Source organism: Pan paniscus, chromosome 6 (assembly GCF_029289425.2).
Source record: "Pan paniscus chromosome 6, NHGRI_mPanPan1-v2.0_pri, whole genome shotgun sequence".
Taxonomy (NCBI): Eukaryota; Metazoa; Chordata; class Mammalia; order Primates; family Hominidae; genus Pan; species Pan paniscus.
The window spans coordinates 90,759,032-90,824,032 of record NC_073255.2 but is presented as its reverse complement, the minus strand read 5'-3'; the positions used below and the strand labels follow the sequence as shown (position 1 = coordinate 90,824,032).

The 65,001-nt window shown below is 52.1% G+C and overlaps 1 protein-coding gene across 1 annotated transcript; it reads left to right on the top strand.

Annotated features, from left to right (window-relative positions):
- Positions 1-8,245: 8,245 nt before the first annotated feature.
- Positions 8,246-46,962, top strand: LIMK1 (LIM domain kinase 1). The gene is made up of 16 exons (XM_034951379.4): positions 8,246-8,488; positions 10,190-10,286; positions 21,076-21,214; positions 21,535-21,644; positions 23,485-23,691; positions 30,344-30,449; positions 30,546-30,712; positions 31,479-31,662; positions 32,338-32,424; positions 33,373-33,504; positions 36,116-36,175; positions 36,401-36,466; positions 40,279-40,435; positions 45,019-45,074; positions 45,328-45,485; positions 45,575-46,962. Exons 1-16 carry the CDS (start codon positions 8,434-8,436, stop codon positions 45,735-45,737), a joined length of 1,944 nt encoding a protein of 647 aa, XP_034807270.1. The 5' UTR covers positions 8,246-8,433; the 3' UTR covers positions 45,738-46,962.
- The last annotated feature ends 18,039 nt before the right edge of the window (positions 46,963-65,001 follow it).

Genomic DNA, 65,001 nt, shown 5'->3' with positions numbered 1-65,001 from the left:
GCCCTGTCTCTACAAGAAAATATAAAAATAAGCCGGGCATAGTGGCACATGCCTGTAGTCCCAGCTGTTCAGGAGGCTGAGGCAGGAGAATTGCTTGAGACTGGGAGGTTGAGGCTGCAGTGAGCCATGATCATGCCACTGCACTCTAGCCTGGAAAACAGAGTGACACCCTGTCTCGAAAAAAATAAAAAGGACTTAAAGATTTTCCTCTAAGATTAGGAATAAGACAAGGATGCCTACTCCTATCACTTCTATTCAGCATAGTATTGGAAGTCCTAGTCAGAACAACTAGGCAAAAAAAAAAAAGAAATTAAAGACATCCAAATTGAGAAGAAAGAAGTAAAATTATCTCTGTTCACAAATAACAGACTCTTATATGTAAAAACTCCTAAAGATCGAACATGCCCACAAAATTAGTTGTGTTTCCACATCCTCACAATGAACAATCTAAAAAGGAAATTAAGAAAACAATTCCAGGCCGGGCGCGGTGACTCACGCCTGTAATCCCAGCACTTTGGGAGGCTGAGGCGGGCGGATCACAAGGTCAGGAGATTGAGACCATCCTGGCTAACACGGTGAAAACCCATCTCTACTAAAAATACAAAAAAAATTAGCCGGGCATGGTGGCGGGCACCTGTAGTCCCAGCTACTCGTGAGGCTGAGGCAGGAGAATGGCGTGAACCCGGGAGGCGGAGCTTGCAGTGAGCCAAGATCGCGCCACTGCACTCCAGCCTGGGGGACAGAGCAAGACTCAAAAGAAAAAAAGGAAACAATTCCATTTATAATAGCATCAAAAAGAATAAAATACTAGAAATAAACCTAACCAAGGAAGTGAAAGATTTGTACACTGAAAACTGTAAAACACTGCTGAATTAAATTAAAGAAGACACAGGTAAATATAAAAATTTACATCCATGTTCATGGATGGTAAGACTTAACTGTTAAGAGGCCTGTAGTACTCAAAACAATCTATGGTTTCAACACAATTGCCATCAAAGTCCCAATGGCATTTTTTGCAGAAACAGAAAATTTCATCTTAAACCTCATGTGAAATCTCAAGGGACTCCAAATAGCCAAAACAATTTTGAGAAAGAAGAACAAAGTTGGAGGACTCACAATTTGTGATGCCAAAACATATTACAAAGTTACAGTAACCCAAACAGTGTGATACTGGCATAATGACAGACAAACAGACCAACAGAACAGAATATTTATAATGGCCAAGAAATATTAATAAAGCCTCGTGTATATGATTAAATGATATTTGACAAGATGCTAAGACCATTCGGTGGGGAAAGAATAGTCTCTTCAACAAGCAATGTTAGTGGCCAGACACAGTGGCTCATGCCTGTAATCCTCACACTTCTGGGAGGCCAAAGTGGGAGGATTGTTTGAGCCCAGGAGTTCGAGACCGCCCTGAGCAACATAGAGAGATCCCATCTCTCTTTAAAAAAACAAAAAACAAAACAAAAAAGCCAAATTTTGTTGGGAAAACTGGATATCCACATACAAAAGAATAAAGTGGCCGGGCACGGTGGCTCATGCCTGTAATCCCAGCACTTTGGGAGGCCGAGGCAGGTAAATCACAAGATCAGGAATTCGAAACCAGCCTGGCCAATATGGTGAAACCCCATCTCTACTAAAAACACAAAAATTAGCTGGGCACGGTGGTGGGTGCCTGTAATCCCAGCTACTCAGGAGGCTGAGGCAGGAGAATCACTTGAACCAGGGAGGCAGAGGTTGCAGTGAGCTGAGATCATGCCACTGCCCTCCAGCCTGGGTGACAGAGCGAGACCCTGTCTCAGAATAAAGTCTGGGGGCCGGGCGCGGTGGATCACACCTGTAATCCCAGCATTTTGGGAGGCTGAGGCGGGTGGATCACCTGAGATCACAAGTGTGAGACCAGCCTGTCCAACATGGTGAAACCCCGTCTCTACTAAAAATACAAAAATTAGCCGGGCCTGGTGGCATGCACCTGTAAGCCTAGCTACTTGGGAGGCTGAGGCAGGAGAATTGCTCGAACCTGGGAGGCGGAGGTTGTGGTGAGCCGAGATCATGCCACTGCACTCCATGGGCAACAGAGCAAGACCCTGTCTCAAAAAAAGTTCGATCCTTATCTTACACCATATACAAAAAATAACTCAGATTAAATAACTAAATGTAAGACCCAAAACTATAAAATGCCTGAAAGAAGACACAGCAGATTGATTTCAGGATTGATTTCCAACAATCTGATTTCAGACTTCTGGCCTCCAGAACTGTGAGAAAATAAATGTCTTGTTTTCAGCCACCAAGTTTCTGGTAATTTGTCATAGCAGCCAGGGGAAACTGATATAGTACAGTGAATAAGTAATAACTCTAATGCCAGGTAAATCGGTGCTATGAAGATAAAAAGCCCGGGAGGAGAGAGTTACAAGGAATGTTATCACCCTAACTTAGGATGGTTAATGGACCTGGCCTCAAGTCAAAAGCCCTGTAACAACCACGTACTTGGGAAGTTAGAACAGCAGAGAGGTGCACCACGATTTTTCTTCTTTTTAATTAGAGAAAGGGGCCAGGCGCGGTGGCTCACGCCTGTAATCCCAGCACTTTGGGAGGCCGAGGCGGGTGGATCACCTGAGGTCAGGAGTTCAAGACCAACCTGGCCAACATGGTGAAACCCCGTTTCTACTAAAAATACAAAAATTAGCCGGGTGTGATAGCATGAGCCTGTAATCCCAGCTACTCAGGAGGCTGAGGCAGGAGAATTGCTTGAACCCAGGAGGCAGAAGTTGGAGTGAGCCGAGATTGCACCATTGCTCTCCAGCCTGGGCGACAGAGCAAGACTTGGTCTCAAGCAATCCTCCTGCCTCAGCCTCCCAAGTAGCTAGGACTACAGTCACATGCCACCATACCTGGCTAATTTTTTTTTTTTTAGAGATGAGGTCTCGCTATGTTGCCCAGGCTGGTTTCAAATTTCTGGCCTCAAGGGATCCTCCTGCCTTGGCCTCTCAAATGGCTGGGATTACAGGTGTGAGCTACCATGACTGACCATCATGATTTTAACAAAACTGACGGGAGAATAAAAATAAGGGCAAAGTAGTAGCCAGAGGCTAGGTCCCATAAACGCAGAAGCAGGGACCTTAGGGTTAGAAAGCAAAGGAATGTCACACATGTTCAGAGGCTCTGCAGGATGACAGGGCATAGGGACATGACTTGGGAGGCTGTTGCTCTAAATACCTAACTAGGCCAAGAAGGAGGGAGAAGTGCTGGAATTCTGGATGTATTTTACATATAGAGCCAATAGGATTTGCCAATGGATCAGAGGCAGGGAGTCAAGAGAGGGAATGGGAGCAGTAACGCCATATAGTACACCTGTAGTTCCAGCAGCTAGGGAGGCTGAGATGGGAGGATCGCTTGAGCCTGGGAGGTCAAGGCTGCAGTGAGCTTTGATCGTGCCACTGCCCACCAGCCTGGGTGATAGAGGAAGATCTTGTCTCAAAAAAAAAATGTCTGTGAGTTTAACCTAAATTACTGGATGATGGTGGTGTCATTTACTGAGATAAGAAACACCTGGGGAGGAACTATCCGGGCACAAATTATGAGCTCTGACCTGGACACATTAAGTATGAGGTCCCATTTGCCATCCAAGTGGAGATCCCAAATAGACATTCGGGTTCTTGTGTCTGCAGTTCGAGGAGAGGTCAGAGGAGTCACCAAGCCATGCATCTGAGTGAGCTCACGCAGAGTGGGCGAGATGTGAGCAGGCACGGTCTGACAGCAGGGATCCCATGACGCCAGCCTGCTTTGCATGCTAGGACAGCTCAGGCTCTGGCCCTGCCTTCAACAACAGCCTTGGGCTCATGTTACAGCAGCATCCCCAAGGAGCCTCCTGCTTGTCACTGGCTTGTGTCCAGCCAGGCACAAATTTGCAACTGGGCAATTCTAACCTCTAGAGTGAGTAAGCCATTCCCATGGGGCGCTCAACTCCTCATAGAAAAAACTTTTATTGGCCGGGAGTGGTGGCTCACGCTGTAATCCCAGCACTTTAAGAGGCCGAGGTGGGATGATCACTTGAGGTCAGGAGTTCAAGACCAGCCTGGCCAACATGGTGAAACCCTATCTCTACTAAAAATACAAAAATTAGCCAGGCGTGGTGGCAGGCACCTGTAATCCCAGCTACTCGGGAGGCTGAGGCAAGAGAATCACTTGAATCCAGGAGGCAGAGGTTGCAGTGAGCCGAGTTAGCGCCACTGCAGTCCAGCTTGGGCAACAGGGCGAGACTCCATCTCAAAAAAACAAAAACAAAACGAAAAACTTTTATCAGGCCGGACTCAGTGGCTCATGCCTATAATCCCAGCACTTTGGAAACACAAAGTGGAAAGGATCAATTGAGCACAGGAGTTCGAGACTAGCCTGGGCAACATGGTAAGACCCCCCCCCCCCCATCTCTACAAAAGATAAAAATTAGCCAGACGTGGCGGTGTGTGCCTGTGGGCCCACCTACCTAGAAGTCTGAGGTGGGAGGATCACTTGAGCTCAGGAGTTTGAGGCTGCAGTGAGCTACAATCGTGCCACTGCATTCCACCCTGTGTGACAGAGTGAGACCCTGTCTCTCTTAAAAAAAAAAAAAAAAAAAAAAAAAAAAGTCCAAAAATCCTTTTTGCAGCCAGGCGAGATGGCTCACATCTATAATCCCAGCACTTTGGGAGGCCTAGGTGGGCGAATCGCCTGAGGTCAGGAGTTTGAGACCAGTCTGGCCAACCTGGTGAAACCCCACCTCTACTAAAAATACAAAAAATTAGCCAGGCATGGTGGTGCACACCTGTAATCCCAGCTACTTGGGAGGCTGAGGCAGGAGAATTGCTTGAACCCAGGAGGTGGAGATTGCAATGAGCTGGGATCGTGCCACTGCACTCCAGCCTGGGAAAGAAGAGCAAACCTCCATCTCAAAATAAATAAATAAATAAATAAATACAAATAAAAAGCAAAAATCCTTTTTGCTTTCAGCAAAAAAAATCTTGCATGAGCAATGTAACTGAATATGTCAGATCTGATGTTTCACCTGGAACTGTGGCTGACAAGGAGCTCCTACAGGGTGTGGAAGTGCCAGCTCCATCTTTTCGCTCATCTGGGTGTGTTAGCATCTTCTTTTTTTTGTTTGTTTATTTGTTTGAGACAGGCTGTACAGTGGCACGATCAGAGCTCACTAGAGCCTCCAAATCCTGGACTCAAGTGATCCTCCCGTCTCAGCCTCCTGAGTAGCTGTGACTACAGATGCACACCACCACTCCCAGATAATTTTTTTTTTCCGAAGAGATGTGAGGGGGTCTCACTATGTTGCCCAGGCTGGTCTTGAACTCCTGACCTCAAGCGATCCTCCCAGTTCAGCCTCCCAAAGTGCTGGGATTACAGGTATAAGCCTCTGCACCCAGTCTGCTTCATCTTCAATCTGTGCTTTCTTTTTTTTTTTTTTTGAGATGGAGTCTTGCTCTGTCACCAGGCTGGGGTGCAGTGGCGCAATCTCGGCTCACCGCAACCTCCAACTCCCTGGTTCAAGCGATGTTCCTGCCTCAGCCTCCCAAGTAGCTGGGATTGCAGGCACGTACCACCATGCCCAGCTAATTTTTGTATTTTTAGTAGAGACGGGGTTTCACCATGTTGGCCAGGATGGTCTCGATCTCCTGACCTCACGATCCACCCACCTCAGCCTCTCAAAGTGCTGGGATTACAGGCGTGAGCCACCGCGCCAGGCCCAATCTGTGCTTTCTTTGCAGGAATTGTTTTCAACTATGAGTCCATTCTGTGAGGGTTAATTTAGTCAAAACTGGATAACATCACTCAACCAAGCTGGCTCAGGCTCACAGCCCCTCCAGGCCACTGTGTACTTCTCTGCCCTGCACTGTGGGCACAGCATCAACATGGCCCTGCCCGCTGCATCCAGACGGGATTGGTTAACGGGAGGCAATGGAAGAATAAGAAGAGCAGGGGAGTCAGATCAGAATAGCCCTTCTGGGCCCTCTTCCCCATGAGTCCCCCAGAACTGGGGACCCCTCTTGCACAGCTCCTCTCAGGCAGGCCTCTCCTCCAGGGACCCCCTCTATGCCCCCTTACCCTGGGCTGGTAACTGCTGCCACCCCTCCAACTGTGCCAGTCCTTACTGGTCTCCTTTAATCCCCCCTCCCCAGTGCATTGTAAACATCCCCTTTATCAAACTCTCCCCAGTTAGCCCCACTAAGTGGCACTTTCTGTTTCCAGCCAGGGTCCTGCCTGGTATATGCCCTACAGCCAAGTTACAAGGCTCTCATTCCCCTCTCTTTCCTTCCCCTTTTTTTCCCTCCCCATCTTTTTTGACAGGGTCTCTGTCACCCAGGCTAGAGTGCAATGGTGCAATCATAGCTCACTGCAGCCTCAACCTCCTGAGGTCAAGTATCCTCCCACCTCAGCCTCCCAAGTAACTGGAACGACAGGCATGAGCCACCATGCCTGGCTAATTAAAAAAAAAAAAAAAAGTCTGGGCGCGGTGGCTCACGCCTGTAATCCCAGCACTTTGGGAGGCCAAGGTGGGTGGATTACCTGAGGTCCGGAATTCGAGACCAGCCTGACCAACATGGAGAAACCCCGTCTCTATTAAAAATACAAAATTAGCCGGGCATGGTGGCGCATGCCTATAATCCCAGCTATTCCAGAGGCTGAGGCAGGAGAATGGCTTGAACCCGGGAGGCGGAGGTTGCTGTGAGCTGAGATCGCACCATTGCACTCCAGCCTGGGCAACAAGAGTGAAACTCCGTCTCAAAAAAAAAAAAAGTTAGAAGAGACAGGGTTTCACTTCATTGCCTAAGCTGATCTCCAATTCCTGGCCCCACGTGATGCTCCCACCTTGGCCTCCCAAAGTGCTGGGATTATAGGTGTGAGCCACTGTGCCCAGCCTTCTTTCTCATGAGAAATTAAAAATTCCGGCCAGGCGTGGTGGCTCACACCTGTAATCCCAGCACTTTGGGAAGCCAAGGAGGGTGGATCAAGCCTGAGGTCAGGAGTTCAGGACCAGCCTGGTCAACATGGTGAAACCCCGTCTCTACTAAAAATACAAAAATTAGTCGGTCATGGTGGTGCATGCCTGTAATATCAGCTACTCGGGAGGCTAAGGTGGGAGAATTGCTTGAACCTGGGAGGTGGAGACTGCGGTGAGCCGAGATCCTGCCACTGCACTCCAGCCTAGGCAACAGAGCGAGACCGAATCTAAAAAAAGAAAAAAAAAAATCTAGTATTTTCTTCCCACCCCACGTAATTGTTTTGCACCCAGGGGTGAGTGCCCCCCACTTTGCAGACATGCCTAGACCTCTCCCCACAAACATGATGACTAGAGTTGGAGCTGGGCTAGCGCTGCCTCTTGTTCACTGGGTTCACGTGGGCACGTGGCTCCACTCCGGTCACTGCTTCCTGGGCAGAGGGATGACGTGGAAGGTAGACCTAGGGGGGACAGGGTTGCTTCCTGCCCATGTCCAGCATTCTAGAATTGTCCACATCTAGGCAGGGCGTTCCACCATCAGTGCTGGACTGGACCACCCAATTCCTTTGGACGCTTGACTCAGCCCAAACCCGTGCTCCCTCCAGGACCCTGGGCAGGGCAGCCCCAGCTCCAGGTAATCGGCACTGAGAAGAGTACACCTGTCACCGCCTGGCAGGGGCTCGCTCCTTTCTCTGGTGCTGCTCATTCGCGAGGCCTGAGACGCAGACCGTCACCTTCCCCGGGCCCAGCCTGGCCTCAATGCAGGCCTCAGAGAGAGGGACAAAACCCGGCCCGCCTCCCTCCCCTCCCCAAGGCGACCACCAGTGTCCTGGGGGTCCACAGGGCCTCTCCAGCTCTGATCCGAGTTCCCGGCTGCAGCTGGTTTGGGTCTGTGGGGGCCTCGCGCAGGGAAGCGGAGGCCCCTTCTCTAGGCTCCTACATCCTCCTGGCCTGCCCCAGCAGAGCTAGCGGCCCTTCGAGACAGCTGGGCCTCGCAGCTCCCAGCCGAGACCTGTCGCTGGGAGAAAGAAGAATGAATGAAGGGCGGAAGGGGCGGGGAGGGGCGGGGCGCGCCGCGCCCGCTCGCGGCGCCCCCAGGCCGGGCCGCAGCGGGGCGTGGCCTCTAGAGGCGTGGCCTTGGGTGTGGGGGCGGGGTTTCTGGTGGGGGCGGGGCCGCGCAGGGCCGTTTCCCGCCGCCGGCCGCCCGCGCCCCGCCCCCGTGCCGCAGCTCACAGGCCCCGCCTCGGTCCGCCCCTCCGCTCGCTCCCCAAGCCGCCGCGGCGCCGAGCCGGTTTCCCCGCCGGTGTCTGAGAGGCGCCCCCGGCCCGGCCCGGCCCGGCCCGCGCCCTCCGCCCCCGCCTCCCCGGGCCGGCGGCGGTGGGCGAGCTCGCGGGCCCGGCCGCCCCCAGCCCCAGCCCCGCCGGGCCCCGCCCCCCGTCGAGTGCATGAGGTTGACGCTACTTTGTTGCACCTGGAGGGAAGAACGTATGGGAGAGGAAGGTGCGCGGGCCGCGGGGTGTGGGGCGAGGGCCTGGAGGGGGTGCCCGGGGCAGCGTGGGGCACGGGAGGGGGCCGGGTCTGCCAGGAGGCCGCGCCCCTGCCTCCTCCGGGATGAGCTCGTCCTTACGAAGCCCGCAGGCCCCTCCCTGTCCCCCTCCCGCCCGGGATCCCCCTCCCCGGCCCCCGGCGAGCTGCCCTCCTGCGGGTCTGGGGGCCCCTGGACCCTTTTTCCTCCCCCCACGTCCCCCCGCGAAGGACTCCCAGGCACTGCCCACCCCGCGTCGGCCTCCATCCGCGTGCTCTGTCCACCACCCGGGCCTCGCCCTGGGGCCACCCTTTATCCAGTCTCGGAAGAAAGAGCGGCTGGGGAAGCCGCAGCCCCGGGTCCCAGTGGCCGCCGGGCGCCTGCCCGGCTCTGTGACCTTGAGCCAGGCGCTGACTTCCTGGGCCTCAGTTTCCCCTTCTGTACATTTGGAAACTGGGTAGTTGCCCCCCGGTGTCGGTGATTGGGGGCCAGATGGGTAGAGCGGAGATAGGCGTCCAGGAAGCCGGAGGCCGTGTACTGCGGGAGCCTCATCCACTCTCCCTGTCCGTGCCCCAAACCCGGTGCCTGCCCTCAGTCTTGGCTGGGAGCATGACTCATCCTAACCTCCTCTTTAGCCCCTTCTCCCTCACTGGGGCCCAAGGCGCAGTACTGCACTGCAGTTAGGGTTCAAGGACTCCCCCAGCCTAGGACAGGGTCTGGGGGCCCCTCCTTGGATCTCCTTCGCTGACCTGTCACTTAGATCCACCTGGCCCCAAGGCAGGGCCTGACTCCGCACCTCCCCCTGCCACCAACTCTTCCCAGGCCCATGAAAACCTGATTGGGGTAGGGGCCCGCCTTCCTGTAGCCCCTACCTACCTAAGGTACCTGCGTCTTCACAGAGGGTCAAGCTGTTGTGGCCTTGGGACCTAGCTATGTGACTGGGCAAGCCATGCCATCTCTGGGGCTCAGTCTCCCCTTCTGTACAGTGGGGAGGGGCAGGTCTGGGGCATTTTCCAGGGCCCACCAGCTCCAAGGGTGCCAGGCCCCAAGGATGACTAAGCATGCCTGTGGCTGGCTAGAGGAGGTGCCAGGCCTCCCTGGGACAGGTGTCTGGGAGTACCCAGCTCTGCAGCCCCTTCCCCTTGCCAAGCCAGGGCATTCATTGCCAAGGATCTGTTAGGGCCGGCACCTCCAGGCTTCCTGCCCTTGACCTCCCAGCTGGCTTCAGCCCAGGATGCACTAATCCAGCCCTGTCCAGTCCCTGCCTTTGAAGGGCCCTCTTAGTACTTCTTCCTGGGCAGGAGAGGGAGGAAAGGAGGCTGTGATAGGAATGTCACCCACTGCCTTATCCCTAAAGCCACTGCTTCCTTTCTCCTCATTTACCTTGCCAGATCCAATGCTATAGCGGGAGGATGGACCTGATCCTCCTCCTAAGCTGATACATAGGGAAACAGGGCCAGAGAAGCTTGGCAACCTAGTCAGTATCTCAGCAAGACTCAGGCCAGCGCCCTTTCTTCTCCTATTTGGCACAGCGACTGCCCTGCCTGGGCGCTGCACATGTGCAGTGTGCGAGGATTGGTGCAGGTGTAGGTATATGTGGGGTGGGCAGGGCAAGCTGGGCCTGCACCAGATCACACTTCCTGAGAACGCTTCCCAACTCCCTTCCCACCCTGCAGGAAGCGAGTTGCCCGTGTGTGCAAGCTGCGGCCAGAGGATCTATGATGGCCAGTACCTCCAGGCCCTGAACGCGGACTGGCACGCAGACTGCTTCAGGTAGGGTGGGGTGCCCAGGGCCTGTGTTGCCCTAAACAAGGCCTGCCAGAGAGGACAGGCTGGTCAAGGAATGGGGGAGGCCGGGATATACCTCCTGGTGCCGTCCCCCATTGTGACTTCGTGGCCTTAATTTACCATTTATGACATGAGGTGTTTTGACTAGAAAATCCCTACAGGCCTTCCTGTTGTCATTTTATTTATCTATTTTTTTTTCTTTTTGAGACGGAGTCTCGCTCTGTCACCCAGGCTGGAGTACAGTGGTGCGATCTTGGCTCATTGCAACCTCTTCCTCCTGGGCTCAAGCAATTCTCCTGTGTCAGCCTCTGGAGTAGCTGGGATTACAGGCGTGCACCACCACGCCCAGCTAATTTTTGTATTTTTAGTAGAGACGGGGTTTTGCCATGTTAGCCAGGCTGGTCTGAAACTTCTGACCTCAAGTGATCTTCCCACCTCAGCCTCCCAAAGTGCTGGGATGACAGGCATAAACCACCGCTCCTGGCCTCATTTTATTTTATTTTATGTATTTTTCTTTTTTCGAAATGGTCTTGCTCTGTTGCCCAGGCTGGAGTGCAGTGGTGCCATCTCGGCTCATTGCAACCTCCATCTCCCGGGCTAAAGTGATCCTCCTACTTCAGCCTCCCGAGTAGCTGGGATTATAGGTATACACCACAATGCTCAGCTAATTTTTTAAATTTTGTGTAAAGACAGGGTCTCACTATTGAGACCCAGGCTGGTCTTGAACTCGTGACCTCAAGCAATCCTCCTGCCCTGGCCTCCGAAAGTGCTAGGCTTACAGGCGTGAGCTAACGCCTTGGCCTCTGTTGTCATCCTAGATCTCTGAGATCTAAATCTTAGAGAGGATGGGAGAGACCTCCAATTGAGCCAGTGCCTGCAATTCAGCCCCCTGCTGGCACCCAGACAGGGGGAAGAGTTGGAAGGAATGTCCCTCCTGCCTTCTGGGTGTTCATGCTCTTGCAGGGAGGGAAGACAAACCAGGCCTTGAGGGAAACCAGGCCACCCTCAGTGTCTTCCAGGCTGCTTGCAAACATGCATAACCCAGTCACACCAGCCCCAGTGTCCAGACACACACCCACAGGTAGGAAGAAAGTAGGGTCAGGGTTGTGGCGGAGGATAAAGAGTACATGAGGACCTGAAGGTCACCCAGTAGGACCATCCTGAGAAGCCAGGAGCAGGGGTCTACCTGCCTTGAGCCAGAGCAGGGCCAGAGCAGGGGTCTCAAAGGATGTGAGATTTCCTGGGTAGAAAAGTAGAGTGGAGGTGGGGCATGGTGGCTCACACCTATAATCCCATCACTTTTTGGGGCTGAGGTGGGCAGATCACTTGAGTTCAGGAGTTCAAGACAAGCCTGGGCAATGTGGCAACACCCTGTCTCCACCGAAAATACAAAAAATTAGCCGGGCGTGGTGGCGCATGCCTGTAGTCCCAGCTACTCAAGAGGCTGAGGTGACAGGGTTACTTGAGCCCGGGAGGTGGAGGCTGCAGTGAGCTATGATCGCACCACTGCACTCTAGCCTGGGCAATAGAGCGAGACCCTGTCTCAATTTTTAAAAAAGAAAGAAAGAAAAACAAATGGAGTGGGAGAGAATTACGGGCATAGTCACCAAACAGCAAGGTTCAGGGGAGAAAACTCCATAAAAGGGTAGAAGGTGAAGCTTCTGGGATGCCCAGCAGGGGTCAAGACATCCACCACTAGGACTTTATTTTAGGCTTCTGCCTTGGTTTATTTTTTGGTTTTTGGTTTTTTTGAGACAGTCTTGTTGTGTCGCCCAGGCTGGAGAGCAGTGGCGCGATCCCTCCTCACTGCAACCTCCGCCTCCCAGGTTCAAGCGATTCTCCTGCTTCAGCCTCCCAAGTAGCTGGGATTACAGGTGTGCACCACCATGCCCGGCTAAGTTTTGTATTTTCAGTAGAGATAGGGTTTTGCCATGTTGGCCAGGCTGGTCTCGAACTCCTGACCTCAAGTGATCTGCCCGCCTCAGCCTCCCAAAATGCTGGAATTACAGGCATGAGCCACTGCACCTGGCCTCAGTTTGTTTTTTTGTTTCTTCTTTTCTTTTTTTTTACACAGGGTCTTGCTGTGTCACCCAGGCTTGAGTGCAGTGGTGAGATCATAGCCCACTGTAGCCTCCAGCTCCAACTGGTTCAAGCAATCCTCCTGACTCAGCCTCCCAAAGTGCTGGGATTACAAGCATAAGCCACCATGCCCAGCCTGTTTTTTCTTTTTTAGGAATAACGTCTAACGTTTTCTAACATTCAGTAAGGGACAACCCCTGTTCTAAGTACTTTGCATAGTTAGATATTAGTGCTGTCTTTGTTTTGCCAGAGAGAAAATTGGGACACAGAGAGGTTAATTCTCTTGATGAAAGTCACACAGCCAGTGAGTGAAATAAACACACTCAGTGTGGCTGAAAGGAGACAGACAGCATGCCCTGGGATTCTGCATCAGGTGCTCAGAAAGAGGCCTTCGGGGGGCAAGAGGGCTCTCAACAGGCAGAGGAAACCATCTGCACAGCGGTGGGATGGTGCGGACTGCTGAGGGAACAGGAACAGTTCACTTGGAAGGAACAGAATAAGCTGAGGGATCCAACAAGAAACAAAAGTTGAGACCGATTCGTGAAGGGCCTTGAATGCCAAGATAGGGAGTTTCAGAAGTCAGGATGGGGGTGGTGGCTCATCCCCGTAATCCCAGCAATTTGGGAGGCCGAGGCAGGCAGATCACTTGACCCCAGGAGCTCGAGACCAGCCTGGCCAACTTGGTGAAACCCCCATCTCTACTAAATATTCAAAAATTTGCCAGGCATGGTGGCACATGACTGTAATCTAAGCTACTCGGGAGGCTAAGGAAGGAGAATCACTTGAACCTGGGAGGCGGAGGCTGCAGTGAGCTGAGATCACGTCACTGCACTCCAGCCTGGGAGACAGAGCGAGACTCCATCTCAAAAAAAAAAAAAAAAAAAGAAGGGAGTCGGCAGAAAGCCAGGGAGGGGCTGGGGTGACATGCTGTTGAAGAATGCCATCCCAGTGGGCCGGTGGTGGTATCTAGGCAGGGAAGGGACTGTCCCAGTAACTCAAGGGTCCGAGCTCATAGGACCTGACCTGGGACAGTGACTGAGGATGGATAGAATTTCAGGCAGAAGGGACAGTTTTTGGTGAGTATTTGTCATATTGGCTACCATGCATTGAGCACTCTTCATGCTAATTTGTTAAATCTTCATCATAACTCTATGAGGGACTGTATGTGCCCAGTTTGCATGGGAGAAACAGAGATTCCATGCAATCAAGTGCCTCGCTGAAGGTTGTAACATTTAGAGCTGGGACTAAAACCTTCTCACTCCACATCGCCACAGAGTAGGAAAGGCAGGGGCTGGCGGTGGCACATGCCTATAATCCCAGCCCTTTGGGAGGCGGAGGCAGGTGGATCTCTTGAGCCCAGGAGTTCGAGACCAGTGTGGGCAACATAGTGAAACCTTGTCTCTACAAAAAAATTAGCTGAGCGTGGTGATGGTGCCTGTAGTCCCAGCTACTCAAGGGCGCTGACACGGGAGGGTTGCTTGAGCCTGGGAGGTGGAGGTTGCAGTGAGCTATGATCACACCACTGCACACCAGCCTGGGTGACAGAGTGAAATCCCATCTCAAAAAAAGAAAGAAAGGAAGAAAGAAAAAGGCAGGGGCTTCGGGGAGGGCATGGGCACTGGCGAATGGCAGGGTGGAACCTGAAGCCGTCTGGTTTTCTAACCTGGGCACTGGGGAGTTGGTGGTTTGTTGACTCTGATGGAATTGGGGGTCAGGTTGGGGAGGAGACATGCTCATCTGTGTTGAGCTGGAGGGGACATGGGCTATCCATGGTGGCTGTGTCCTGCCCAGAGCTAGCCATGGGAGCCTGAGTCCAGTTGGAGGTAGGAAAGTCAGAAAAAACGGCCGCCTCGGAGCTGGCCCTGAGATGGTGAGTGGGATTTGTGATAGGGCCAAGACGAATGAAGGGAAGAACTTTGGGGACCCCTGTGTCTGCGGTGAGGGGGGAGATGGAGCCTTGGGTGATGGAGAGAGGGTCAGGAGTAGAGCCACAGAAGTCACAGGAGGGAAGCCGTGTTACAGGATGGGTGTACCTGGCTTTGGAGTGGCCTGTCCCAAATCACTCACCAGGAGAGGGGTGAGTCCCCAGGTCAGGGCAGTAAGGAGGAGGCATGTTTGTGCTGTCCCTGGTGTAGTGAAACTCAAGAAGGAAGCCAGGTGCAGTGGCTCACGCCTGTAATCCCAGCACTTTGGGAGGCCAAGGCAGGCAGATCACCTGAGGTCGGGAGTTTGAGACCAGTCTGGCCAACATGGTGAAACCCCATCTCTACTAAAAATACAAAAATTGGCTGGGCCTGTTGGTGGGCGCCTGTAATCCCAGCTACTCAGGAGGCTGAGGCAGAAGAATCGCTTGAACCCGAGAGGCAGTGATTGCAGTGAGTCAAGATCGCGCCACTGCACTCTAGCCTGGGTGACAGAGCAAGACTCCATCTCGAAAACAAAAAAGTCTCAATATGGGGAAAGATCCACTAGAAGTAAGAGCCATGGCTTCTACCTCGTGGCCTGTGGGTGTGATACTCCCAACAGTCCCCAAAGCTGGTGGTCCTCACTGCATGACAGTGAGCAGAGCAGCTCAGAGGGGGTCACTGCTCACCTGGGTGCATGGCTGACCACAGCCAGGCTGGCTCTCAGTGGGATGCCCAAGGTGCTAGACTCTGCTTAGTCTCCCTCGGGCCCTGGGCTTGAGGCATTGGGCCCGGCCCAGACCTCATTTCATGCACTGAGACCTTTGTTCTAGGGCCCCTCACCCCTCTGAAGGTGTTCGGGCAGGGGCAATGTGATAGGGCCATGAGGGGTCTGCAGCCTCCAGCCCCACTGGGGAGGTGGCCAGTGATTTCCACCTTCCTGGCCCCTCTGCATGCCCCTCCCAGTGGAACTTCCTAGGGTCCCTGAGTCAGTCACTTGCAAATAATTATGGCGTGCCCACTCTGCATTAGGCCCCTCTCACAACAACCCAGGAAGGGGGTGCTATTTATTTATTAAAGCGATTTTTTTTTTTTTGAGTCTCGCTCTGTCGCCCAGGCTGGAGTGCGGTGGCGCAATCTCGGCTTACTGCAAGCTCTGCCTCCCGGGTTCACACCATTCTCCTGCCTCAGCCTCCCAAGTAGCTGGGACTACGGGCGCCCACCACCACACCCGGCTAATTTTTTGTTTGTTTGTTTGTATTTTTAGTACAGATGAGGTTTCGCTGTGTGAGCCAGGATGGTCTCGATGCTCCTGACCTCGTGATCCGCCCACCTCAGCCTCCCAAAGTGCTGGGATTACAGGCATGAGCCACCGTGCCCAGCAATATTAAAGCAATTTTAAGGCCAAGGCTGGTAACTCATGCCTGTAATCCCAGCACTTTGGGAGGCTGAGGCAGGAGGACTGCTTGAGGCCAGGAGTTTGAGATCAACCTAGGCAACACAGTGAGACTCCATCTCTACAAAAAAATTAGCCAGGCGTGGTGGTGCGTACCTGTAGTCCCAGCTACTCAGGAGGCTGAGATGGGAGGATCATTTGAACCCAGGATGTCGAAGCTGCAGTGAGCTGTGATCACGCCACTGCACTCTGGCCTGGGCAACAGAGCGAGACACTGTCTCAAATTTTTAAAAAGCGATTTTACAAATGAGGTGCAGAGTTCAGTCACTTGCCAAAAGTCTCACAGCGCGTGAGGAGTAGAATCAGGACTCGAACCGAGGCAGCCTGGCTTCAGAGCCTACAGTGTAACCACAGCTTAGTCCCACACCTCCCAGACCAACAGGGTCCCTGCCTTCTAGTGGGCAAGACACTCAGTGAACAAATGTAGTGTCAGGTATTGGGGGACAGCACTCTCAGGAAGTGATGTTTAAGGGACAGAATTGAAGGGAGCAGTGTTTAGAGGATGTCGGGGGTAGGGCGGGTGCATGTGCAAAGGCCTTGGGGTGGGAATGTACTTGGCACAACTGAGGACCACAAAGCCAGCGTGCGGGAGCGCAGTCAGTGGCCAGGGGTGCATAGAGCCTTGTGGGCCCCGTGGAAGGTGCCGTTGGCTGTGCAGCTTTTTTTTTTTTTTTGAGACAGAGTCTCGCTTTTGTTGCCCAGGCTGGAGTGCAGTGGCGTGATCTCAGCTCACTGCAACCTCCACCTCCCGGGTTCAAGCGATTCTCCTGCCTCAGCTTCCCGGTAGCTGGGACTACAGGCGCCCACCACCACACCTGGCTAATTTTTGTGTTTTTAATAGAGACGGGGTTTCACCATGTTAGCCAGGCTGGCCTCGAACTCCTGACCTCAAGCGATCTGTCTACCTCAGCCTCCCAAAGTGCTGGGGTTACAGGCATGAGCCACTGCGCACAGCCAGCTGTGCATCTTTGAATGTCATAACCTGAGCATCTGAGAGCTGCTCCTGTCCCCTGGCCCCTGCTCTTGAGAAAGTCCCACGCTGATAGGACAGACAGGGTCATAAGTGCTGTGATGGGGGCCTGCAGGCTGCTGGAGGGCTCAGCCGGGACCAGATGCTGCCCCTCTTTGTAGAGTGGGACAATTGCTGCAGGCCCATGGGACCTCTGGTATTAGCCCTGAGGGTTGTCACTCCGGGGCCTGCCCCTTTCTGTGTTCTGACCTCCCAGCCCCTTGCAGGCCCCGCCCCCTTGCAGGCCCCGCCTCCTGGAAGATTATGACCAGGCTTGGACTGGTCCAGGCTTCCCTTTGGCTCACATACTGCCTCTGCGAGGTCCCCTCCAGGAAGCCTCCAGTGCACAACCCCCAGGGCTGCCGCATCCCTGGTAGCATCTCCTTGGCAGCTGGGTGGGCTGGCCCTGGGCAAGGAGGGCTGAGCATGCTGCTGGCCTGTGGGGTTGGAGCAGCAGCGGGATGCAACCTCCCTTTCTTCAGGGGACCTTTTTGGCGAGGACAAACTGTCCATAGGAAGTCGACCTCTGTTCCCTTGGGGGCAGCAGTGGAAGAGGCAGCTGCTTTTGAGCTTGTCCCTGTCCCCAGAGAAGCCTGAGGCCTTCAGTGCCGTTGCCAGGGCCGAGGCTGAGGAGCCTACAGCGTGTGTTCAGGACTGAGGGCCAGGGACGGGCCACAGGCTCCCTGCCTGGGGTCCAAGCCTAGATCGCTCGCTCCCCACCCGCACCAAAGCCCAGGCAAAGGGTGCTTCAGCCACTTCCTGTTGCAGGCTCAGACCAAGTCCCCTGGCACCCACGCGGCTGCAGCCTCCTCCTGTGCGCTGCAGCCACGCTGGCCCCACCCTCTGCAGCCTCCAATCCTGAGCCCCTGAGGGAGGATGGGGAAGCAGCTGGTCTGGCCACCCCTGCCCTCCCTTAGACCTCCAGAGCCCCCGGTGTAGCCACAGAGGATGCTGTTGGCTTCAGCCCCAAGAAGACGCCGCTTCCTCCAGAGGGCTAAGTAAGTGGGAATCCCCCTCCCTACTTGTCCCGGGCTCCAGGCAGGGCCCCTGGTGTAAGGCCTGGGGCTGGAAGCCGACCCACCTAGGTCCAGGCTCTGGGGCAGAACTGAAACTCCTTGGTTACCGTCGGCTGCTGCCTGGGAGCAGGCCACTGCCAAAGCTGTGGGTCCTTCCAGGACAGTCTCCCCATGAGGCCAGTCCTCCACCTGCTGTTTCTTCACACCTGGTGGCCAGGGATGTGGCCCTGGGTAGAGCGATGATTCTCCACTCCTGTCATTATGGAAGCCACCGCTGTCTCCCAGCCCAGCCAGCCACCTGGGCTGCAGAGCACCCCTTTCATGCCCTCCGGGTGCCTCCCCCTTCTCCTGCCCCAGCCTGGCTTTGTCCTACCCTGCTGTCAGGGAGGGGTACCCTGGAGTGGGGCCAGGGCATGGCTCTCCCCCGAGGGAGTTCCTCTCTGGCTGTCCCCAGGGCAGCTCTGCACAGCCTCAGTACCTGGCACACCTCCCTTGACATCCTTCTTAGGGACAGTCAGGCACTCTGTGTGGGGCACTCAAGAGAGCCAGGCCCGTCAGCCTCTAGCTCCTGCCAGAATGCAGGCCTGAGGGGTGAGGGGCGGGGCAGGGGCAGGGGCAGGGACAGGAACTCCGGCGTGCTCTCCATCCGCAAAGGTTCACTGAGGCCCCGAGCCCCAGCCACTGAGCCACCAAGTCAGCCTGGGCCAGGCCTGGGTGCCCTGTCTGCAATGGAGGCAGAGACGGGGTCTCGGGGAAGTTCTGAGGATGCTGGGTACACAGCGGGGGCCTCACCGGCAGGAATCGCTTATGCTCTCTCCTGGGCCAAGCTTTGTGGATGCCCAGCCTGGGGCCGCGGGGAGCTGGCAGGTCAGTGGCAGACACTGGTGGGCAGACCTAGTGTCTGGTAGAACAGGCATCAAGGAAGTGGTGACCGGAGGGAAGCCAAGTGCACTCAAACCCTCGGGTGAGTCATCACCGCCGGGTCTTTCACAGCTGCTGAAAGTGAGCAACAGTGATGAAGGTTTGTGAGTTTTCTGTGTGAGCGAGTGAATGGACCAGTAGCAGTTTCCAGGTTGCGGAAGAGCGTTCCCTCCCCGGGATGGGGACACTTGGTTACAGCAATTCCTAATCCCCCACCCACCCACCGCCCACTGCAGAGGTATGCGGGGGCCCTGCTTCCTGCAGGCAGGAGTGAGGGGCACTCCTGTGATGTGGCACCCCTGTGACCGAGGTCATGTGTGATCGGTGTAAGGGCAGGAAGCGAGTCATTGGTCTGCACCAGGCGTGAGGGCTTCTGCGAGGGCAGGACCCAAAGTCGGCCTGGCCTCCCGGCTGCAGCACTCCTTTCCCTTTCGAATTAGGTTAGAGCCCCGGGACGGGAGGTGCCCTGTAGACCACCCCCCTCACCAACTTCCGTCCTCCACCCCACCCCCGCGGTGATCCGGTGAACTGCCGGCCCCCTGCTGTGCACCGAGTGGGGCAGTGACCCTGACGTCGCGTCTCCTGCCGCCCCTGCCACCGCCACCACCTCCGGTGGCCCAGCCTCCGCATTCCCCACCCCCATGGAGGAATGCACCAGGCCTGCCTTCCTGGATGCACCCCTCACCCACATGCTTCCAAACCCTGGCATTTTCTGCTCCCCCTTTACTCCCACCCCTTCCCCTAGGCTCCCAGACAAAGGGGAACTGGCTGGATCCTCTTAAAGGGACAGTGTCCCACCAGCTTACTGCTGAACTCCCCTCCTCAACCCCAGTTCCCTAGTTACAGTTAATTAGCATTAGCAGACAGCCCATGAGTGATACCCATGCAGGCCCCAGGCTGTGGAGAGTTTCCTGGGTAGGAAACAGCCCTTAAGGTCCCTCATCTCATCCAGGTCCCAGTCTTTCCTACCTGCCTTTCTCCTAGATTGTGGCCCTTTGGAGCCTGGTTCTTCTGTCCCTGTGTGACCGACCCATAGCACCCAAACAGTGGCAGAGCGGGACGGACTCCCTAGCCTGTTCTCTGTGTGGGTCCGTACCCTGACCCAGACATGCCCCCCAACAGCAGGACCCAGGGGGGCACATGTGTGCCTGCGGGTTCACTGGGGCACCCGCATTTGGTTTATTTTATTTTTTAGAGAGAGGGTCTTGCTGTGTCACCCAGCTGGAGTGCAGTGGTGTAATCATAGCACACTGCAGCCTTGAACTCCTGGGCTCAAGCGATCCTCCCTCCCCAGCCTCCCTAGTAGCTGGGAGTACAGGACCCACTGTATCCTGGCTAATTTTTTAATAATTTTTTTAAGAGATGGGGTCTTACTGTGTTGCCCAGGCTGGCCTCAAACCTCTGGCCTCAAGTGATCCTCCCACCTTCGCCTCCTGAAGTGCTGAGATTACAGGCATGAGCCACCATGCCCATCCCAGACTGACATTTCTATATTTGTTCATCCTGGCTGGGCAGGGCTGCTGGTCCCCACCCCACCGGGATGCTTGGCTGGGAAAAAGCCGGGAATGTAGGTCTAACCCTGGCCTGTGTTGTGGCACCTACAGCCTGGCATTCCTCCCCATCTGCCCTTCAAGGCCCCACCAACCAGGCCTCCTTGGTAGCCTCTAGTGAAGAAACAGGCGAACCCTGGCTTTGATGACCCTGCATACCTGGGGATTCTCCTCCATTTTTCTTTTTCTTTTTTTTTTTTTGGAGACAGAGTCTCACTCTTGTCCAGGCTGCAGTGCAGTGGCACAATTTTGGCTCACTGCAACCTCTGCCTCCCAGGTTCAAGCGATTCTTCTGCCTCAGCCTCCCGAGTAGCTGGGATTACAGGTGCCCACCACCATGCCTGGCTAGTTTTTGTATTTTTAGTGGAGACTGGGTTTTGCCATGTTGGCCAGGCTGGTCTCGGACTCCTGACCCCAAGTGATCTGCCCACCTCGGCCTCCCAAAGTGCTGGGATTACAGGTGTGAGCCACCGCTTTGGGAGGCCGAGGTGGGCGGATCACGAGGTCAAGAGCTCGAGACCATCCTGGCCAAGATGGTGAAACCCCATCTCTATTAAAAATACAAAAAATTAGCTGGGCATGGTGGTGTGTGCCTGTAGTCCCAGCTACTCAGGAGGCTGAGGCAGGAGGATCACTTGAACCCGGAAGGCAGAGGTTGCAGTGAGCCGAGATCGAGCCACTGCACTGCAGCCTGGCGACAGAGCAAGACTCCGTCTCAAAAAACAAACAAAAAGAAAACTTGTTCTAATTCTTACAAAGGTGCCTGTAGCCGAGGCAGGGGCCCAGGTGAGGTGGAGGAGGGCGGAAGTGGACGTCTCAGCCCGGCCCCTCTCCTGCAGGTGTTGTGACTGCAGTGCCTCCCTGTCGCACCAGTACTATGAGAAGGATGGGCAGCTCTTCTGCAAGAAGGACTACTGGGCCCGCTATGGCGAGTCCTGCCATGGGTGCTCTGAGCAAATCACCAAGGGACTGGTTATGGTGAGCGCCCCCTGCCTTGCACACTCACCTGGGGTGGGGGTATCCAAGCAGACCCCATGCTCCAGGTCTCTCTCCCATCATTGTCTCTCCTGGTCTCCTTTTTGCTGGTCTTTGGAGCTGCTTTCTGAGCCTGACTTGTCTGTCTGTATCCCTCAGCGCCCCCATCTATGGAGCCAGCTCTGTCCAGGAGCTCAGCAGCTGGCCAGCCGGGTCCCCGCAGTTGTTTTTTTGGTGACACCCTTCGAAGAGGCCTAGGGGAGGATCTGTGGGGGTTGTTGGGTCTGCTGAGCTGGGCTGTTCCCTCCTCACCCCCGCACCAGGTGGCTGGGGAGCTGAAGTACCACCCCGAGTGTTTCATCTGCCTCACGTGTGGGACCTTTATCGGTGACGGGGACACCTACACGCTGGTGGAGCACTCCAAGCTGTACTGGTGAGTGCCTTGGCCCCTCCCTGAGCCTGGGAGGCCCACCTGTGTCACAGATCTGCAAGGGTGCTGACTCTCCCACACCCGGGCCTCCTGCCCTTTCCCATGGGGTGAGGTTTGTTGGGGCAAATGTTCATATCTCCTTTCCCATCCCGGCATGGAAACAAGTGAGAAATAACACACAGAAGTCAGTGTGAAAAAGCCTCAGACGGCCAGGCATGCTGGCTCACGCCTGTAATCCCAGCACTTTGGGATTGCGAGGTGGGTGGATCCCTTGAGGCTAGGAGTTCAAGACCAGCCTGGCCAACATTGTGGAACCCCACCTCTATTAAAAATACAAAAATTAACCAGGTGTGGTGGCGGGTGCCTGTAATCCCAGCTACTCAGGAGGCTGAGGCAGGAGACTCTCTTGAACCTGGGAGGTGGAAGTTGCAGTGAGCCAAGATTGCACCACTGCCCTCCAGCCTGGGCAACAGAGCAAGACTCTGTCTCAAAACAAAAAACCTCAGACGTCAGCTTTCTTACTGGCCATGACTGCAGCATGGTGCTGGCACAAACCACCAGAGGTGGGGTGGATGCCACAAGTTAAGGACACCATCCCCAGCATAACTGCTCCCTCTTTAGACACCAGCCACAAGTTCAGGGGTCCCCAACCCACTCACACTTCTGACCGACTGGCTACAAATTCAGGGACTCCCAAGACCCTGCCAAGTTTGATTGTTTGCTAACAGACTCACAGAACTCAGGAAAGCCTCCATTTTTATTCCAGTTTTATTATGAAGGACACAGCTCAGGTCCGACCAAATGAAGAAGCATCTCCCCTCCCTCCCCTAGCACATCAATGTGATCACCAACCAGGAAGCTTCACTGAGCTTCAGCAGCCAGAGTTTTTATTGGGATTTCATTACGTCGTCATGACTGATTGAGTCATTGGCCGTATGATCAAGCTTAGTCTCTAGCCCCCATTCTTGGAGGTCAGGCTGGATGAAAGCTGCAACCCTCTTCAAATCACATGATGTATCTTTGCGGGGCTGAGTCTCTCATTAGTATCAACTCAGGAATAGTCCGAGGGGCTCATGAATAACAAAGATACCCCATTCCAAGGACTTAGAGTCTCCCTCCCAGGAATCAGGACAAAACCCAGACAGATTCTTTCTTATACAACACTGATCAAGCTGGATTAGAGGACAACGTGGCTTGATCCCAGATGGGTTTTTAATGACTTCCTCCTGAACTGGATTTATCCTCAGGCCTTGTCCTGGCCGCCTTACAGGATCACAGCGAGTAGACAGACCCGAATGACTCAGAGGGACGAGGGCTGGCTGGGCACGCACAGTTCCTGCTCCCAGTTCCATAGGAGGAGTGAAAGAAAAGAAAGCTGGCCAGGTGCAGTGGCTCACCCCTATAATCCCAGCACTTTGGGAGGCCAAGGCAGGCAGATCACCTGAGGTCTGGCGTTTGAGGCCAGCCTGGCCAACATGGTGAAACCGTCTCTACTAAAAATAAGAAATTAGCCAGGCATGGTGGTGCGTGCCCGTAATCCCAGCTACTTAGGAGGCTGAGGCAGGAGAATCGCTTGAACCCAGGAGGCGGAGGTTACAGTGAGCCAAGATCACACCACTGCACTTTTGGACAATTGCTAGCTTTCCTTTTCTTTTGAGACAGAGTCTTGCTTTGTCACCCAGGCTGGGGTGCAGTGTTGTAATCAACAGAGTGAGACTCCATCTCAAAAAAAAAAAAAAAAAGGAAGGGATTGGGGGAAGAGCCTGGGGCTGGGGGCTGCAGAGATGCTGAAATTGATGACGCCCTTGACACTCTTTTCTTCCCACCCCGGCGGCTCTTGCAGCGGGCACTGCTACTACCAGACTGTGGTGACCCCCGTCATCGAGCAGATCCTGCCTGACTCCCCCGGCTCCCACCTGCCCCACACCGTCACCCTAGTGTCCATCCCAGCCTCATCTCATGGCAAGCGTGGACTTTCAGTCTCCATCGACCCCCCGCACGGCCCACCGGGCTGTGGCACCGAGCACTCACACACCGTCCGCGTCCAGGGGTGAGTGGCCGGCCTGCCGAGGCTGCCATCGGTGTGGCTATGGCTGTTGATGTGGGTGGCAGAGTCTGGCACTGGGGGCCCTGAAAATGAATGGGCGAGTGTTTGGGTACAGATGGGGCCCAGTTCTGACAACCTGGTTTGCCAGATTTCTGGCCCAGTCATTCCTCTGAATACCATTACAAATGCCAGATACAATAAAAAGACATTTTCAACCGGGCATGGTGGCCCACACCTGTAATCTCAGCACTTCGGGAGGCCGAAGTGGGTGGATCACCTGAGGTCAGGAGTTCGAGACCAGCCTGGGCAATGTGGTGAAACCCCGTCTCTACTAAAAATACAAACGTAGCCAGGCATGGTGGTGTGTGCCTATAGTGCCAGCTGCTTGGGAGGCTGAGGCAGGAGAATCACTTGAACCCAGGAGGTGGAGGTTTCAGTGAGCCCAGACTGCCATTGCACTCCAGGCTGGGCAACAAGAGTGTAACTCTGTATCAAAAAAATAAAAATAAAAAAAACACACTCAAAAAATAAAAAGACATTTTCTTTAGTCCATGTCTGATCCAACAAGAAAGAGGAGGAACCAAGTCAAGAATGAGTGAAGAAGCTGGGCGCAGTAACTCACACCTGTAATCTCAGCACTTTGGGAGGCCAAAGTGAGAGGATCACTTAAGGCCAGAAGTTTGAGACCAGCTTGGGCAACATAGCGAGACCTGCATGTCTACAAAAAAAAAAAAAAAAAATTAAAAATTAGCCGGGCATGGTGAAATCACTGAACACATAAAGGCTGGGCATGGTTGCTCACACTTATAATCGAAACACTTTGGGAGGCTGAGATGGGAGGATCACTTGAGGCCAGGAGTTCGAAACCAGCCTGGGAAACATTGTAGTCACAGCTACTTGGGAGGCTGAGGCAGAAGGATCTCTTGAGCCCAGGAGGTCGTGGCTACAGTGAGCTATAATTGCACGACTGCACTCTAGGCTGGGCAATGGAGCAAAACCCTGTCTCAAAAAAATGGGGCAGGGCTGATAAAGATTAGATTACTGTGTGACTTTGAGCAGCTGCTTTCCCTCTAGGCTTTGGGGGTCTGTTTGAACAATGAGGGAGTTGGATACCTTGGAGCTTTCTAAGATTTCTGTGGCGCCTTTATTGACACCTTGAGAAGTAGCATGCAGTGTTTCCACTTTTGGGCAATTGGTCACTTCTTTTTTTTTGAGACAGTCTCACTCTGTCGCCCAGGCTGGGGTGCAGTGGTGTGATACCAGCTCACTGCAACCTCCACCCACAAGGTTCAAGCAATTCTTGCACCTCAGCCTCCTGAGTAGCTGGGACTACAGGTGACCACACGTGGCTAATTTTTGTATTTTTAGTAAAGACAGGGTTTCACCATGTTGGCCAGGCTCGTTTCAAACTCCTGGGCTCAAGTGATCCTCCCTTCTCGGCCTCCCAAAGTGCCGGGATTACAGGTGTGAGCCACCGTGCCCGGCCCAAGTGCTAGCTTTCTCTCTCTCTTTTTTTTTTTTCGAGACGGAGTCTTGCTGTGTCGCCCAGGCTGGAGTGCAGTGGTGTGGTCTCGGCTCACTGCAAGCCCCTCCTCCTGGGTTCACGCCATTCTCCTGCCTCAGCCTCCCGAGTAGCTGGGACTACAGGCACCTGCCACCATGCCCGGCTAATTTTTTTTTTATATTTAGTAGAGACAGGGTTTCACCATGTTAGGCAGGATGGTCTCGATCTCCTGACCTCGTGATCCGCCTGCCTTAGCCTCCCAAAGTGCTGGGATTACAGGCGTGAGCCACCGCGCCCGGCCCTACCAAGTGCTAGCTTTCATTTGACGCAGTGAATGTTTCTTGTACACCTGGCAGGTGCCTGGCACTGCATAGGCACTGTTGAGATGTGAAGGTGGCCCTGGGGACAGAAAATTATACTGGGCTTGACTGTGTGTCGCCATCCCTTGGCATCAGCCAAGCCAGCAGCTGCTTTACATACATGAGTGAGCAGACAGCTGCTTGAAAGAGATGAGGAAACTCCCAGACCAACGGCTCTTACCAGAGGGCCAAGGGAGGTCCCCACAGAGTCAGAGGCTGCAGCTGGTCCCTGAAATCCAGGCAGAATTTTAGAAATGAAGACAGTCAGCTGGGTGCAGTGGCTCATGCCTGTTATCTCAGCCACTTCGGAGGGCTGAGGTGAGAGGATTGCTTGAGCCCAGGAGGTGGAGGCTGCAGCAAGCTATGATGACACCATGCATTCCAGCTTGGGCGACAGAGCGAGACCCTATCTCTAAAATAAAAATGAAGAAGAGAGTTAATGACGTCTCCTCCCTGTCTGCCTCACTGGGTAAGCATTCGCCCAGCCAACATCTGGAACATCCCAGTTCTGCAAAGAGCCACACCCTTCCCAGAAAGAGCCCAACTTGCCAAAGATTTACTTATTTGTTTTAAACTGGTTTTAGTTGACCGCTTTTCATTTTGTGTATAGCAGCGTTTTAAGGAAGGTCTAATTTATCCAGGCCACCTGCTGCTTTAGCAAACCAAGGGAGAGGATGTGAGATTCTAAGGAATTTACATATGTATGTCATATATATATATACAGACACACAATTTTTTTTTGAGACAGGGTCTTGCTCTGTCATACAGGCTGGAGTGCAGTGGCACAATTATAGCTCACTGTAGCCTCAGACGCCTGTGCTCAAGCAATCCACTCACCTCGGCCTCCTGAGTAGTGAGACTACAGGCACACACCACCACACCCAGCTAATTTTTTAATTTTTTGTAGAGACTGAGTCTTGCTGTGTCGCCCAGGCTAGTCTTGAACTCCTGGGCTCAAGCAATCCTCCCACATTGGCTTCCCAAAGTGCTAGGATTACAGGCGTGAGCCACTATGCCTGGCTTATTTTTAAGGTTATATGCATGCAAAGCCCATATCAATGAAAATATTTTCTTTGGTTTTTTTCAACTTTTCATCTTCGCATTTTGCAGATTTATAGAAAATTTGCTAAAATAATAAGTCCATTGAATACATACACACCCTTCACCAAGGGTCACCAATTCGTAACTGCCATATTTGGGAGTTATATGTGTGTCTCTCTATATATACATATATGGATACAGATACATATACATGTTTAGTGACTTGTTTATATTTGTACATATATGTACATGTTGTTATTTATTGATCGTTTGGGAGTAAGTTGCAGGGATCATTGACTCCCCCACAATTATGCTAGATATTCTCAAAAGAAGGACCTTCTCTTTTTTTTTTTTTGGAGACAGGGTATCACTGTCATTGAGGCTGAAGTGCAGTGATGCGATCACAGCTCACTGCAGCCTCAACCTCCCAGGCTCAAGTGATCCTCCCACCTCTGCCTCCCAAGTAGCTGGGACTACAGGCACGGGCCACCACGCCTGGCTAGGCATTCTGTTATGTAATTATCAATTGTATCTTATAGTTCAGTGATCACATTTTGGAAATGTAACATTGATACCATTATCTAATACACAGACCATATTCAAATTTTGCCTATTGTCTCTATACTGAACTACTGAACTGTCCTTTATAGCAATCTCCCCCTCATCCACAGTCCAGTCCATGATCAACATTGCATTTAATAGTCATGTGTCATCAGTATCTTTTTTTTTTTTTTTTTTTTGAGACGGAATTTTGCTCTTGTTGCCCAGGTTGGAGCGCAATGGCGCAATCTTGGCTTATTGCAACCTCCGCCTTTGGGCTTAAGTGATTCTCCTGCCTCAGCCTCCTAAGTAGCTGAGATTACAGTCGTGCACCATTATGCATGCCTAATTTTTGTATTTTTATTAGAGACGGGGTTTTACCATGTTGCCCAAGCTGGTCTTGAACTCCTGACCTCAAATGATCCACCCACCTCAGCCTCCCAAAATGCTGGGTTTACAGGCATGAGCCACTGCGTCTGGCCATTTCCTCAGCCTTTCATTGCCCTTCATGATCTTGACATTTTTGAAGTGTACAGGCCAGTCATTAAAGTAAAATGTTTTTCCTTTTTTTTTTTTTTTTTTTTTAAAAGAGAGACAGGGTCTCACTGTGTTGCCCAGGCTGGTCTCAGACTCCTAGGCTCAAGTGATCCTCCCGCCTCAGCTTCCCAAAGTGCTGGGATTACAGGCGTGAGCCATCGCACCCGCCCTCGCATTTGGGTTTGACTGATGTTTCCTCTTAGGGAGACAGGCTCTGCGGGTTTGGCCTGATACTGCATAAGTGATCCTCTGTCCTTCCAAGTGGATCTTGCCGGGAGACATATGATGTCAGTGTGCCCTTTGCTGAGGATGTTCACTTTGATTACTTGTTTTTTCTGTACTGTAAGGATTTTTTTCCCTTTGTCATCAATAAACCATTTGTGAGATTTGAGTCTGTAAATATCCTGTTCCCAAAAACCCTTCCCCAAATGATTTGAGCATCTATTGATGATTCTTGCCTGTAGCGATTATTACTAGGGTGGCTACCAAATGCTGAATTTCTAACTCTGTTCTTCCTTCTGCATTTGTTACTGTAAGGAAGAGCTTCTCCCCCATACGAGAATGGTCTTTTTGTTTGCTTGGTTGTTTTTTTGAGATAGGGTCTCACTCTGTTGCCCAGGCTGGAGTGCAGTGACATGATCATAGCTCACTGCAGCCTTGACCTCATGGGCTCAAGCGATCCTCCTGCCTCAGCCTCTCAAGTAACTGGGACTACAGGCAGCACCACCATGCCTGGCTAATTTTTTATTTTTTGTAACGGCGAGGTCTCACTATTTTGCTCAGGCTGGTCTCGAACTCCTGACCTCAAGTGATCTTCCCACCTCAGCCTCCCAAATAGCTGGGATTACAGGAGTGTGCCACCATGCTCAGCTAATTTTCTGTAAAAAATGTCATAGAGATGGGGTCTTGCTATGCTGCCCAGGCTGGTCTCAAACCCCTAGTCTCAAGCAATCCTCCCACCTTGGCCTCCCAAAGTGCTGGGATTCCAGGCATGAGCCACTACACCTGGCCCTGTTTTTCTTAAAGTTCTCAGTCTTCTCTCTGCCTTACCCCCATCCCCTTTTCCATCTCCAGGACCTAGGGCAGAGACAAAGTGAGCATTCCCTAAAAAACTTTTATGAGGCAAAATGAAAACCAGGTCCCAGACTGGGCGTGGTGGCTCACGCCTATAATCCCAGCACTTTGGGAGGCCAAGGTGGGTGGATTACCTGAGGTCAGGAGTTCAAGACCAGCCTGACCAACATAGAGAAACCCCATCTGTACTAAAAATACAAAATTAGCCAGGCATGGTGGCACATGCCTGTAATCCCAGCTACTCAGGAGCCCGAGGCAAGAGAATCACTTGAACCTAGGAGGCGGAAGTTGCAGTGAGCCGAGATCACTCCATTGCACTCCAGCCTGGGCAACAAGAGCAAAACTCTGTCTCAAAAAAAAAAAAAGAAAAGAAAAGAAAACCAGGTCCCTAACACCGAAGAGTTAAAAGAAATAAGTAAATTTGGCAAATTGGTCTTTTTGTGAGTTAGCTTATGGGCAACTGATCGAGGGTCTCTTTCCCGTCTTCACCCTGCAATTGTGGCTCAGGGCAAGCTGCCAGCTCCCTCCTGCCAATGCAGGAGCAATAGAGCTTGGCCTCCTCTTGCAGGGCGAGTTTGGGAGTCAGATATGAAGCCACTAATCTGGGACCTTTTTGGGACCCAAGGCACTCATCTGCCCCAAGCATACCAGGCAGGCCAGGTGCAGTGACTCATGTCTGTAATCCTAGCACTTTGTTTTTGCGACGGAGTCTCGCTCTGTCCACCCAGGCTGGAGTGCAGTGGCAGAATCTTGACTCACTGCAACCTCCACCTCCCAGGTTCAAGCAATTCCTGCCTCAGCCTCCCAAGTAGCTAGGACTACAGGCGCCCACTGCCACGCCCGGCTAATTTTTGTATTTTCAGTAGAGATGGCGTTTCACCATGTTGGCCAGGCTGGTCTCAAACTCCTGACTTCAAGTAATCCATCCGCCTTGGCCTCCCAAACTGTTGGGATTACAGGTATGAGCCACTGCGCCTGGCCAGTCCTAGCCCTTTGGGAGGCTAAGGCGGGCGGATTGCATGAGCTCAGGAGTTCGAGACCAGCCTGGGAAATGTGGTGTAACCCCCGTCTCTACTAAAAATACAAAAAAAATTAGCTGGGTGTGGTGGTGTGCACCTGTAATCCCAGCTACTCGGGAGGCTGAGGTACGAGAATCGCTTGAACTCAGGAGGCAGAGGCTGCAGTGAGCTGAGATTGTGCCATTGCACTCCAGCCTGGGTAACAGAGTGAGATTCTGTCTCCAAAAAAAAAAAAAAATCGAGACCAAGCATACCTGGGAGTTGGAAGGATAGATAGATCTGTTCCCCCAGGGTGGAGACAATGGTCCATTGAATGGGAACAGCTGAGCATCCTGTGTGGGTGGCCAGTGCCTACAAGCGTGCCACCTTCTCCAGCTCACACCTGTGGCAGACATCAGTAATTGATTACAGAATTCCTCCCCTGAAACCAGAACTCGGTGTTCTGGCCATCTGCTACTTCCCAGTCACACGAAGTAGAATCCTCCACCTGCTCACCCTGGATCTGGTGCCCTTCGCCTTGGTTTCCTGTTGGGGCTCTGAGGGACAGGTGGGCACTGGCCTGACCCCTGCCTTACCCACAGAGTGGATCCGGGCTGCATGAGCCCAGATGTGAAGAATTCCATCCACGTCGGAGACCGGATCTTGGAAATCAATGGCACGCCCATCCGAAATGTGCCCCTGGACGAGGTACGGTCCTGAGTCTGTGGGGCAGGACGGGAGGTAGTGCCTTCATGCCTAGCCCCCTCCCCACTCCACCCCCATTCACATGCCTGCTGTCCCCAGATTGACCTGCTGATTCAGGAAACCAGCCGCCTGCTCCAGCTGACCCTCGAGCATGACCCTCACGATACACTGGGCCACGGGCTGGGGCCTGAGACCAGCCCCCTGAGCTCTCCGGCTTATACTCCCAGCGGGGAGGCGGGCAGCTCTGCCCGGCAGAAACCTGTCTTGTAAGTCAGCCTGCTCCTTGGTTCAGCTGGGTGCTTTCACTCCTGCTGGGGCTCAGGGGCTGTGGGACCTAGGTCGGGGAGCCAGCCCTGCACAAATGCAGCCCAGGCTTGAGCCAGGGAGGTGGAGGCTGCAGTAAGCTGTCATCACACCACTGCTCTCCAGCTTGGGTGACAAAACAAGACCCACTCTCAAAAAAAAAGAGGAAACACACATTTTTTAAAAAGCCGGGGACGGGGCCAGGCGTGGTGGCTCATGCCTGTAATCCCAGCACTTTGGGAGGCCGAGGCAGGTGGATCACCTGAGGTCAGGAGTTCAAGACCAGCCTGGCCAACATGGGAAACCTCATCTTTACTGAAAATACAAAAATTAGCCGGGCTTGGTGGCGGGTGCCTGTAGTCCCAGCTACTCGGGAGGCTGAGGCAGATGAATCACTTGAACTCAGGAGATGGAGGTTGCAGTGAGCCAAGGTCACACCACTATACTCCAGCCTGGGCAACAGAGTGAGACTCTGTCTCAAAAAAAAAGAGGATGACAGAGCGGGATCTGAGGGGTTGAGGGGAGCTGGGGGCTGCCACTAGAGCCAGGATAGGCCGAGACACTGGGATGGGCAGCCTTTGGACTGTCCCAGGTGGGCCCTCCCAAAGCAGGGGGTGATTGCATAGACTGGCATGGACAGGGGCATGCAGGCAGGAGGAGGAAGGGGCAGGGCCTTGGCCGGGTGCTACCTGTCCCCCGGTGGCACTTGGCACCATGTGTGCCCCCCAGGAGGAGCTGCAGCATCGACAGGTCTCCAGGCGCTGGCTCACTGGGCTCCCCGGCCTCCCAGCGCAAGGACCTGGGTCGCTCTGAGTCCCTCCGCGTAGTCTGCCGGCCACACCGCATCTTCCGGCCGTCGGACCTCATCCACGGGGAGGTGCTGGGCAAGGGCTGCTTCGGCCAGGCTATCAAGGTACAGAGCATGCCAGGGTCTCAGGGGACAGTCTGGGTGGGACTCCTCCATCCTCCTTCCTTCCCAGTCTATGGAAACACAGTGGAAGGGGTATCTGGCTTCCAGACTCCCTGGCCAGTGCCCTCTCCTGCCTTGGCCTCCTGGAGCTAATTAGGAACAGGGGACCTCCTACAGGTAGACTGAGACCTTATGTGCGGGAGGTCATTGAAAGGTGGCTCCTAGCCAGGCACAGTGGTTTATCCCTGTAATCCCAGCACTGTGAGAGGCTAAGGCTGTAGGATCGCTTGAGCCCAGGAATTCAAGACCAGCCTTGACGTCATCTCTACAAAAAATTTAAAAATTAATTGGGTATAGTGGTGCATGCCTGTGGTCCCAGCTACTTGGGAGGCTTAGGCAGGAGGATTGTGAGCCAGGAGTTCAAGGCTGCAGTGAGCTATGATCATGCCACTGCACTCCAGCCTGGGCAATAGAGCAAGACCCCATCTCAAAAAAAAAAAAAAAGACAAGGGATTAATACATCCCATCCACTTGGGTATTTGGGAACATCCCATGCACAGCCTAGAGTATGAAGCCATCTGCACATCTCCCTGGCAGTCCTGGGGTGGAGATGGGGCTTCCTAGAAGGCGGGCTTACAGCAGAGCCTCTGTCTTCACACCTCTGTGTCCCACACGCAGGTGACACACCGTGAGACAGGTGAGGTGATGGTGATGAAGGAGCTGATCCGGTTCGACGAGGAGACCCAGAGGACGTTCCTCAAGGAGGTCAGTGAGCGGAATGCCCTCTTCCCTCCAGAGGGACTTCCAGGTGCTCACCCCTGCCCCATCAACACAGGTCGGAAAAGGGCTCTGGGAACCATTGAAAGAAGAGCGAGCAGGCCAGGCATAGTGGCTCACGCCTGTAATCAATCCCAACACTTTGGGAGGTTAAGGAGAGAGGATACTTTGAGACCAACCTGGGCAACATAGCAAGACCCCGTCTCTACAAAAAAATTTTAAATTAACCGAGCTTGGCAATGTGCACCTGTCATCCCAGCTACTCGGGGGGCTGAGGTGGGAGGCTCGCTTGAGCCCAGGAGTTGGAGGCTGCAATGAGCCATGATTGCACCACTGCACTCCAGCCTGGGGAACAAGGCAAGACCCTGTGTCCAAAAAAAATAAAAGTAACTGCATTGGTCGGGCATAGTGGCTCACGCCTGTAATCCCAGCACTTTGGGAGGCTGAGCCGGGCGGATCACCTGAGGTCAGGAGTTCGAGACTACCCTGGCCAACATGGCAAAACCCCGTCTCTACTAAAAATACAAAAATTAGCCCGGCATGATGGTGGTGAGTGCCTGTCATCCAGGCTACTCAGGAGGCTGAGGCAGGAGAATTTCTTGAACTCAGGAGGCGGAGGTTGCAGTGAGCCAAGATCGTGCCGCTGCCCTCCAGCCTGGGCGACAGAGTGAGACTCCTTCTCAAAAAAAAAAAAAAAAGAAAAAAGAAAGTAACTGCAGGCAGGGGACTGGGAAAAAGAGCATCGCTGGGGGTGGGGGCAGCTCAAGCAGAGGGCACAGGACGCCAGAGGGTGTGGCAGAGGCAGGAGAGGGGAGCTGGGGGTTCCGTATCTTTGAGACCGCCTACAGCCCCTGGTGGGATGGAAAAGGGAGAAGCAGACCCAAGCACAGCTGGGACCACACAGAGCCCGGGCCCAGCCTATTTGTGCCCCGCCAGGTGAAGGTCATGCGATGCCTGGAACACCCCAACGTGCTCAAGTTCATCGGGGTGCTCTACAAGGACAAGAGGCTCAACTTCATCACTGAGTACATCAAGGGCGGCACGCTCCGGGGCATCATCAAGAGCATGGTGAGTCCTGGGCAGAGCCAGCCACCCCAGCTGTGCGGCCCCGGGCAAAGCAGCTCCCTCTGTGAGCCTCAGTCTCATCTCTTCAATGGGGGGAAGCCACAGGGGTCTCAAAGGCCCTCTGAACCCTGATTCCTAATCAAAAAGGGGAGCGACTGACTCCATCTAAAGCTAGGAAAGGCCAGGTACAATGGTGCACACCTGTTATTCTAGCACTTTGGGAGCCCAAGGCAAGAGGATCACTCGAGGCCAGGAATTCAAGGCTGCAGTGAGCTGTGATCTCACCACTGCACTCCAGCCTGGACCACAGAGCAAGACCCTATCTCAAAAACTAAAATAAAATTCAGAGCTTTCCTTAAGGATTTGAATAAAATTACAAATCCATCTTTAGAAATAAAGTGCTCAGGCCAGGTGCAGTGGCTCATGCCTATAATCTCAGCACTTTCAGAGGCTGAGGCCAGCAGATCACCTGAGGTCAGGAGTCCAAGACCAGCCTGGCCAACATGGTGAAACCCCGTCTCTACTAAAAATACAAAAATTAGCTGGGCCTGGTGGCAGGCACCTGTAATCCCAGCACTTTGGGAGACTGAGGTTGGCAGATCACCTGAGGTCAGGAGTTCGAGACCATCCTGGTAACCCGTCTCTACTAAAAATACAAAAAATTAGCCGGGCAAGGTGGCGGGTGCCTGTAGTCCCAGCTACTCGGGAGACTGAAGCAGGAGAATGGCGTTGAACCCAGGGGGCAGAGCCTGCAGTGAGCCAAGATCGCACCACTGCACTCTAGCCTGGGTGACAGCGAGACTCCGTCTCAAAAAAAAAGCGCTTGGAGGAAGCCTCACAGAGCCCTGTGCTGGACCACGCCCTGGGGATCCAGTCCTGGCCTCCAGCCCCATTTCTGTACCACCCTGAGACCATGGGATCTTCCTCAGGTTGGATTACCTTGTATCCAAGGTGTGGACCCTATGGGCTCCTGCTAGGTGTAACTTGACACAACGGGTTCCGTTGTCAGGTGCAATTTAGAAACTCTGGGCTAGGCCAAGCGCAGTGGCTCACACCTGAATTCCCAAACTTTGGAAGGCCGAGGCAGGAGGGTCACTAGAGGTCAGGAGGTCAAGACCAGCTTGGACAACATAATGAGATCCCAATCCCATCTCTACAAAAAAAATTTTAAAATTAGCCAAATGTGATGGCACATGCCTGTGGTTCCAGCTCCACGGGAGGCTGAGGCAGAAGGATCACTTGAGCACAGGAGGTCGAGGCTGCACTCCAGCCTGGGTGATAGAGTGAGACCCTGTCTCAATAAAAAATAAAGATCTCCAAGGGGATGGGGTTTGAGAATGAGGCGTCTCCCCCAAATGATTTGAGCCCAAAGCCCCGTTCTCCTGGCGTGGCTCAGTGCTGCCACTCCGCAGGTGACCTTGCTGGGCCCTTCTACCTCTTACCTGTCTGTGAAAGTAGGTTCTAATTTTTTAAAAACCTAGAAAGATGAGTTTTTTGTTTTTGTTTTTGTTTTTCCCGAGACGGAGTTTTGCTCTTATTGTCCAGCCTGAAGTGCAATGGCGTGATCTTGGCTCACTGCAACCTCCACCTCCCAGGTTCAATCGATTCTGCCTCAGCCTCCCGAGTAGCTGGGATTACAGGAGCCCACCACCACACCCGGCTAATTTTTGCATTTTTAGTAGAGACAGGGTTTCACCATGTTGGTCAGGCTGGTCTCAAACTCCTGACCTCGTGATCCAACCACTCTGACCTCCTAAAGTGTTGGGATTACAGGCGTGAGCCACCACACCTGACAGAAAGATGAGATTTTATAGAAAATAAATATAGCTTGTTTTCTCAGAGGAGGCAGATTGGGAGCTATAGAGGAATATCCCTGCTTAGAGTTTGAAATCAGTTCTGTTAGGAAATAATGTTTGTAGGGGCCGGGTGCGGTGGCTCACGCCTGTAATGCCAGCACTTTGGGAGGCTGAGGCAGGTGGATCACTTGAGGTTAGGAGTTTGAGAACAGCCTGGCCAACATGGTGAAACCCTGTCTCTACTAAAACTACAAAAATTAGCTGGGTTTGGTGGTGGACACCTGTAATCCCAGCTACTTGGGAGGCTGAGGCGAGAGAATTGCTTGAGGCCGGGTGCAGTGGCTCATGCCTGTAATCCCAACACTGGGAGGCCAAGGTGGGCAGATCACCTGAGGTAAGGAGTTCAAGACCAGCCTGACCAACATGGTGAAACCCCGTCTCTACTAAAAATACAAAAAATTAGCTGGGTGTGGTGGCACATGCCCATAGTCCCAGCTACTCAGGAGGCTGAGACACAAGAATCACTTGAGCCCCGGAGGCGAAGGTTGTAGGGAGCTGAGATGGTACCACTGCACTCCACCCTGGGTGACAGAGTGAGACTCCATCTAAAGAAAAAAAAAAAAGGAAATAATGTCTGTGAGCTGTGTTGACTCATACTCCTTAGAAGCAGACAGTTGTGGGTGCCCGAAGAAATCGGGGTGTTGGGGAGCCCAGGGACCCTCTAGGACGCTTGCCTCTTCCTGCCTCTGTCTCATGCAACCATCCCTGCCACCGGGGCCCCCACCGGCCCCACCCTGGCCATTCTTTCTCCATCCCAGGACAGCCAGTACCCATGGAGCCAGAGAGTGAGCTTTGCCAAGGACATCGCATCAGGGATGGTGAGTGAGCCGGGTGCTCTAGCTCCATTCATAATCCCACCAGGAATTTGCAAACAGAACCCACAAAGAAGCTTTGAAAGAGGGCAGAGGGGGTCGATGGGAGAGTGGGAAGAATCGTCCCGACTGGCCTGATTGGGGTGGGAGCGGAGGGAGTTCCTGGGGAGCCAGGATGGGCTGGGGTCCCTCTGCACAGCTGCCCTCTGACTCCCGTGTCCCTGTCCCTAGGCCTACCTCCACTCCATGAACATCATCCACCGAGACCTCAACTCCCACAACTGCCTGGTCCGCGAGGTGAGTACCAGGGCCCCACGTGGCTGGGTGTCGGGAGACAGCAGGAGCCCATCCAATCCCAGCCTCAGGGCCTTCCCAGAACTGGAGGCCCCTCCATGTTGCCTCCATGACTTCAATTTGAGGTGGGGGTGGGGGGCAGCAGCCCATGGGGAAGAGCGCAGGGTCAGGAGGCAGACAGACCTGGGTTTGAGTCCTGTCTCTGCCACTGATTCACGGTGGACCATCAGAGTCCCAGGCTGGTAGGAGGGTCTCATAAATCAATGAAGGAGAAAGTGACATGTAAGCTGCAAAGGACCAGGACCGTGGTCTTCATAGAGCACAGCCCATGGCAGAGTGGCCATGGGCTACACCAGACAGCACCAGCATCTGGGGGCCACAGAGTGGGGGCATAGGCGTATGGGCTGGAGTGGTCAGGGCAGGCTTCCTGAAAGAGGAGGCTTGGCCGGGCACAGTGGCTCACACCTGTAATCCCAGCACTTTGGGAGGCCAAGGCAGGCGGATCACGAGGTCAGGAGATCAAGACCGTCCTGGCTAACATGGGCACTGTGGCTCACGCCTATAATCCCAACACTTTGGGAGGCCGAGGTGGGTGGATCACTTGAAGCCAGGAGTTCAAGACCAGCCTGGCCAACATGGCTAACACGGTGAAACCCCATCTCTACTAAAAATATAAAAAATTAGCCGGGTGTGGTGGCAGGTGCCTGTAGTCCCAGCTACTTGGGAGGCTGAAGCAGGAGAATGGTGTGAACCTGGGAGGCGGAACTTGCAGTGAGCCAAGATCACGCCACCACACTCCAGCCTGGGCGACAGAGCGAGACTCCATCTCAAAAAAAAAGAGGAGGCTTTAGGTGGATATTTAAGCAGGGGACGGGCAGGCAAAGAGCCCAGTGTCTAAGGATTGGCAAGGGAGGAGAGCCCGGTTCTCCACCGAAAGCACAGGAGCGAGTAACCATGCCCATCTGGAGAGGTGGTGTATTCGTGTCCTGGGGTTGCCATCATGAAGTACTGTGAACCAGATGGCTCAAAACAACAGAAATGTGCCGGGCACAGTGGCTCACACCTAAAATCCCAGCAATTTGGGAGGCCAAGGCAGGTGGATTGCTTGAGCTCAGGAGTTTGAGACCAGCCTGGGCAACATTATGAAAGCCCATCTCTGCCAAAAATACAAAACGGAATAGCCAGGCGTGGTGGCATAAGCCTATGGTCCCAACTACCTGGGAGGCTGAGGTGGGAGGATCACTTGAGCCTGGGAGGTAGAGGTTGCAGTGAGCCGAGATTGTGCTACTCTACTCCAGCCTGGGAGACAGAGCCAGACCCTGTCTCAAAAAACAAAACAAAACAAGGCCGGGCACTGTGGCTCACGCCTGTAATCCCAGCACTTTGGGAGGCCGAAGTGGGTGGATCACTTGAAGCCAGGAGTTCAAGACCAGCCTGGCCAACATGGCAAAACCCTGTTTCTACTAAAAATTCAAAAATTAGCAGGCATGGTGGCGCATGCCTGTAATCCCAGCTACTCGGGAGGCTGAGGCAGGAGAATTGCTTGAACCCAGGAGGCAGAGGTTGTAGTGAGCTGAGATTATGCCACTGCACTCCAGCCTGGGTGACACAGTCAGACACCGTCTCAAAAAAAAAAAGCATCACATGGCAAGAGGGGCTGACAAGAGACCCCCAAACTGACCATTATACAGACCCACTCTTGTGATAACTAACCTGGTCCCTCAATAACCCATTAATCTGTTAATTCATACAGAGCCCTCATGACCCAATCACCTCTTACAGGCCCTGCCTCTTAATACTGTTAGAGTCAGGCCAGGCATGGTGACATGGGCCTGTAGTCCCAGCTAGTTGGAAGGCTAGGTGGGAGGATCCCTTGAGTCCAGGAGGTAAATGTTACAGTGAGCTCTGATTGTGTCACTGCACTCCAGCCTGGGCAACAGAGCGAGCCCCCGTTTTTAAAACAGCAACAAGCCAGGCACAGTGGCTCACGCCTGTAATCCCAACACTTTGGGAGACTGAGGCAGGCAGATCACTTGAGGTCAGGAGTTCAAGACCAGCCTCACCAACACAGTGAGACCCCTCTCTACTAAAAATACAAAAATTAGCTGGGCGTGGTGGTGGGTGCCTGTAGTCTCAGCTACTCATGAGACTGAGGCAGAATTGCTTGAACCCGGGAGGTGGAGGTTGCTGTGAGCCGAGATCACGTCACTGCACTCCAGCAACAGAGTGGGACTCCATCTCAAAAAAAATAAAAAATAACAGAGATCTGTGTTGGCTTACACCTGTAATCCAAGCACTTTGGGAGTCCAAGGTGGGCAGATTGCTTGAGCCCAGGAGTTTGAGACCAGCCAGGCAACATGGCAAAAAAATAAAAAAATTTGTCTCTACAAAGAAATTAAAAAATTAGCTGGCATGGTGGTGAGTATCTATAGTACCAGCTACTCAGGAGGTGGAGGTGGGAGGATCGCTTGAGCCTGGGAAGTTGAGGCTGCAATGAGCTGTGTTTGTGCCACTGCACTCCAGCCTGGGCCACGGGAGGGAGACTCTGCCTCAAAAAAAAAAAAAAAAAAAAAAACCCGAAAAGCAAAAAACATAGACCTCACCTGCTTATTGGGAATATTCAAGATAAAATTAGGCCAGGCACGGTGGCTCATGCCTGTAATCCCAGCACTTTGGGAGGCCGACGTGGGCGGATCACGAGGTCAGGAGATCGAGACCATCCTGGCTAACACTGTGAAACCCCGTCTCTACTAAAAATACAAAAAATTAGCTGGGCGTGGTGGCAGGCGCCTGTAGTCCCAGCTACTTGGGAGGCTGAGGCAGGAGAATGGCGTGAACCTGGGAGGCAGAGCTTGCAGTGAGCTGAGATCGTGCCACTGCACTTCAACCTGGGCAACAGAGCAAGACTCCAACTCAAAAAAAAAAAAAAAGATAAAATTGGGCCAGGCATGGTGGCTTACTCCTGTAATCCCAGCACTTTGAAAGGCTGAGGCAGGTGGATCACTTGAGGCCAGAAGTTGAAGACCAGTCTGGGCAACATAGCAAGACCCTATCTCAATCAGTCAATCAACCTAAATAAATAGTAAATCTGGTGGCATGCCAAGCACAGGACCTGGGTCTATAATCAAAATTCCTGTCTTGATGGGCACAGTGGCTCACACCTGTAATCCCAGCACTTTGGTAGGCCACAGTGGGTGGATCACCTGAGATCAGGAGTTCGAAACCTGCCTAGCCAAGTATGGTGAAACCCGTCTTTACTAAAAATACAAAAATTAGCCAGGCATGGTGGCAGGCGCCTGTAATCCCAGCTACTCGGGAGGGTGAGGCAGGAGAATCGCTTGAACCTGGGAGGCGGAGGTTGCAGTGAGCCGAGATCACGCCACTGCCCTCCAGCCTGGGTGACAGAGCAAGACTCCATCTGAAAAAAAAAAAACAAAAGAATTCCTGTCTTCTCTCCGAAACAAAGCAGCATCAGTGCCCTCGCAGGTGGGAGGGAGCGCAGGTGGGAGGGAGCGCTTGCAGGAGGGAGCAGTGGGGCCGCCACGGTCTGGGGAGCAGGTGGGGAGGGGGCAGAGGGTGCAGCATGTGGTGGGAGGGAGGAAGCCACACTGCTATCTTCAGGTGCTTCCCACAGCTCCATTTGCAAAGAGCCGATGGGTTTGGGGAAGGAAGGGGTCCCCACCCTGTGCCAATACAGCGTATCAGAGGTATGTTCTCTGGGCTGTCTACGGGTTGGCTTGGGGTCCTGGGGAGGGGCAGGCCAAGCGGGCAGTACCAGGATCGGGTCCCAGCGTGACCCGGCTTCACCTTCCCAGAACAAGAATGTGGTGGTGGCTGACTTCGGGCTGGCGCGGCTCATGGTGGACGAGAAGACTCAGCCTGAGGGCCTGCGGAGCCTCAAGAAGCCAGACCGCAAGAAGCGCTACACCGTGGTGGGCAACCCCTACTGGATGGCGCCTGAGATGATCAACGGTGAGTGGTTCAGCCCTGCCCATCATGGCCCTCACGGGAAGCCATGGGGGAGCCCAGCAGAGCTGTAACCTCCCGAGCCCCTGGCCCCTCCCAGCCTCCTTGGCTCTTCAGTTACCCTATGGGTCCTGTTGCTCCTATAACACACTTAGTGGCAGCCAGGCATGGTGGCTCACGCCTGTAATCCCAGCACTTTGGGAGGCTGAGGCGAGTGGATCACCTGAGGTCAGTAGTTGGAGACCAGCCTAGCCAACATGGTGAAACCCCCGTTCTTTACTAAAAATACAAAAATTAGCTGGGCATGGTGGCGGTTTCCTGTAATCCCAGCTACTAGGGAAGCTGAGGCAGGAGAATCGCTTGAACCTGGGAGGCAGAGGTTGCAGTGAGCCGAGATCGCGCCATTACACTCCAGCCTGGGTGACGAGCGAAACTCCATCTCAAAAAATAAATAAATAGAAGACACTTAGTGGCTTAAATAAATGATCATACAGTTCTGGAGTCCGAAGTCCAGCGTCAGCCTCACCGGGCTGAAATCAAGGCGCCGGCAGGGTGAGCTCCTTCTGCAGGCTCCGTGGCACCTGTTTCCTGACCTTTTCTGGCTCGTGGAGGCTTCCTCATTCCTCCTGTTGCTGCCCCCTCCTCTGTCTTCAGGGCTGGCTGCAAAGCATCTTCTCTTCTCTGATCTCTGCATCCATCCTCGCATCTCTTTCCCTGGCTCTAACCTTCCTCCTTTTTTTTTTTTTTTTAAAGAGGGTCTCACTCTGTTGCTCAGGCTGGAGTGCAGTGGTGCCACCATAGCTCACTGCAGCCTCAACCTTCTGGGCTCAAACTGTCATCCCACCCCAGCCTCCTGAATAGCTGGGACCACAAGCATGCAACACCACACCCAGCTAATTTTTTTATTTTTTATTTTTTATTTTTTTCTGAGACAGAGTCTCGCTGTGTCTCCCAGGCTAGAGTGCAGTGGTGTGATCTCAGCTCACTGCAAGCTCCGCCTCCTGGGTTCACGCCATTCTCCTGCCTCAGCCTCCAGAGTAGCTGGGACTACAGGCGCCCGCCAACACGCCTGGCTAATTTTTTGTATTTTTAGTAGAAACGGGGTTTCACCGTGTTAGCCAAGATGGTGTCGATCTCCTGACCTCGTGATCCGCCCGTCTCGGCCTCCCAAAGTGCTGGGATTACAGGCGTGAGCCACCGCGCCTGGCCAATTTTTTAAATTTTTAATAGAGACGGGGGTCTCACTATGTTGCCCAGGCTGGTCTCAAACTCCTGGCTTCAGGCGATCCTCCTGCCTTGACCTTTCAAAGTGCTGGGATTCCAGGCATGAGCCACCATGGCCCTCCATCCTTCTGATAGGGACCCTTATGGTGACATTGGGCCCACCTGGATAATCCAAAAGCAGCCCTCCATCTCAAGACCCTCAACTTAATCCCATCTGCAGAGTCCGATGGAAGGTAGGACGTATACAAGTCCCAGGGATCAGGACGCAGTCATCTTTGGGGATCATAGTTCTGCCTCCCACAGGGTCTGCTTCCCTCAGTCCATTTCTTTGCTGTCAATGGTCCTATATATGCCCAGATTATAGGTTATAAAGTCCTTCTACAAGCAGGTGACACATGAACACAGGTTCAGGGCAGGCAGACCCCAGCCATCACCTCATCATAGTTAACCTAGTTAAATTAGCCTGGCATGTGGCATGGTGCCTAATGCCTGTGGTCCCAGCTACTCAGGAAGCCAAAGCGGGAGATTTACTTGAGCCAAGGAGATCAAGGCTGCAGTGAGCTATGATCATACCACTGCCTTCTAGCCTGGGCAACGGAGTGAGACCCTGTCTCAAGAAAACAAAAAATAGGCCAGGCACAGTGGCTCACACCTGTAATTCCAGCACTTTGGGAGGCTGAAGCAGGCGGATTGCTTGAGGCCAGGAGTTTGAGACCAGCCTGGCCAACATGGTGAAACCCTGTCTCTAATAAAAATACAAAAATTACCCGGGTGTGGTGGCACAGCTACTAGGGAGGCTGAGGCAGGAGAATCACTTGAACCCAGGAGCAGAGGTTACATTGGGCCAAGATTGCACCACTGCACTCCAGCCTGGGCGACAGAGGAAGACTGTGTCTCAAAAAGAAAAAAAAAAAAAAACCTGCCTGTAATCCCAGCACTTTGGGAGGCTGAGGTAGGCGGATCACGAGGTCAAGAGATTGAGACCATCCTGGTCAACATGATGAAACCCCGTCTCTACTAAAAATACAAAAAAATTAGCTGGGCGTGGTGGCACGCGTCTGTAGTCCCAGCTACCCGGGAGGCTGAGGCAGGAGAATGATGTGAACCCAGGAGGCGGAGCTTGCAGTGAGCCGAGATCGCACCACTGTACTCTAGCCTGACGACAGAGTGGGACTCTGTGTCACACACACACACACACACACACACACACACACACAGAGTTAACATAGCCCCCAAAGAAGACTATAAAACAGTCTTAGTGGCCGGGCGCAGTGGTTCACGCTTGTAATCCCAGCACTTTGGGAGGCCGAGGCAGGTGGATCATGAGGTCAGGAGTTTGAGACCAGCCTGGCCAACACAGTGAAACCCCATCTCTACTAAAAATACAAAAATTAGCTGGACATGGTGTCGGGCGCCCGTAATCCCAGCTACTCAGGAGGCTGAGGCAGGAGAGTTGCTTGAACCCAGGAGGCAGAGGCAGAAGAGTTGCTTGAACCCAGGAGGCAGAGGTTGCAGTGGGCGACAGAGCAAGACTCTGTCTCAAACAACAAAAAAGTCTTAGTGTTTCCTATGTTTAGGGATTAGTGTGAGGATTAAAGGTTGTAAACTCATTTCCACCTAGTTGGCATTCAGTAAATGAGAATTGGCATTTAGTACTAATTGTTTTGGGTATTTTGTTTTTTGTTTTTTGTTTTTTCTGAGACCGAGTCTTGCTCTGTCATCCAGGCTAGAGTGCATGGTGCGATCTCGGCTCACTGCAAGCTCCGCCTCCCGGGTTCACACCATTCTCCTGCCTCAGCCTCCCGAGTAGCTGGGACTACAGGCGCCCGCCACCACGCCTGGCTAATTTTTTGTATTTTTAGTAGAGACGGGGTTTCACCATGGTCTCGATCTCCTGACCTCGTGATCCACCCGCCTCAGCCTCCCAAAGTGCTGGGATTACAGGTGTGAGCCACCGTGCCGGCCAGTTTTTTGTTTTTGAGATGGAGTCTTGCATTGTCACCCAGGCTGGAGTACAGTGGCGTGATCTCGGCTCACTGCAACCTCCACCTCCTGGGTTCAAGTGATTCTCCTGCCTCAGTTTCCCGAGTAGCTGGGATTACAGGCACCTGCCACCATGCCTGGCTAATTTTTCTATTTTTAGTAGAGATGGGGTTTCACCATGTTGGCCAGGCTGATCTTGAACTCCTGACCTCAGGTGATCCGCCCGCCTGGGCCTCCCAAAGTGCTGGGATTACAGGTGTGAACCACTGTGCCCGGCCATGTACCGATTATTTTTAACATCATTAAGTAGCTGGTATCATTCCCATTTTACAATAAGGAAACTGAGGCTCAGAGAGTCTGTGTCAGTTTCCTGAGGTTGCTGTAATAAATTGTTAGAAACTTGATTATTTAAAACAGCAGAAAATGGTCAGGCACAGTGGCTCACACCTGTAATCCCAGCACTTTGGGAGGCCGAGGCGGGCAGATCACTGGAGGTCAGGAGTTCGAGACCAGCCTGGCCAACATGGTGAAACACCATCTCTACTAAAAGTACAAAAATTAGCTGGGCATGGTGGCGGGCGCCTGTAATCCCAGCTACTCGGGAAATTGAGGCAGGAGAATCGCTTGAACCCAGGAGGCAGAGGTTGCAGTGAGCCACAATCGTACCACTGCACTCTTGCCTGGGCGACAAAGCAAGACTCCATCTCAAAATAAAATAAACAGCAGAAATTTATTCCCTCTTAGTTTTGGAAGCCAGAAGGTTGAAATCCAACAGGGCTGCGCTCCCTCCAGGGCGATCTAGGGGAGAATGCATTCCTTGCCTCTTCCACCTTCTGGTTGTTTTGCAATCCTGGGCTTGTGGCCGCATCACTCCAGTCTCCACCCCTGTCTTCACAGGGCCACCTCCTCCTCTTCTGCTGTGTCTTCTCTGTGTCTCTCTCAAGAGGGCATTTGCAGTGGCATTTGGGGCCCACCCAGATCATCCAGCATCATCTCATCTCCAGATCCTTAACTTAATCCCATCTGCAAAAGACCCTTTTTCTGACCCAGTAAGATTCACAGATTCCAGAGACCTGACATGGTTCCCTTTTGGGACCAGCACAGAGTTCATGACTTGTGCAAAGTCACGCAGCTGATCAGTGCCTCGAACTCCTTGTCCAGGGCTCTGCCCCTTGCTCCTCAGAGCTCCCAAAGGCTTGCTCAGACCTGGTGGGGTTGGGGGAAAGAGCCTAAGCCTGGGTTCCCATAGAGGTTGCCGGCATCTGCCTCCTGGGCCTGGACCTCCCGGCCGGGGCATCCTCCCAGCTGGCCTGGTCCCCTGCCTTTTGGCATCCCTGGCACCCCCATGTGTTCATCTGCTGACAGTCGGTCTCTTTATCCAGGCCGCAGCTATGATGAGAAGGTGGATGTGTTCTCCTTTGGGATCGTCCTGTGCGAGGTAGGTCCAGGGTTGGGTAGCAGCGGTGTTGAGGCCTGGGCTCCTCCCCACTCACCCAGGCTGCAGGCTCAGCATCTGCAAGGGCCTCATGCCAGGAAGGCTGCCCACAGCAAGGCATGGGCTGGCCCCCATGGGGTACTGCAGTCAGGCTGCAGCCAGGCCCAGTGCCACCTGCCCTCAAACCACCTGGATGGCACCCAGATGCCCAGGCTGAGGGCCCCCTGGAGTAACTGCTGGGCCTTGTACTGGACAGATCATCGGGCGGGTGAACGCAGACCCTGACTACCTGCCCCGCACCATGGACTTTGGCCTCAACGTGCGAGGATTCCTGGACCGCTACTGCCCCCCAAACTGCCCCCCGAGCTTCTTCCCCATCACCGTGCGCTGTTGCGATCTGGACCCCGAGAAGAGGTGAGTGGGGTGGGGCCCTGGCCTGGGAGACGGTGGGGCCGATTCCCGGGAGAGCCAGACCCACCGTTCCCCACCCACCTGTCACCCAGGCCATCCTTTGTGAAGCTGGAACACTGGCTGGAGACCCTCCACATGCACCTGGCCGGCCACCTGCCACTGGGCCCACAGCTGGAGCAGCTGGACAGAGGTTTCTGGGAGACCTACCGGCGCGGCGAGAGCGGACTGCCTGCCCACCCTGAGGTCCCCGACTGAGCCAGGGCCACTCAGCTGCCCCTGTCCCCACCTCTGGAGAATCCACCCCCACCAGATTCCTCCGCGGGAGGTGGCCCTCAGCTGGGACAGTGGGGACCCAGGCTTCTCCTCAGAGCCAGGCCCTGACTTGCCTTCTCCCACCCCGTGGACCGCTTCCCCTGCCTTCTCTCTGCCGTGGCCCAGAGCCGGCCCAGCTGCACACACACACCATGCTCTCGCCCTGCTGTAACCTCTGTCTTGGCAGGGCTGTCCCCTCTTGCTTCTCCTTGCATGAGCTGGAGGGCCCGTGTGAGTTACGCCCCTTTCCACACGCCGCTGCCCCAGCAACCCTGTTCACGCTCCACCTGTCTGGTCCATAGCTCCCTGGAGGCTGGGCCAGGAGGCAGCCTCCGAACCATGCCCCATATAACGCTTGGGTGCGTGGGAGGGCGCACATCAGGGCAGAGGCCAAGTTCCAGGTGTCTGTGTTCCCAGGAACCAAATGGGGAGTCTGGGGCCCGTTTTCCCCCCAGGGGGTGTCTAGGTAGCAACAGGTATCGAGGACTCTCCAAACCCCCAAAGCAGAGAGAGGGCTGATCCCATGGGGCGGAGGTCCCCAGTGGCTGAGTAAGCAGCCCCTTCTCTCGCTTTAGGTCTTTTTTTTGTTTCTTTCTTAAAGCCACTTTAGTGAGAAGCAGGTACCAAGCCTCAGGGTGAAGGGGGTCCCTTGAGGGAGCGTGGAGCTGCGGTGCCCTGGCCGGCGATGGGGAGGAGCCGGCTCGGGCAGTGAGAGGATAGGCACAGTGGACGGGGCAGGTGTCCACCAGCAGCTCAGCCCCTGCAGTCATCTCAGAGCCCCTTCCCGGGCCTCTCCCCCGAGGCTCCCTGCCCCTCCTCATGCCCCTCTGTCCTCTGCGTTTTTTCTGTGTAATCTATTTTTTAAGAAGAGTTTGTATTATTTTTTCATACGGCTGCAGCAGCAGCTGCCAGGGGCTTGGGATTTTATTTTTGTGGCGGGCGGGGGTGGGAGGGCCATTTTGTCACTTTGCCTCAGTTGAGCATCTAGGAAGTATTAAAACTGTGAAGCTTTCTCAGTGCACTTTGAACCTGGAAAACAATCCCGACAGGCCCGTGGGACCATGACTTAGGGAGGTGGGACTCACCCACCCCCATCCAGGAACCGTGACGTCCAAGGAACCAAACCCAGACGCAGAACAATAAAATAAATTCCGTACTCCCCACCCAGGTCCTGCGTGGCGATGTGTGTCTGGGGCCCTGGGGAAATAGTCAAGGTAAGAGGAGTTAGTCTTCCCTGACCAGAAGACAAGGATGAGTGTGGTGGCTCATGCCCGTGATCCCAGCACTCTGGGAGGCTGAGACAGGACGATCCCTTAAGCCCAGGAGTTCAAGACCAGTCTGGACAACATAGTGAGATCCTGTCTCTACAAAATTTTTTTTAAAATTAGTTGGGCAGAGGCCAGGTGTGGTGGCTCATGCCTGTAATCCCAGCACTTTGGGAGGCAGAGGCGGGTGGATCACCTGAAGTTAGGAGTTCAAGACCAGCCTGGCCAACATGGTGAAAACTCGTCTCTACTAAAAATACAAAAATTAGCCGGGCGTGGTGACACATGCCTGTAGTCCTAGCTACTTGGGAGACTGAGGCAGGAGAATCGCTTGAACCCAAAAGGCAGAGGTTGCAGTGAGCCGAGGTGGTGCCATTCCACTCCAGCCTGGGCAACAGAGCGAGACTTTGTCTCCAAAAAAAAAAAAAAAATTGGCAGGCCAGGCACAGTGGCTCACACCTGTAATCCCAGCCCTCTGGGAGGCCGAGGCAGGAGGATCTCCTGAGGTCAGGAGTTTGAGAACAGCCTGACTGACATAGTGAAACCCCATCTCTACTAACAATACAAAATTAGCCAGGTGTGATGGCACATGCCTGAAATCCCAGCTATTTGGGGGGCTGAGGCAGGAGAATTGCTTGAACCCAGGAGGCAGAGGTTGCAGTGAGCCGAGATTGCACCATTGCACCCCAGCCTGGGCAACAAGAGCGAAACTCCATCTCAAAAAAAAAAAAAAAAAAAATTAGTTGGGCATGGTGGCATGCACCTATAGTCCCAGCTACTCAGGAGGCTGAGGTGGGAGGATTCTTTGAGCCCAAGAGATCAAGGCTGCAGTGAGCCATGTTTGCACCTCTGCACTCCAGCCTGGGCAACAAAACAAGACTCTGTCTCAAAAAAAAAAAAAAAAAAGGCAGGGATGGAGGGGGGAAGAGAGCGCAGCCCAGTTTTATGTGGAGCTGAGGTGGTGGCCCAGCCAGGACAAGTGAAGAGTCTTCAAAAGCTGGGTTTGGAGGGCCGCGCATATTCCGGAGGTACTGCTTTCATACTTAAATGTTTTCTTGTAAAACTCACACCTGTAATCCCAGCACTTTGGGAGGCCAAGGTGGGCGGATCATCTGAGGTCGGGGGTTCAAGACCAACCTGACCAACATGGAGAAACCCCGTCTACTAAAAATACAAAAAATTAGCCAGGTGTGGTGACACATGCCTGTAATCCCAGCTACTGGGGAGGCTGAGGTAGGAGAATTGCTTGAACCTGGGAGGTGGAAGTTGTGGTGAGCTGAGATCGTGCCATTACACTTCAGCCTGGGCAACAAGAGCAAAACTCCATCTCAAACAAAACTAAACTAAACTAAAGGGTTCTATCGAGAAGATGGGCTGCACGTGATGGCTCACACCTAGAATACCAGCGCTTCAGGAGGCCGAGGTGGAAGGATCACTTGAGGCCAGGAGTTCAAGATCAGCCTGGGCAACATAGCAAGACCCTGTTTTTACCCAAAAAATAAAAAAATTACCCAGATGCTGTGGTGTGTGCCTGTAGTACCAGCTACTGAGAGGCTGAGGCAGGAGGATCGCTTGAGCCTGGGAGGTCAAGGCTGCAGTGAGCTGTGATCGTGCCACTGCACTCCAGCCTGGGTGACACAGCAAGACCTTGTCTCAAAAATAAATAAAACATTTTAAAAACACACTAGGTATTGCAAATACAGGGCATTTAATTTGGTTTTTTGTTTCTGTTTTGTTGTTGTTTTGAGACAGGTCTCACTCTGTCACCCAGGCTGGACAGCAGTGGCACAGTCATGGCTCACTGCAGCCTCAACATCCCAGGGTTGAGTAATCCTCCCACCTCAGCTTCTCAGGTAGCTGAGACTATAGATACACGCCACTACACCAAGTTAATTTAAAGAAAAAAAATTTGAGAGGCCAGGCGCAGTGGCTCACGCCTGTAATCCCGACACTTTGGGAGGCCGAGGCAGGCGGATCACCTGAGGTCAGGAGTTCAAGACCAGCCTGGCCAACATGGTGAAACCCCATCTCTACTAAAAATACAAAAATTAGCCAGGTGTGGTGGCAGGCGCCTGTAATCCCAGCTACTCGGGAGGCTGTGACAGAAGAATCACTTGAACCTGGGAGGCGGAGGTTGCAGTTAGCCGAGATCATGCCATTGCACTCCAGCCTGGGTGACAAGAGTGAAACTGCCTCTCAAAAAAAAAGTTTAGAGGCAAGGTCTCACTTTCTTCTCTAGGCTGGCCTCAAACTCCTGGGCTCAAGCAGTCTCCTGGGCCTCCCAAAGTGCTGGGATTACAGGCATGAGACTCCATGCTCAGCCACATTTAATACGAGAATTTTTTTGTTTTGTTTTTTTGGTTTTTTTTTTTTGAGATGGAGTCTCGCACTGTCACCTAGGCTACAGCTCAGTGGCACGATCTCCGCTCACTGCAAGCTCTGCCTTCCGGGTTCACACCATTCTCCTGCCTCAGCCTCCCGAGTAGCTGGGACTACAGGCACCCGCCACCACGCCCGGCTAATTTTTTTCTATTTTTAGTAGAGACGGGGTTTCACCATGTAAGCCAGGATAGTCTTGATCTCCTGACCTCATGATCTGCCCATCTTGGCCTCCCAAAGTGCTGGGATTACAGGCGTGAGCCACTGCACCCAGCCAATACGAGGAAATTTTTACATGGCTGTTGAAAGACAGAGGAAAGGCCAAAAGTGGACACTTAGGTAACCCAGAGATGATTGCAGGAGAGAGCTACCACCCTCGGTGGGGGGATTGAAGGGGAGAGGTGATCACTTGAGTTACCTAATGTTGCATAGGGAAGTCACCTCTCAACTTGGTTGCTTAAAGTAACAGGGATCACTCATTGCTCACGATTTCTGTTTTTTTTTTTTTTTTTTTTTTGAGACGGAGTCTCGCTCTATCGCCCAGGCTGGAGTGCAGTGGCGCAATCTTGGCTCACTGCAAGCTCCGCCTCCCGGGTTCACGCCATTCTCCTGCCTCAGCCTCCCAAGTAGCTGGGACTACAGGCGCCCGCCACCACACCTGGCTAATTTTTTGTATTTTTAGTAGATACAGGGTTTCACCGTGTTAGCCAGGATGGTCTCGAACTCCTGACCTCATGATCCGCCTGCCTTGGCCTCCCAAAGTGTTGAGATTACAGGCGTGAGCCACCGCGCCCAGCTTGATTTCTGTTTGTCAAGAATTTGGGAGTCATTTGGGTGGGGGATTTGTATGTGGGGGTCTCTCCTGGGGCTGCAGTCCTTTGAGGGTGTAACTGGGGCTGAAGTTCCCTTCCAAGAACCCTCATATGTGGCTCACTCACATGGCAGGCAATTTGGTGCTAGCAGTTGATTCTACAGAGAAAAACGGGCTTGAGCCAATGTGCTACAAGCCAATACTATGACACCAGGCTTTTGGTTTTTTGTTTTTATGATTTATGTATGTATTTTTTTTTTTTTTTTTTGAGACAGAATCTCATTCTGTCACCCAGGCTGCAGTGCAGTGGCACAATCTCGGCTCACTGCAAGCTCCACCTCCCAGGTTAAAGGGATTCTCATGCCTCAGCCTCCCTAGTAGCTGGGACTATAGGCGTGCACCACCATGCCTGGCTAATTTTTGTACCTTTAGTAGAGACAGGGTTTCACTATGTTGGCCAGACTGGTCTCAAACTCCCGACCTCAAGTGATCCACCTGCCTCAGCCTCTCAAAGTGCTGGGATTACAGGTGCAGGCAACCATGACTGGCCGTTTTTTTTTGTTTTTAAAGTTGGGGTCTCGCTATGTTGTCCCAGCTGGTCTTGAACTCCAAGGCTCAAGTGATCCTCCTGCCTCGACCTCCCAAAGTGCTAGGCTTACAGTCATGAGCCACCATGCCCAGCTGACGCCAGGCTTTTGAGAAAAGAATAGCTTTATTGCAAGTCAACCAGTAAGGAGACAGAAGTCTAGCTCAAATCTGTCCCCCTGTGCCGGCTTTAAGGCGGTAATTTTATTAGGAAAGGTTTAGGGGGTGGATTCTGAGATTAGGTGATTGGTGGAAGCAAAGGGGAGACCTGGAAAGTGCTCAGGCATGCGCAGTTCCCTCTTCATGTTATCTCATGGGGGGCATGTGCAAATTCCGGGGGTGGTTAGTATGTAACATGCACTGGAAATTCGGGCTGTGACATCAGCAAGCTTGTTCTGTGCAAACTGCAGTTGGCCATATTGGTCCCAATCTATTTCAGCCAGCGTGTTAATCCCACCAGCAGATGAATTTCAGCATTTCTGCAAGTCGTTTCTTTTTTTATCTGCCATCCTGCAAACTGGAAAATTTCTGCTAGTCACTGGTTTCTTTAACTCTTTGGGGCACGGTTTCACTGGTAGGAGGCCTCAGTTTATCCCATGGGCCTCTCCATAGGGCTACTTCAGAGTCCCCACGGCAGCCTCCAGAATGAATATCCCAAGAGAGAAAAGAAAAGTGCCACTAGGGGCCGGGTGTGGTGGCTCACGCCTGTATTCCCAGCACTTTGGAAGTCTGAGGCAGGAGGATCCCTTGAGCCCAGAAGTTCAAGCCAGCCTGGGCAATGTAGGGAGACCCCATCTCTACTAAAAAAAAAAAAAAAAAAAGAATTTAGGCTGGGCGTGGTGGCTCACGCCTGTAATCCCAGCACTTTGGGAGGCCGAGGCAGGCGGATCACGAGGTCAGGAGTTCTAGACCAGCCTGGCCAAGATGGTGAAACCCTGTCTCTACTAAAAATACAAAAATTAGCCAGGCACGGTGGCGGGCGCCTGTAATCCCAGCTACTCAGGAAGCTGAGGCAGGAGAATTGCTTCAACCTGGGAGGCGGAGGTTGCAGTGAGCCAAGATCGTGCCACTGTACCCCAGCCTGGGTGACAAAGCAAGACTCCATCTCAAAAAAAAAAAAAAAAAAGAAAGAAAGAAAGAAATTAGCTGGGTATGGTAGCACACACCTGTGGTCCCAGCTATTTGGGAGGCCAAGGCAGGAGGATTGGTTGAGCCCAGAAGGTCAAGGCTACAATGAGCTGGATTGTACCATTGCACTCCAGCCTGGGCAACAGAGTAAGACGCCATCTCAAAAAAAGAAAAGAGGCCAGGTGCAGTGGATCATGCCTGTAATCCCAACATTGTGGGAGGCCAAGACAGGATCCCTTGAGGCCAGGAGTTTGAGACCAGCCTGGCCAACTTGGTAAAACCCTGTCTCTACCAAAAAATACAAAAATTAGCTGGGCGTGGTGGCCCACTCCTGTAATCCCACCTACTTGGGAGGCTGAGGCGGGAGAATCACTTGAACCTGGGAGGCAGAGGTTACAGTGAGCCGAGACTGCGCTATTGCACTCCAGCCTGAGCGACAGAGCGAGACTCCATCTCAAAAAAAAAGAAAAAAATTACAGCTAGCCAACTGCCCACAAGCGCAGCTCTGGGTGCATTGCTTATGAATTAACTCCTGCTTTGCAAGGAGCAGCTCTGGTTCAATAAAAGATTGCTGTGTAACACCACCAGCTTACCCTTGAATTCTTTGAGTGAAACCAAAAACCCTCCCAGGCTAATCCACAATTTGGGGGCTTAGCTATATGCCTGTATCGGTACTAATTGTCTTCATTATTGTAGCTTTGTCTTAACTTTTGAAATTGAGAAATGTGAGCCTTCCAACTTTGTTTTTCTTTTTCTAGACTGTTTTGGCTATTTGAAGTCCCTTGAATTTCCACAAGAATTTTTTTTTTTAAGTGCCGAGATAGCTCACTGCAACCTCTGCCTCCCAGGTTCAAGCAATTCTCCCAACTTAGCCTCCCAAGTAGCTGGGACTAGAGGCATGCACCACCATGCTAATTTTTGTGTTTTTAGTAGAGATGGGGTTTCACCATGTTGTCCAGGCTGGTCTCGAACTCCTTGCCTCAAGTGATCCACCCACCTCAGGCTCCCAAAGTGCTGGGATTATAGATGTGAGCCACCATGCCCAGCCTCCACATGAATTTTTAGGATGAGCTTGTCAATTTCTGAAAACAAGCCAGCTGAGGATTTGTTTGTTTAGACACAAGATGTCACTCTGTCACCCAGACTGGAGTGCAGTGGCACAACTCCTAGCTCACTGCAGCCTGGAACCCCTAGGCTCAAGTGATCCTCTCATCTCAGCCTCCTGAGTACCAGGGAATACAGACACATGCCACCATGCCCTGCTAATTTTTTAATTTTTGTAGTGACATGGTCTCAAACTCCTGCCCTACCAGGCTGATCTTTTTTTTTTTTTGAGATGGACTCTCACTCTGTCGCCCAGGCTGGAGTGCAATGGCGCGACCTCGCCTCACTGCAACCTCTGCCTCCTGGGTTCAAGCGATTCTCCTCCCTCAGCCTCCCGAGTAGCTGGTGGGCATGGGCGCCTGCCACCATGCCCGGCTAATTTTTCATATTTTTAGTAGAGATGGGGTTTCACCATGTTGGCCAGGCTGGTCTCGAACTCCTGGCCTCAAGTGATCCTCCTGCCTCAGCCTCCCACAGCACTGGAATTACAGGCATGAGCCACTGTTCCCGGTCCAGCTGAGGATTTTGACAGGGATTGGTTTATGTCTATATGTGAACTGGGGAGTATTGGAATATTGACATCGTAATAATATTAAGTCTCTCAGGCCAGGCATGGTGGCTCACACCTGTAATCCCAGCACTTTGGGAGCTCGAGGCAGGTGGATCAATTGAGGTCAGGAGTTCAAGACCAGCCTGGCCAATATGGCGAAACCCCGTCTCTGCTAAAAATACAAAAATTAGCCAGGTGTGGTGGTGTGTGCCTGTAGTTCCAGCTACTTGGGAGGCCGAGGCAAGAGGATCACTTGAACCTGGTAGGCAGAGGTGGCAGTGAGCCTAGATTGCACCACTGCACTCCAGACTGGGTGAAAGAGCAAGGCTCTGTCTCAAAAAAAAAAAAAAAAAAAAAGGAAGAAGGAGGAGGAGGAGGGGGAGAAGGAGAAGGAGAAGGAAGGAAGGAGGAAGGAGGAAGAAGAAGAAATACCTGAAACTGGGTAATTTTTTTTTGAGAAAGGATCTTGCTCTGTTGCCCAGGCTGGAGTGCAGTGGCACAATCTTGGCTCACTGCAACAACCACCTCCTGGGTTCAAGCGATTCTTATGCCTCAGCCTCCTGAGTAGCTGGAATTGAGATGTGCACACCACGCCCAGCTAATTTTTATATTTTTAGTAGAGACGGGGTTTCATCATGTTGGCCAGGCTGGTCTCGAACCCCTGACCTCAGGTGATCAACCCGCCTCAGCCTCCCAAGTGCTGCAATTACAGGCGTGTGAGCCACTGCGCCCGGCTTCAAAAATACCATTTAATGGCTGACAATTACTTGCCCTGAAATGTGAAACAAAATTCATTTACTACATTGTTTTTAAGATAGCACCTGACCTTCAGTAATCGGAAATAATGATTTCCTGTAAATAAAAACCACTGCAGTGCTTTTAGTGATTAGTGTACATAGAGTTTTTCCCCTGGCTGTGACATCATATTATTAAAAGCATTAAGCACCTGGAATTCATGCTGTAGTTGATTTATAAGTTACATAATGTACAAAGCTCCTTTTATAAGAATGTTTTGTGGTGACAATTACTTCAAAACCCAATTACATTCAAATAATCTAATAGCTCATGCTTTGGCAATTATAGAAGTGTGATTTTGACACATAGAAATTTTATGAGGTTAGCAAATAAAAAACGCTATAAAAGAGGTGAACAATGGTTCCTCTGTTTAAATTTAGAGTGCAGCAATATTTAGGTAATATTTTTCAGTTAATATAATCAGCCTAGAATATAGCATTGTAAATCATACAGTGTTTTAGAAATACGGATCTAAAGAAGGTAATACCTTTTCCAAATTATAAAATTTTGGCAAATCAATACAGTACTTTGTAATACAATAAAACTATGTTTTTGTTGGAGTCATATATGACTTTAATCATAATTTCCACTGCAAAAGCACCACCTAAATACTAAATCAATTATGAAGGCTTTTCATGACAGTTTATAACAGAGTCAGTTGTTTTACACAAATTAATATGGCTTTTAAAAAATTATATAATTTCTTGGCCGGGCACACTGGCTCATGCCTGTAATCCCAGCACTTTGTGGGGCTGAGACCAGCAAATTGCTGAGCTCAGGAGTTTGAGACCAGCATGGACAACATGGCAAGACCCTGTCTCTAAAAATAAAAATGTTTTAAAAGCTGCAGAGTTAACACAGTAGAGAAATCATGTGCATATAAAATATGCTACGTTTCCTTCTGGGATTGGTCCAAAACTGCTCACAAAAAACTTCAAAACTCTACTTTAAGAAGCTCCAGGCCGGGCACGGTGGCTCACGCCTGTAATCCCAGCACTTTGGGAGGCCGAGGCAGGCGAATCACAAGGTCAGGAGTTCGAGACCAGCCTGGCCAACATGGTGAAACCCCGTCTCTACTAAAAATACAATAAAAATTAGCTCAGCATAGAGGCGTGTGCCTGTAATCCCAGGTACTCGGAAGGCTGAGGCAGGAGAGTCACTTGAACCTGGGAGGCGGAGGTTGCAGTAAGCCAAGATCGCGCTACTGCACTCCAGCCCAGGCGACAGAGTGAGACTCCGTCTCAGAAAAAAAAAAAAAAAAGAAGCTCCAATACCAAATTAAAGTCATTTTTCAAGTATTGGTAAATCTTCCATAAACAGGGCATCACTTAATGATCAATAGGTCATTCGACTAGGGCTTATGCTGGTGGATCTCTTTTATTTAAAGCTCCAAACTCAGCTGGGCTTGGTGGTTCACGCCTGTAATCCCAGCACTTTAGGAGGCCAAGGCAGGTGGATCACCTGAGGTCAGAAGTTCGAGACCAGCCTGTCCAACATAGTGAAACCCCCGTCTGTACTAAAAATACAAAAATTAGACAGGCGTGGTGGCACAGAAAAAAAAAAGTCAATTATCCTATTTGGGGATTTAAATTATACTATTTTTTATTTTTTTGAGACAGAGTTTCACTCTGTCACCCAGTCTGGAGTGCAGTGGTACAATCTTAGCTCACTGCAACCTCCACCTCCTGAGTTCAAGCGATTCTCCTGCCTCAGCCTCCCGAGTAGCTAGGATTACAGGCACCAGCCACCACCTGGCTAATTTTTGTATTTTTTGTAGAGATGGGGTTTCACCATGTTGGCCAGGCTGGTCTCAAACTCCTGGCCTCAAGTGATCTGCCTGCTTCGGCCTCCCAAAGTACTGGGATTACAGGAGTGAGCCACCACACCACCTGGACCAGCCTTTTCCTCTATAAATTTAAAAAAAAAAAAAAAAAAAAAAAGGCCAGGTGCGGAGGTTCATGCCCGTAATACCAGCACTTTGGGACGGATCACTAATTCCAGCTACTCAGGAGCCTGAGGCAGGAGGATCACTTGAACCCAGGAGTCGGAGGTTGCAGTGAACCAAGATTGCTCCACTGCACTCCAGCCTGGGCAACAGAGCAAGACTCCAGCTCAAAAACAAAGAAAAAAGAAAAAGGCCAGGTAAGGTGACTTACCTTAAAGTCCCAGTACTTTGGGAAGCTGAGGCAGGAGGATTGCTTGAGCCCAGGAGTTCAAGGCTACAGTAAGCTATGATTGCACCACTGTGCTGCAGCCTGGGTGACAGAGCCAGACCCTGTCTCATGAAAAAAAAAAAAAAGAAAAGAAAAGAAAAGAAAGGAAGAAAAGTGCCAAATTGTTTCTCAAAGCAGTTCTAGTGATTTATGGTCTCACTTGCAGTATATCAGATTCTTCCTTGTCCAGATCTTTTTAATTTTTTACAGACTAACAGGTACAATACAGTATCTTACTGTGGTACTAATTTGAGTTTCCCTGATTTCCTCTATAGTTGAGCATCTTTACGTGTTTAGTGGCCACTCATGTTTCTTCAGATCTTCTGCCTGCCTTCCTTCCTTCCTTCCTTCCTCCCTTCCTCCCTCCCTTCCTCCCTCCCGCCCTCCCTTCCTTTTTTTTTTTTTTTTTTTTTTTTTGAGACGGAGTCTTGCTCTGTCGCCCAGGCTGGAGTGCAGTGGCGGGACCTCAGCTCACTACAAGCTCCACCTCCCAAGTTAAATCGATTATCCTGCCTCAGCCTCCCGAGTAGCTGGGACTACAGGCCCCCGCCACCACGCCCAGCTAATTTTTTGTATTTTCAGTAGAGACAGGGTTTCACCGTGTTAGCCAGGATGGTCTCGATCTCCTGACCTCATGATCCGCCCACCTCGGCCTCCCAAAGTGCTGGGATTACAGGCGTGAGCGTGAGCCACCGCGCCTGGCCCCTTCCTTCTTTTTTTTAAAGAGAGACGGGTGCTCCCTTTGGCAGCAGATATACTAAAAAAGAGAGACGGGAAGGCCAGGCACAGTGGCTCACACCTGTAATCCCAGCACTTTGAGAGGCCGAGGCTGGTGGATCACCTGAGGTTAGAAGTTCGAGACCAGCCTGGCCAACATGGTGAAACCCCATCTCTACTAAAAATACGAAATTAGATGGGTGTGGTAGTGCATGCCTGTAATCCCAGCTACTCAGGAGGCTGAGGCAGGAGAGTCAATGAACCCGGGAGGCGAAAGTTGCAGAGAGATGAGATTGTGCCATTGCATTCCAGCCTGGGCAACAAGAGTGAAACTACATCTCAAAAAAAAAAATGCATAAGTTTTGTGAACAAATATTTCATAATCTTCTCTACTGAGGTCTTAGACTTTTTTTTTTTACATTTTACAGAATACTTCATATCTTCTTTGTCTCTCCCCTTTTTTTTTGCAATCACCTTGAAAACATTAAGATTCAGATGGTCCTCTAATTTTCCTGTCTCCTGTTATCCTTTGTGGTGTGTGTGTGTGTGTGTGTGTTTGAGACAGAGTCTCACTCTGCTGGACAGGCTGCAGTAGAGTGATGGCATCTCGGCTCGCTGCAACCTCCGCCTCCTGGGCTCAAGTGATTCTCCTGCTTCAGCCTCCCGAGTAGCTGGGATTATCGGCATGTGCCACCACCCCTAGCTAATTTTTGTATTTTTAGTAGAGACGGGGTTTCACCATGTTGGCCAGGCTGGTTTCAAACTCTTGACCTCAAGTGATCTGCCCACCTCAGCCTCCCAAACTGCTGGGATTACAGACGTGAGCCACTGCTCCCAGCCTGTTATCCTTTGTTTTTGGAAGGAAGCATTTGAAAAAGAGTGACTCTATCTTGAATAGGGGCTGGGTAAGATGAGGCTGAGACCTGCTGGGCTGCATTCCCAGTAGGTGAGACATTCTTATTCACAGGATGAGACAGAAGGTTGGCAGGACTGGTATCACAAGATACGGGTCACAAAGACCCTGCTGATAAAACAGGATGCTGACAGGGCACAGTGGCTCACTCCTGTAATCCCAGCATTCTGGGAGGCTGAGGCGGGCAGATCACTTGATGCCAGGAGATCAAGACCAGCCTGGCCAACATGGTGAAACCCTGTCTCTACCAAAAATACAAAAATTACCCAGACATGGTGGCAGGCACCTGTACTCCCAGCTACTCAGGAGGCTGAGGCAAGAGAATTGCTTGAACTCTGGAGGCAGAAGTTGCAGTGAGCCAGGATCGCACCACTGCACTCCAGACGGGGCAACAGAGCGAGACTCCATCCCAAAAAAAAAAAAAGAAAGAAAGAAAACAAAAACAGGACGCAGTAAAGAAGCCAGCCCCAAAACCCACCAACGGTGATGAAACTGACCTCTGGTCATCCTCACTGCTCATTATACACTAATTATAATACATTACCATGCTAAAAGACACTCCCACCAGGACTATGACAGTTTACAAGTCCCACGGCAACACCCGGAAGTTACCCTATATGGTCTAAAAGAAGGAAGAACCCTCAGTTCTGAGAAATCCCTGCCCTTTCCTGGAAAACTCATGAATAACCCATACTTCGTTTAGCATAGAATGAAGAAATAACTGTAAGTATACTCAGTCAAGCAGCCCATGCCACTGCTCTGCCTATGGAGGAGTCATTCTTTATTCCTTTCCTATTCTTTTTTCTTTTTTTTTTTTTTCTTTTTCGAGACAGAGTCCCGCTCTGTTGCCCAGGCTGGAGTGCAGTGGCACGATCTTGACTCACTGCAACCTCTGCCTCCCAGGTTCAAGCAATTCTCCTGCCTCAGCCTTCCGAGTAGCTGGAATTACAGGTATGCACCACCACACCCAGCTAATTTTTGTATTTTTAATAGAGATGGAGTTTCACCAGGTTGGCCAGGCTGGTCTCGAACTCTTGACCTCAGGTGATCCACCTGCCTCAGCCTCCCAAAGTGCTGGAATTACAGACGTGAGCCACTGCGCCCGGCTATTCCTTTATTTTCCTGATAAGCTTGCTTTCAGGTCGGGTGTGATGGTTCACATGTGTAATCCCAGCACTTTGGGAGGCCTAAGTGGCAGGACTGCTTGAGCCCAGAAATTCAAGACCAACCAGCGCGACATAGTGAAACCATATTTCTATTAAAAAAAAAAAAAAAAAAACTTGGCCAACATGACGAAAACCTGCCTCTACTAAAAAAATACAAAAATTAGCCAGGAATGGTAACACATGCCTGTAATCCCAGCTACTCAGGAGGCTGATGCAGGACAGTCACTTGAACCTGGGAGGCAGAGCTTGCAATGAGCTGAGATCAAGCCACTGCACTCGAGCCTGGGCAACAGAGCGAGACTCTGTCTAAAAAAAAAATACAAAATAAAAAAAAGAACTTATTTATGTAACCAAATACCACCTGTTCACCTGTTCCCCAAAAACCTGTTGAAACAAAAATAAATAAATAAATATAAAGAAATAATTTTTTTTTAATTTTTATTTTTTATTGATCATTCTTGGGTGTTTCTCGCCGAGGGGGATTTGGCAGGGTCACAGGACAATAGTGGAGGGAAGGTCAGCAGATAAACAAGTGAACAAAGGTCTCTGGTTTTCCTAGGCAGAGGACCCTGCGGCCTTCCGCAGTGTTTGTGTCCCTGGGTACTTGAGATTAGGGAGTGGTGATGACTCTTAACGAACATGCTGCCTTCAAGCATCTGTTTAACAAAGCACATCTTGCACCGCCCTTAATCCATTCAACCCTGAGTGGATACAGTACATGTTTCAGAGAGCATAGGGTTGGGGGTAAGGTCACAGATCAACAGGATCCCAAGGCAGAAGAACTTTTCTTAGTACAGAACAAAATGAAAAGTCTCCCATGTCTACCTCTTTCTACACAGACACGGCAACCATCCGATTTCTCAATCTTTTCCCCACCTTTCCCCCCTTTCTATTCCACAAAACCGCCATTGTCTTCATGGCCCGTTCTCAATGAGCTGTTGAGTACACCTCCCAGATGGGGTGGTGGCCGGGCAGAGGAGCTCCTCACTTCCCAGTAGGGGCGGCTGGGCAGAAGCGCCCCTCACCTCCCGGACGGGGCGGCTGGCCGGGCGGGGGGCTGACCCCCCCACCTCCCTCCCGGACGAGGAGGGAGGACGCTCCTCACTTCTCAGACGGGGTGGCTGCCGGGCGGAGGGGCTCCTCACTTCTCAGACGGGGCGGTTGCCAGGCAGAGGGTCTCCTCACTTCTCAGACGGGGCGGCTGGGCAGAGACGCTCCTCACATCCCGGACGGGGCGGCAGGGCAGAGGTGCTCCCCACATCTCAGACGATGGGCGGCCGGGCAGAGACGCTCCTCACTTCCCAGATGTGATGGCGGCCGGGAAGAGGCGCTCCTCACTTCCTAGATGGGATGGCGGCTGGGCAGAGACGCTCCTCACTTTCCAGACTGGGCAGCCAGGCAGAGGGGCTCCTCACATCCCAGACGATGGGCGGGCAGGCGGAGACGCTCCTCACTTCCCAGACGGGGTGGCTGCCAGGCAGAGGCTGCAATCTCGGCACTTAGGGAGGCCAAGGCAGGCGGCTGGGAGGTGGTTGTAGCGAGCCGAGTTCACGCCACTGCACTCCAGCCTGGGCGCCATTGAGCACTGAGTTAACGAGACTCCGCCTGCAATCCCGGCACCTCGGGAGGCCAAGGCTGGCAGATCACTCGCAGTTAGGAGCTGGAGACCAGCCCGGCCGACACATCGAAACCCCGTCTCCACCAAAAAAAATACGAAAACCAGTCAGGCGTGGCGGCGCGCGCCTGCAATCGCAGGCACCCGGCAGGCTGAGGCAGGAGAATCAGGCAGGGAGGTTGCAGTGAGCTGAGATGGCAGCAGTACCGTCCAGCTTCGGCTCGGCATCAGAGGGAGACCGTGGAAAGAGGGGAGAGGGGAGAGGGGAGAGGAGAGACGGAAGCTGTCCGAGGCACTTCTTATTCAAAGAAATAATTTTTATTTATTTATTTTATTATATTTTGAGGTGGAGTCCCGCTCTGTCGCCCAGGCTGGAGTGCAATGGCGTGATCTCGGCTCACTGCAAGCTCCGCCTCCCGGGTTCACGCCATTCTCCTGCCTCAGCCTCCCGAGCAGCTGGGACTACAGGTGCCCGCCACCACGCCCGGCTAATTTTTTGTATTTTTAGTGGAGACAAGGTTTCACCGTGTTAACCATGATAGTTTCGATCTCCTGACCTCGTGATCCGCCCACCTTGGCCTCCCAAAGTGCTGGGATTACAGGCGTGAGCCACTGCACCCGGCCCCAAGAAATAATTTTTTAAAAGCTGGGGTTTCCAAAAACCCTCTCCTGGAGTTAGATAATTTTCTAGAATGGCTCACAGAGCTCAGGGAAATACTTTACTTATGTTAAGTAATTTTTTTTTTATTTTTTATTTTTTGAGACTCACTCTGTCGCCAGGCTGGAGTGCAGTGGCGCAATCCCAGCTCACTGCAACCTCCACTTCCTGGGATCAAGCGATTCTCCTGCCTCAGCCTCCTGAGTAGCTGGGACTACAGGCGCAGGCCACCACGTCCAGCTAATTTTTGTATTTTTAGTAGAGACAGGGTTTCACCGTGTTGGCCAGGATGGTCTCGATCTCTTGACCTTGTGATCACTCGCCTCAGCCTCTCAAAGTGCTGGGATTGATTACAGGCATGAGCCACTGCACCCGCTGCAACTAGTTTATTATATTCAATTTTTTTTACTTAAATTTTTTTTTTTTTTTTTTTTTTGAGACGGAGTCTCGCTCCGTCCCCCAGGCTGGAGTACAGTGATACAATCTCGGCTCACTGCAACCTCCGCCTCCCAGGTTCATGCCATTCTCCTGCCTCACCCTCCCGAGTGGCTGGGACTGCAGGCGCGTGCCACCACGCCCGGCTAATTTTTTGTATTTTCAGTAGAGACGGAGTTTCACTGTGTTAGCCAGGATGGTCTCGATCTCCCAACTCCATGATCCGCCCACCTGGGCCTCCCAAAGTGCTGGGATTACAGGCATGAGCCACCACACCTGGCCTTTTTTACTTAATTTTTAAAATAAGGATGTAGTCTTGCTATCTTGCCCAGGCTGGTCTTGAATTCCTGGGCTCAAGTGATTCTCTTACCTCAGCCTCAGCCTCTGTAGTAGCTCGAACTACAGGTGCACACCACCACATGCAGCTAAGTTTTTAATTTTCCTTTTTTTTTTTTTTTTGAGACGAAGTTTCACTCTTGTCACCCAGGCTGGAGTGCAATGGCGTGGTCTCAGCTCACTGCAACCTCTGCCTCCTGGGTTCAAGCGATTCTCCTGCCTCAGCCTCCCGAGTAGCTGGGACTACAGGCGCCTGCCACCACGCCTGGTTAATTTTGTATTTTAGTAGAGACAGGGTTTCACCGTGTTGGTCAGGCTGGTCTCCAGCTCCTGACCTCAGGTGATCCACCCGCCTTGGCCTCCCAAAGTGCTGGAATTACAGGTGTGAGCCACCACACCCAGCCTTTAATTTTATTTTCTATAGAGAGGAGTCCCATAATATTACCCAAGCTGGTCTCAAACTCTTGGCCTCAATAAATCCTCCCACCTCAGCCTCCTGAGTAGCTAGGACTACAGGAGTGCACCACCATGCCCAGCTGATGTTTTTATGTTTTGTAGAGATGAGGGTCTCATTATGTTGCCCAGGCTCGTCTTGAACTCCTGGGTTCAAGTGATCCATCCTCCTGCCTCAGCTTCCCAAAGTGCTGGGATTACAGGTGTGAACAAACATGCCCAGCCTAATATTATTAATACATCGTAGCTGTCCATATTTATAGGGTGCATGTGAAATTTTGTTACGTGCATAGAAGTGCGATTGTAGGAACCAAGGAAAAAACTTCTGCTTCACCTTCTGAAGGTTTGCTGATAAATCAGCTCACAAAAGGCAGATTAATTGGAAAAAGGGGGATACAAATTGCATTCACACGTATCTGGGGAGAACCACACCACAGCGTGATTACCCACCACCCCAAAGGCGTTCAGAAGCTTATATACCATCTTCTTTTTTTTTTTTAAGTAGAGACTGGGTTTTCGCCATGTTGCCAGGCTGGTCTTGAACTCCTGCACTCAAGTGATCTTCCCCTCTTGGCCTCCCAAAGTGGCGCTGGGATTACCGCCATGAGCCACTGTGCCTGGCACTATATACATATATATAGATATGTATACATATCTATATCTATAGATATGTATATATCTATATGTATACATATCTATATCTATAGATATGTATATATCTATATGTATACATATCTATATCTATAGATATGTATATATCTATATGTATACATATCTATATATAGACATGTGTATATATATCTATAGATATCGATATCTATAGATATAGATATACTATCTTGCAGATACAGAAAGAATAGGGGTTTGGATCCTGATAAAACAGGTTATGGCAGGCGGAAGAAAGAGGAATTCTATTGAGGGGACATAAAAGATTACTGGGGGCTAGGCAGAGTGGCTCATGCCTGTAATCCTAGCACTTTGGGAGGCCAAGGTGGGCAGATCACTTGAGGTCAGGAGTTCGAGACCAGCCTGGCCAACATGGCGAAACCCTGTCTCTACTCAAAACACAAAAATTAGCCAGTCATGGTGGCACATAGCTGAAATCCCAGCTACTCAGGAGGCTGAGGCAGGAGAATCACTTGAACCCAGGAGGAGGAAGTTGCAGTGAGCTGAGATGGCATCACTGCACTCCAGCCTGGGTGACAGAGTGAGACTCCATCTCAATAAAAATAAAAATAAAAATAAAGCATTGCTGGGGAGAATGAATGGATTTAGGAACAGAGATTAACTTGTACATAATTCTCTTTGGAATTTCAATGAGCCTGAGGGAGACATTATCTTGCGGAAGAGTCTGTTCAGGTGTGGTTCCATTCTTGATTTTATAGAAAGGAGAAGAAAAAAAAAACAATTGTTTTCCTTGTTGAGGGGGGATGTCTGGATCTTAGGCAGAGAAAGTAACTTCAACTTCATCCTGTGCTATGGGAGAAAAGACGGTCTTTTAGACACAGTTTATCGTTACTGCTGCTTTTCCTGTGTTTGGCCTATACCTTCCTGCCTCTTTGAATGATGGGTAGACCAGAGTTTGTGAGTCAATTTGTATTAGCTGTGTGATCTGGAGCAAGCTACTGTTGTCAGAGGAGTTTGAACCAGAGTGACTCCATCTTGAATAGGGGGTGGGTAAAATGAGGCTGAGACCTGCTGGTATTGACAGGAGGCAGCCAATTGCCTAGGCCAATAGGGGCGGGTCCGCGGTGAAACCCCACCTCCAACCCGAAGACGGTTTAAAGCCTGAAACTGAAGGTACAAGTTTAAACCTTAGACCGGATTGAGAGCTTACCTTCCTGTTTGTCGGGCTTTCCTCTGATTGATCCCCACCCTTCGCCTATTTTACATATACCCACCCTTTCCTAATTGGTTTTCTACTCTTTCTTTTTTTTTTGACAGAGTCTCGCTCTGTCACCCAGGCTGGAGTGCAGTGGTGCAATCTCGGCTCACTGCAATCTCCACCCCCCGGGTTCATGTCATTCTCCTGCCTCAGCCTCCCCAGTAGCTGGGACTACAGGCACCTGCTACCACGCCCGGCT

What these genes read in the sequence shown, in the direction of transcription:
- LIMK1 (XM_034951379.4), top strand. Translation starts at nt 8,434, where the DNA reads ATGAGGTTGACGCTACTTTGTTGCACCTGGAGGGAAGAACGTATGGGA. An exon ending in TGGCACGCAGACTGCTTCAG is followed by an intron (nt 10,287 to 21,075) that starts GTAGGGTGGGGT and finishes CCTCTCCTGCAG; the next exon opens with GTGTTGTGACTGCAGTGCCT. An exon ending in AGGACATCGCATCAGGGATG is followed by an intron (nt 36,176 to 36,400) that starts GTGAGTGAGCCG and finishes CCCTGTCCCTAG; the next exon opens with GCCTACCTCCACTCCATGAA.